We start from the raw sequence: 70,035 nt of genomic DNA on the forward strand, positions 1-70,035 counted from the left end.
ATGTGAAAATGCTTTATTTTGTCAAAGTACAAATAGGTAAGTAAAATAGTGCATGATTTTTTAGGCCATGTTGACTACTTCACATTTTATCCTGAAAGGAAATTAAGATGTTTTATGTTTAGTTGAGTGTTGCTGATACTTCTCCAGTGAATTTGGTTCCTTTCTCTGACACACCAGTCAAAAAAACTAACCAGTTAACCACCAATTAATTGTGCATTAATTAGGAATCATAGTAATCTTTGTCCAGCTTGCCCCTCTACTGAACGCAAAAAAGTACTTTGTCAGATTAGCAAAAAACTCTTCTACTTCTGAAAAAATAGTGATCTGGAGTGAACAAAAGAAATAAAAAGTTACTGAAAATTGCTGTGCACCCATTCAGATATCAAAAGCAAAGTGAAAAGCCTGAGTGATTAAACGTGAGGCCTTGCTGAATTTCAAACCCTAACAGCAGTGATCCAGCCCATTTGTCCCCAGCCTGGATTGTATTCTTGGTTTGGTTTTGGTTTTCTTACCCCACAGGATAACTGATCTATACAAGATTTAATATGACCATTTAAAGAAACTGAGTGAATCCATACAGTGTTTTGTTGGTTTAATCCATCTCAGACATTTTTGACTAAAATGTACTTTGTCAACATGGCCAGAAATGACCCTTCCTCCTGCCTAAACCCATTTTTGAGTTCACTGCTGTAAGAGTCGCTGTGGAGAACAGAGGGAAGGAATCTGACTCAAGATGTCTGTGCTGCAGCTTGTGTAGTTGTCCTGCACTCACTCTGGCAGCCTCTGTTCAGAGAGGGGGGAGGCAGGGGGTTCTCTGCAGGACCTGCTTGGTCATTCTCTAAGCCTTGGTGCAGCCCAATTGCTTTAGTCTTTAGCACTGAACTTAGATTGCACTTTGTTAATACGCAAATTTTATAGCTCATGAAAGTTTTACTGACTTATTTACACCTTGTGCAACAGTAGGTCTTCCAAATAACAACATAGGAATGGTATTTCATGTAACAAGTCCTGAATAGTTGCAGACAACATGCAATGGGTAATATTTAATCTCCATTATAAAGGACTGTATAAATACCTCAAGCTCCATTTTATGTAAAAATTCAGTGCTCAATCTATTTTTTGATACCATGAATGCAATATATCAGCATCTTTTGCAGATTTCTGGATTGCTGATGATGGTTATACAAGTACTTGGAATATGCTCTAAAAGCAGCAATGCCAAAATGGAATTTTTTCTCACTTCTCAAAGATTACTTGCAACAATACGTGATAGATTCCAGCAATGCTTTCTGTCTTCTGGGGAACTGTTAGTGCATCTGAGATTGTGTTCATCAATGTATATAGTTCATAAAAGGCAGTTTGTTTAGTGTGATCGTGTAAGTATTATCAGATATCTTAGAATATAGACTTAGGAAAATATTTTTCTTAGAAGCATTTTTTTCTAAAATAATGGGGATAACTCATATATGCATATTTTGGTTTAAAGAATTACCAATACCATTTTCTTGCCAAACATGGCATCATTTGCTGGTAAAGGAGAACTTTTTAGATACTGTAATAATAAAAAGTTGGAATGATTTTAATAAATGTACTGAAGCACTGTAATAAGTTTTAAAAGATCTATTTATTTAAAGGTTTTGTTTGCACAAAGTGGAAGAAGTATTGTCTAATACTTCTTGAGTATAATCTTTGATCAGTAATTACCAATTTAATTTAGAAAACCATCACCTCTCCTGAGTGCCATTAATAGCTGATTGTGAGCTGAGCCTCAGTACTGCCTTGGAATAGGCAAGTGACTCTAGCTGGCAGTCATGTCCAAGATGTATAGCCAAGTTCTCCTAACCAAAATTTAATTTGGGATTAGTTTCTGCATTTGAGCCTAGGGCAGTAAGCAGATGCTGGAGATCTTTCATTATTAGAATCTTCCTGAGCCATCTGGACACTAATGCAAGTTTCTTTCCTGTTCTTCCTAGAAATAAGAGCAGTGTTCGACTGCATTGGCCTGTTGTCTTGATTCTGGCTTTGTGTGTTTAAAAAAAAAAAAAAAAAAAAATCACCACCAACTGTGCCTTTTCTGGGAGTGGTTTGGGGATAAGTCGTAAGAACAGAAAAATGATTCTGGCGATACATTTGAGGTATCTTTGCTAATCAAAATGATCTTCCTGTTCTTTGTATGTTTTTTTTTTGGTGTACGTAGTGTTTACATAGAGTTTACAGTGTAATACATAAGTATTTAAAATATTTAGCTATTGCTGTGGATTTAATGTTATTTTAAAACAAGATCTTCATGTGGTGCTGTGGAAGGTGACAGATTTTTCCGATTAGGTAAAAGTATTTACTTAATATTGTTTGCATAATATGATGTTTGTAAACTTAAACTGGTTAGCTTATATCTCACTTGAGTGCATGATAGAACTTGTTAGGGCAAATATGCAAATATTCACAAATAGATTGTCCTAAGAAATTGTAATGTGCTTTGTTATTCTAAGTAGTTTAAGAGATAATGAAACTACTGCTTCTCTAATAATTACTTGTGCTGTCTCTTGCATCTGTCAGTGTTTAAAATAGTTAGCTTGTTTTCTAGGTGACTGTATTCTGTTCAAATAAAGTCAAATTAACTTCCAAGACTGCTTCTTATACGACCTCCTTTAGGTATGCTTCCCTCTTCATCCAAATATTTTACTTGTCAGTTACAAAAGCTCCTGAATTAAGAGACAACAAAAAACTCCTGATGTTAAATTTGACAGCTGCTTCTGGTTTCATATGTATTTCCAAGGTAATTATTTATTCTTTCTCTTCATAACCTTAAAATTAGAAAGAAATACAATACTTCTCCACTGTGTTGTGAAAATGAATAAATTATTGAAAGGTGTTCATTGGTTTCAGAGGCCTCAGGACTGTGATACATGGATAACACAGCTCAGTATACAAGATATGTAAGTCCAAGAAGCTGGTGCACTCAAATACTTCATACATGAGAGAAATTGTGTCATTTTAGACTGGTGGAGACCCTTAGACTTATTTAAATGTCTTTCATTTTCTTTAAAGACTGTTTTCTGCAATGTTCTTCTGCAGTAAAAATGATCCTAATTTTCAAGTTTTAATTGCAGTTATTTCTACTACAATATGAAAACCCACTCCGGATCTAAGAGTACTGTTCACTGGCTTTAATCTGGAGAAAATTTAGCTTCACAAAGTTTTTAGAACATTTCTCATTTTACAAATAGAACTGAGCAGCTGGCTATTTTTATCCGGGTTTAATTTGGCATTTGGCTTTCCAGTTAAACTACTCTTCAGTGCACAGTAAAAGCTGCCATCAGCCAATTTATTGCAGATTCTCAGAGTGTACTTTAGCAGGGACCTTCAGATGTCACCTCCTGCTGACAAGGGTCCTTTGAAAGACAGCATTACTCATGTAATTGTTTCACTTAATGGTAAATAGTAAACTTAACATGCTGCTGATACTATTAATATTCTGCTCCAAGTTCAAAGCAGCAGGAAAAAACATCTACTTATTTATAATAACTAGAGTTTTCTAAAACAGTAATAATACAACAGAATTAACATGTGCCAGATGATGCTACATAAAATATTTAGCAAAATGTTAGGCGTGTAACCCAGACAGTTTAATCCTTTTCTATCCCACAGCATCTGTTTTGCCTAGTTAGGACCCAGCTGCACACAAATGCACAGTTATGTAATAAAAGCAGTTTCCTATGGCCAGCACATTCTACTGGCAGCTATGTTCAACATTGGTAGCGACACAGTATGGCTCTAAAATGCATCTGCTGCACTGCACAGAAATACAGATTTTACCTGATAATCTCATGTTAGGAACACCAGGTGCAGTGCAGTAGTGAACCAGCTTCCATCAAAACTACAGAGTTGCAATTTCAGTACAAATATTGCCCAGTAATTCTTGAAGTACTCAGAAAATAGCTAAACTAGAGCGTCACCAAAAAAAGAAAAAAAAAAAAGGGTGTTAGTGCTGGGCTAAAACATATTTTTCATTTACTATAAAATCTTGAGTTGACAACTGCACATTCATTAAGCATTTCAAAATAAGAGCATGCTGCATCCTTTACACAAATATTTTGATTGTAGAAGATATGCTATGTACAAATGGATTCTTAATATATAAAATGACCATATTTACTGCAGAGCTTTCAAATCAATACAGCCTGTCACTAGAAGTGTGCTGGAAGAAAACTCCTGTGTAAGCAGCCTTTTTTGTGTGCTTGTACAGCCTGCATTATGTCTGGCACAGACATGCACAACCCAAATATGGCTGCAGGAAAAGATAATACAGAAAAACATGAGTCTAAAAATTAAGAAAGGGATTGAAATGCTCCAGTATTCTGTTTTGGTCATTGAAAAGATTCACTGTTTACACAGAGAGATGCAGTTTTTATGTAAAATAAACAACTGGTATAAAAGAATTGTGAAAATCATCAACATGATTCATGAAATTGCTGTTTGGGTAGTGCTCATTTTAGAAAGGTATAAAGTTGCTAAAATTATTTGAGTTAAATAAGGACTATTTTCCCGAGGAATGCTGTATCTAGCACTCTTCATGTACTCTTCTGATTAACACGGTAAAGTCATTTAGCCTTTCTTTCCATGTCTTTTCTCTCTATGAAATACTTAACACTGTCTTAGATGTAAAAAATGTGTTATTGCCAGCTGCTTCTATTTTTTTGGTAATGTGTACACTACACGTTTCCATTAGGATGATTTAGGAAAAATCACCGATTAAATTTCACAGTTGTCGTTTGTAACAGATTTTATTTATCTGATACAGAAAAAAGTGGTGTTTTGTAGAGAGTATTTATTATATATGTTGTATATCTGTAATATACCTAAAGATGTGGAAATATCCTATGTCTTTTCATCTTGCATTAGTTTATCTATTTCAGATTAAAAGTTCCAAATTATTCTAAATTAGAAACTTTTAAAAATCGTACTGATTTCGAAACTTACAAAAAAACCCCTACTGTTTCAAATGCAATGGAAATTAAAAGATTTTTTTTCGCCAGAAGTCACTTACACTCGCACCCTCCCACAAGCACAGTGCAGATGCAGCAGGCGTTGCCCGGGCGGCCGTGCCGGGGTTATGGAGCGCTGGTGCTGCAGCGGCCCCGGCCACGCACCTGCTCGGCCCGGCCAGGAGCCGCCCCCGGCCGGCGGGACGGGCACGGGGACCGAGCCTGAGGGCGCAGCGCTGCCGCCTCCTGCCCGCGGTACTGCCGAGAGCTCCTCCGGCCGCACCGGCTCCTGAGGCCGGGGGCCGAGAGCGGCTCCTGAGGCCGGGGCCGGCCGGCGGCGGGGCCGGGCCCGCGCGGTCCGCGGCTCCCGCCCCCCGCGCCTCCTCCTCACGGCCCGGCGGGGCGGGGCCAGCGCCGCCCGGCCCCAGCGGCTCCCGGCTCCCGCCGCGGGGCTCGCAGCGGGCGGGGGCCGTGCCCTAGCTATGGCCGGGCGCGGCTGTCCGTCCGTGCTCCTCCTCACCTGGCTCTGCGCGCCCCTGCTCGGCCAGCCCGGAGCCTCACACGCGGGTAAGGCGGCACGGGGCGGCCCCAGGGGGTGAGGGTCGGCGGGGCCGCTGGGAAGAAGAGCGGAGGGTGAGAAGCGCTCCGGTGAGGAGCCAGGAGGGTGGCGGAGGGGAGGGCTCGGCCGGCCGGGGGTTCCGAGCCCAGCTGAAGCTGTGCGGAGCCGCGGGGACGGAGCGGGAGGTGCCGTGGCCCGGGGGTCTGCGGGCGCCGCTGCCCTGCCCGGCCGGGAGCGCTCCGTGAGGGCAGTGAGGCGGATTTTGCGGTGGTGAGGATAAACTGTCGGAGATGGGGTCTCTGCCCGCCAGCTTCGTTTTCCGCGCCGTCAACTTTTTCCCGGACGAGGTTCAGGTAAGGCTGGGAGCGGCGGCGGTGCTGAGGGAGGATCTCAGGGCTGCGCTGGCTTCAGGAGAACGAGCGGGACCCGCGGGCTCCCCAGGGCTGCCCCCTCGCAGGAGAGGGGGAGGATGTCTTCGCTAAACTATCGGTTTTCAGGTGCATTATCAGTCTGGAATGCCTCACATTTCATGACATTACATACACTTCCTAAATGTGCATGTATCTAATGCTTTAAAGATCTCAGCTGCCGTAGCTTTCAGGTTTTTATCTGCTCCCTTTTTGAGAGGAGATGCAGTTGTAGGTTTGTGGTGCATGCTCTGCATCTGGTACAGAGGTAAACTTAATAACTGTAATTTCGTATATGGATGTGACTGCACATGAAAACAACCCTCTTAAGAATTTATAACACAACTCTCTTTAGTTTAGTTGTGCATCATTTCTTTGACTTCAAAAGAGGCAGTCTCATAATTCAATCAGGATTTAACTTTCTGAGTTGAAGGATGTAAAATAGGATGTGAAGCTGGAGTGTTTATAGAATTATAGAAAGATTAAAAGAGCAAAATCACCTCTCTTCCATAGATTTATTTAGAGACAGTTGTTTCAAAATGTTGCACTTTCATAATTTGTAAGTACATCCCCAAGAGTCTTGCAGAATGCCTTGAAACCACAACTACAACAATTAAAGGCAGCCAGAAAATTAATGAAAGATAAATTTTAACTTCTTTTATATTAACTGAAAATTGAAAAAGCGGTTGTAAATATAGTTTATGGAAAGTTGATTGTATCAACATCTAGGTTTTAATTCAGCCTACAAATACACAGTCTGTTATTGCCGAATGTAATTTAAAAGACTATTCTTTGTCCCAACATTTGGAAAAGTAGTGTTTTTCCTGTTCTTCATGACAGAAGATGCAAAATCATTCTGCTACATTTTATGATTTATATGACTGCATGGAATTACCTGCAGTCAGGGTGAGCCAGGTTTTGCCTTTTGGCACAAGCCAGCAGTTTTGACTTCCCTCAGAACTGATTTTATACCATGAGGCTAAAGTTTCTTTCCATAGCTTGTTTTTTTCTAAAATAAAATGAAATTTGGTATAAGAGTGCTCGTAAATTAATTTGGTGTTCCCTTCAGTTAACAGTGAACCAATATTTTTTCTTGGCTAACTCCGAATTGTCAGGAGAAAATACTTGCTGATTTAAAATACAGTCAAAGTATGTTTTGTTCTTGCTCTGAATTTTCAACAAACAGGTGAGACTCGAATGCCCAAATGGAGCTGAGGTTAACAGGAACCTCCAGCCTCGCCCTGGTGAGCTGTGCTGCAGACCTGTGATGGTGTTCCCCTGGCACTTCGTGCCCCCAAGCCTTTTCCACTCAGTTTAACAGATCAAATCCTTCTCCCTACCCGACAGGAAGCTGCAAACCTTCCTGCCTGGATGGGTTTCTTGTGATTTTTCTCTTAAAATATTTTGTGCTTTCCTTAGAGGTTCTTAAGGGGATAAATGTGAGCATTGATTCGTGGAGAAATGCCTGTGTTGATCTGTAGAAGGAAATACTTGCATAGTTTCCCACTTTTCAGAATGGTAAAACCCAGGGTTTGTGTGATATTATAGGTTTTGAAATCTCCTCATCTGGTTTTGTGCAATGTAGCTGATTTCTGTGAGCTGTGTTCCAGTGTATCCAAGGCTGGAATGGAGCTGAGCAGGCAAAACACTCCTGAGGCAGAAGGTAAGGCTGGTGCCCAACGTCTGCAGCACCCAGGGCTGCACTGGCAGCTTGTGAGAAGCCCTGGCCTGTTTCTTATTTCCATAAGGTCTTTTTTACATACATTTCAGGTTTGTGTTTAATTCCATGACACGTAGCCTCTAAATTTATAAATGGTTCTACTTATCAGGTTCTACATACTTGCTCTTCCTTGTGCTGTCTGCACTTCTGTACACCCTTTTTGCTTTCAGCATTCCTCGATGCTGACTTCACAGTCCATCCACAGTGTCAGCAATCAGTGAAAAGGATGGAATGATTAAAAGTGGTACGAAGAGAGATGCCAAAATCTTGGATCCAGTACAGGAACATCCTCCTGCCTTCAGTGGGACAGGGTTTTCCCCAGCTGGGCAGGGCTGTGGAGGCACAGGCTGCAGTTACAGCTGCAAGGGACTGTCACTGCTGCTGCCAGCCGTGTCACCAGGGAGGTCAGGAAGCTGTTGGACACGTGCTGTGGGCTTACCCTGGAATCCATAGCACGGGTCCTCAGAAAGGAATGGCTGCTGGTCCAGTTAGCTCTTAATCCAAAGACTGACTGTCAGTTCACATCTGTTTCTTGGTTAGTTTACACACTACATGGCAGTCTGTTATGGTTATTAACCAAGCTTGTACCTGTATTCAGAAATATGTGCCATAATTATATGTTGCTGAGCTGTTAGGGGGTAATTTCATTCTCCTTTACTCTTGCGGTGAGGGAAGTCTTGGGACTCTTAATGTGAGAATCAGCAAGCTCCAACTTTATTGATAAGCACCAAACATTTATACACAACAAGTAATAATATGCTCATGCATATTCTGCAAGCTAAACAATCTCTTGGTTATACTACAATATCAGCTCTTCCTCATTCTTGAGAAATTACATTTCTGCTTCTCCCGTCTCATCCTCATTGCTGTTATCGTACTACTGCTATGCTCAAGGACACAATGGTGTTGTAGGTGCAGAAACTCAGATTAGCTGGGTTTGGTACTTTCTTAGTCTTTGGTCAGCTACCAAGAGAATGACCTCTACCCTTTAGCCATTCCTCCACACTTTACAACCATCAAATTGTACCTTTAACATTTTAAATTTGCATTGAATGTAAGAAATGCCTTCCCTACTTTCTGTGAGCAGCTCTTGTACCTCTGTGCATATTGGTAAGTGCTAAGCAGTATTGCAGTTCAAAATTCCTCGCAGTTTCATGTCCAATATATGTAGTTTTATTTTGCTCCTGGTTGGCTGGAGGTTGATGTGCTAGGTAAGAGAGAAGGCACAAATATTCCCAGTAACTTTTAAGCAGCCTTTTTCATGCTTGTAGGTGTGGTGATAAGATTTGCCTTTATTTTCTAAATAGGGGAGGAAAAGATAGTTCTGGGAAGTTCAGAATGTAATCATTGGCTTTTCTGACTTCTGTGCAGTAAATAGAATAAAGTTAGTATTGCTGCTTTGATTCACAGACATCCTAGTTAAGATGATTGTGATCTTTCTAAATGCTTGCTGTTAATTAAACGCTTGACTGTGATTGGATTCTGGGCAATTGCTAATGCATAGAAGGAAAAGTAGGCCAAAAAATTAAAGACCATGCAGGAAGTATGACTCATGATCCTTTTCAAAGGGTCAGAGGAATCAGTATTAAAAAACCCTTCACTTTAATACATTACCTGTCTTTTCTACCTAATGAAATAATGATGGGAGATCATCTCAATAAATATACTAGAGTACTGAAGGCAGGGATACTGTATATATTCCTTCACCTTCCAGATTTCTAAGGAAATTATTAGTTGTAGTATCTAGCAGTTAGATTTGTGGATAAGTTTGTGTTACAGTACCCCAGAGTTAAAGACTATAATGTTAACTGCAAAGTATGGATATTTTACAATGTTTATTGTCCTTAATAGTGGGGGTTTTTTTGCTGTAATGGTATATGATTATAAACATGCATTAGTAATATATATTACTTCTGAAAATGCATGTTAACATTACACTTCTAGAAAGTGACCCTTTCCCCATGGGCTGACTTTTGCACCCAGTAGTGATGGAAAGAAAACCTGAAATCATTAACACTCAATTCTGTCAATTGCAAATTGATTTGCAAAATGCTTTGAGTTACACTGTTTAAATTAGAAAACAACTGTGCTGTTTGATGTATAAGGACCAGTGTTACACTTGCACTGCCAATCTGGCTCTTAGACTCTCTATCTAAGGAAGTGCAGAGGAATGCAGAGTTCAAAGAAAGCTTGTTATTTGGAGAAGCATGGACTGTGGTGTTCCCCTATTTAAAAACAAAGATTTAGGAAAATACCTCTGGGATCAAGCCTGTAACACTAAGTATTTCACTGGTAATTCTTATAAAAGGAATAATGTTGCTAAATCCTATTAAGATGCTAGGAAATTTAATCCCATAATGGTACAGGAAATTACAAAAGTGTTATTCTTTTGTAAAACCCATCTTTTGTTTCTTCTCTACAACATTTAAGAAGTCAGCCATTAGTAGCCCATGTGAAATTATGACTTGAGAATGTTATCAAGATAGACATGTACGTCTTTCATTGTGCTATTCTTGCATCTGAGGCCCATGTCATGTTTCACTCTATTTTCTAAATAGTTCTTCCAAAGTACTTTAATGAAAAAGTTTGTTAAATATCTATGGAGGAATGGTAGAACCGAATTTTTAAATACAATGTTTTTGTTTTCAAGGTCAAGTGTTTCATTAGAATTTTTACTTAGCCTTTGTCAAAAGCGTTCTCCAGCTACATCAGAGTTTAAAAAAATTGAATCATTAGTCTGCTTTGTGCATAAGCATTTGTGTCCTTTGTGCAGAACTAAAATTTAGGCCATCCAACCTCATATGTGATTTAGGTGTGGTTTTTTTGGGTTTTTTTGTTGCTAAATATGGACTTACACTGAGGGGCAGTGAGAAGAATTTAAGGTGCAAATAATAAAGAAAACGTTGTCATTGGGAGTTCCCACTGAACAGTGCAGAGAGCTGCCTTTGATTTAGCCTGCAGAGGTTCCCTGGCCTCAGTAGAGCTGAAGCCACCCAAATACAGGCCAGCTAAGAACTGCCCTTCAAAGGCTACAGGTCTTTTAAGTATTTTTTGTACTCTGAGCTGGTGGCAGGGGTGAGTGTTGCCGTAATCTCTTGCCATCTGATGTAGTATGAGATTGCACTCTGAGTTGTTTGCTAATCTTGCTAGCCATAGGTTTTAACCTCTTTCTGTTTTTCTCCAGCCAGCATAGCTACTCTGCTGCCTTAAGCCGCTAAAACTGTTTTACCTGTTTTTCTGTCTTTGCATTTTTCCCACTTGTCACCAGGTCTTCACAAATTTTTTATTGATGTTCATACAAGGAGTAAATAAGAATCACAGCCCCTTGTTGTAATCATAAAATCATAGGTACATGGAAAAGAGACATAAAACATATGCAGTCTGTGTAACAAATTATTTGAATCACCATGTTAAATAAAATGTACAAGGTAGGGGTGATTACTTATTTTGTTTTTGCAAAGTCTTAATATACTCTTACCATTCCCAGCCTCCTCATGGCGCTCTCCTTTGTTCAAGAAGTCTTTTCTAGACCAGTTTGCCCCAACGTATTAATAAAGAGAATAAACTAAAAATATTGAAAAGTGTGGAGACATCTGTGATCAGAAAAAGAAAGAAAGAATTGAACTATATTGTTAGTAAATGATGGTACTTGTAATAGATCAGTGAGTATACTATAGGTCTGAGTATAAAATGTTTGAAAAATAATCTAAGTATATAAAAGCAGTAAAGGAACATGTCCCCTTTTAGCATAGCAGAGGAGATGCTGTGTTTTAAGAGAAGCTTCATCTGGAAACAACACCTACCCTGAAGATGCTGTATTGTTGCACAGGAGGTTGTCTTACAGGAACACAGAAATGGTGAAAGTGCAACTTTGCCTCTGCATTGCTTCAAGGTCAATTAATTGAGAGATAATATCCAGCTGCATAGTCAGTCTTAAATTCAGTTGAGAGTTGTAACTGGAGGAGGGAAATGTAATTAATGCTAATATAAAAATCAAGTATTTATGAAATATTAGGCAGAAATATACACAAAAGCATTCATAATTCAGGAAATAGAGATATAGAAATAGAGAAATTAAGTTGTGTCTTCAGGAAGCATTCTTTTGGATGTCTGTAAAATGTAGGGCTTGGCAAATATGTCTGTAGTTACTAATAAGAAAAAATTCTTGGCAAATGAGGATATACTGAACCAGCTAAATGTATTTTTGGCACTTGTACATTTACAAGATGACTTGTGCATGTGCAACATTCTGTTGCTGGATCCTTTTTGGTAGCAATTCTTATGTCCTGTGAGTTTTTCTGTATCCACCTGAGCTATCTCAGTGGTATAGTGTAAGTTGCCCATCAGTTCTTTGCACATCCCACAAGTCAGAAAGATTTGTATTTTGAAACAGAAGGGTGATCTCTCTTAAAACCCAAATGTTGATTTGGCCCGCAGCAAGAACCATTCAGCAGCACATTTGTGTAGGGTAAGACTGGTAGGAAAAAGGGATCCTGCTGCTCCCACTGTGCTGATCCTATTTCTTAAGCTACGTTCTGCTTTTGCTGCACACTTCAGAGAAGTCTGGTTAGTTATTATTATTAGAAATAATAACATTTCTGCTGGACTGCCACACACCTGCACTGCCAAAGGCAGGGACCTGCCTTGCTGAGCTCTGCAGTGCTTTGGCTGTTGTTTTCACCAAAGGACCTGCACATGGAGCCTTTTGCAGCACAGCAGTCACACTTCAGTGAATGCAAGGGAACTTAAAACTTGGGCTGTACATCTTAGTTTGTCTAGGCTGCAGTAGCTGCAGTCACGTGGGACTGGGTTTGGTCAGTTCAAATTAATGGCTCAAGTGGTGTCTGCCAGGCCTCTGCCACAAATGCAAAGTCATGGAAGTGTTGGTCAAACTCTGAGGTAGCTTTAGCAAGTTTTGTGGGAATGAGAACTGCTGCCCTATGCAGGTGTGGCACTACCTGACCTACAGTGCAGTAATCCCAGGCAATTCTGAAATCCTAGTCCTCTTCAGTATCTATGAATTGCTGATTTACTGAATATTGCTGGTAATGAACTTCAAGTAGACATTATTTATGCTGCCTTTAATGGATACTTTGTTTCCTTTGGCTTATTTTATGAGAAAGATTAGATACCACTAATGTTTTTTCTGCTTGTATCATTCCTAGTTGATCTACTTCTGTTATGTTGACTAAATTCACCTCCTCTCCAAACAAAGTAATGTTAATCTTTTAAATCTCTCCTTGTATGGTTGACTGTCTCTGGTTTTAATCTGTTTATGTCATTCTCTGGTGATTTTCTGCTTCTGATACATCTTTTTTTAGATGGATGCTGTTAGTGAGCACATGATTTCTAGAGAGGTTGTGCCATAGATTTATGTAATAGCATAATATTCTAAGTCTGCATTTAAAAGAGATGGTGGTGAGCTCCTTTCTTTTGTTTATGCTGTACCTTAAACTGATGATAATAGTTGCTAGGTCTTTTTTTGGCAGTAGTTCCCTTTTAAATTTCGTTGGTAAGTAGTAAAAATCTTTATCTGGAACATGTCAGTGTTTTTTGGTGGTCATTCTAACTTATGTCTGGGGTGATATGTGTAGTTTTTGCTTCTCGAGGCAGCGGCCATTTTCAGGTCTTTCACAACACCTTTGGAAGCTGTTCTTACTCAGGTCATTTAGGTAAACTCTGATCTTCCCTTTTTTCCTCCCCTCTTCCTCCATCTTCCCCAAAATGACCCCTTGAGAGCTGTGAAAAAGAGCTAGGAAGGTGCATCCCAGTCAGTGTAGCATTCAAATGGGTAGTGTCAACTGGTAAATAGTTTGGCATATGCATCTAAGATACAAAACAGTGTGAGGGAAAGTGCTCTACAAGTGCAGCAAAATTTATACATGGTAAATGTGCCCAAACTTTAGAAGAAATAGATTAAGCAGAGAGACTGAAGTTTCAAACTGGATTGCAAGTTATGCACTATACTGCAGGTGTGTAATGTGGATGTACCTTGACAGAACTTCAGTCCCTCATAGATCAGCTTTCTGTTTTAGAGGAGTTCCAGGGTTGCATGGCATTGGGTAAATGATAGAGGAGCTTTTTGCCTGCTGAGATTATTTTAGTGTTCTTGAGTCATTGATTTTAGAAGCGTGATAATGGTATGAGGATGCTAACAAGCCAGGTAACTTTATAAAATTCTACTTCCATGACCTTAGGCATGCTTCTAGAGAGAAGGGGATGAGATGAGAAATTGAACTCTGCATAAAAAAAGCTGTAACTGTTTGGACACAAGAATGCAGATGTACACTGCTCATTTGAATCAATGTTAATTTTTTTTTTTTAAATATAGCTGTATCTGAACCTTCTTTTATTGCTAAAAGTGAAGATCGTTTGTTTAAGCATTTATTTGAAGACTACCAAAGATGGGTTCGTCCAGTGGAACGCTTGAATGACACAATAAAAATCAAGTTTGGCCTTGCAATCTCTCAGCTAGTAGATGTGGTATGTATAGTAAATAAGTTGTATTTTTTTCCCACTAACTTTAAAAGGAGCATAATTTGATGTGAAATAAGTGTGCCTGTTAAACACAATAGATTAAGCATCTTAAATTATTAGCTGTGTAATAAAAATGCCCTGTAGATGAATATATAATGTTCTCATAAGCATACTTAGTGATTAGAATGCTCTCAGCAGTGTGTTTTGTATTTTAAGTTACAGACCTCTGTGAATTAAAGCAGCTATTTCCTATGGATAGATTAATTTTTGTGATATATGCTTTATTTTGCAGGATGAAAAAAATCAATTGATGACAACAAATGTATGGTTGAAACAGGTATGTGTAAATATTGATGAAAATTTCTGAAGCTTCATAACTGCAAATCAAAATTTAGGAGACACTTTTCTAGTTAATTGTATATTCAAAAAACTTAGCTCTTTCATGAAATTTTATTTCACATAGTACCTTTATAGAATGTCCCTGGAAATGCTTTAAAGGATTAATTGTGACAAACCTGTTAAGAAAACCATAACAAGGTAAATAAAAATTCACCAAATTGAAAGTAATATGATATGGCATTGCATGACTATTTGATATACCGAGGTGTATATATCCAACCATGAATTGCTGCTTCAGTATGAAAGTTTTTATTCAAAAGCTTTATTAAGAAAAGTATGGTTGGTGTAGTCTTCTGTATAATATTTTTGAGGTCTTTTTCCTGTGGGATATTTGAAATTATTGGATATACATTACTGTAGAATTCCAGTTACAAAGTTAAATATGCTTGCTTGAAGGAAATCCTTTTTTCTCTTAAGAATATTTGGGTTTGGGCAGGAAAAAGCCTCAAGCTTTGTAATTGTCAGAGTCCAGTGCTAAACCTAACTGCCACTATTTACTTGGGTAATGCTGCTCCCAAATCATTCTTGATTTAACTGAGAAGAATCTTTGCAGGTGCTGGATATACTTACTAGCTTATGGAATAATTTTTGTTTGGGCTAATTCCTTTCTGTTTGTTTATTTGATTTTTTTCCTTTTGCTTCCCATTTCCTTCTTTTCAGTAACTGTAAGTTTAGGCCAAGGGTTTTTTTTTTTTAGGAAAACTTTGAGATTAGTCAGCAAATTTGAGATGGCCATGTGGGTTAATGATTCTTTGTGTCCTCTCTAATAATTTCTGCAGATCTTCTTGAAGTTGAACCAGTTTTAAGAGTTGGAACGTGATGGGTTTTTTTTGTATAATGAAAATGTTTAAATTGCTTCTGATTAGCTTCCAGTCATTGGTATTCATCCAGAACAAGCTTTTTTCAAATTTAATTTATACAATTAAATTACATTATAATAGCTCTTACTTATAAATGCATGCTCTGAAAAAGGAACATCATATCTTAAGTACAGAAACATTGTCAAGCAGCTCTTGTAACAGAAAGCAAATACTGAATGAGGTAACTACATGCCTGTTCAGCAACTTCATTGTTTTATGCAAATTTTAGTTCAGTTTGATTGTTGTTAATTGCCCTGTTATCTATTTTCATCTGGTATCACCCTGCTGAAATCCACTTCCCAATAATAATGATTTTTGCATCTCACATATCCCCAGGAATGGATAGATGTAAAATTGAGGTGGAATCCTGAAGACTATGCAGGAATAACATCCATCCGTGTCCCATCAGATTCTATTTGGATTCCAGATATTGTGCTGTATGACAAGTAAGGTTTGAATCTTTTCATACAACATGCATTTCCTTTATAACTGCTCTGACCAAACCGCTTCTAGGAGGCTCATTGGCTGGACATAATGTGTACATTTAGTGGGCTAAAGATCCTGTGGAAGAACTTGCCTCTGAATGCAAATAGACTTTGTTGTCATGTTAAGTGCTCAGATGTTTTGCTTTACTTCTGAATGGAATTTCTAGTCCCTTTGGAAAGGTTATTTCCATTGTGTTGTGTGAATTTTTTCTTTATTGAAGAAAAATATCTTGCAAAGTGCTGGGTATAAATAGTATAGTGATGGGAGGGGAAGTAACTTAATTTATGCTGTTTTAGGTCATATTCAGCATGGAATTAAAGTTAGGCACATTTAACTGTAGGGGGAGTTGGATTGGTTTTGACTTTTTTCTTTTGAAAATTAACAGATCTCAGAAACACAAACTTCTGAATTAACCTTTGTGCACAGCCCAGGTGCGCATACAGTGCTTTTACATTCCCTGACTTGTCAAGTCAGGATAAAAGGCTGTGATTGTAAATTCAAGTTGGAGCACAAGTATTATTTTACCTGTTTACTGACTCTTTTTCTTCAATAATTAAGATTTGGCTGAATTTAGAAATACTTATTCTGTCTTACTAATGGAAACACCAGAGCCAGGTCATGCTGTGAGAGATCAGGATTTTACAGTCTTTTCAAAAATCATTGGGACCATAGAAAGTTGCACAGATTTTTTCAGGACTTGAAAATAATCTTCAGTCTTCCAAAGCTGTTTACCTATGTTAGCTTCAGATTCGAGGAGAAAAAGTTGACTATGAAGACAATACAAAATTTTGGCTATCAAGGGACAGGCAGCTGAAATGACAATAGCAGAGCATAATTTCTTCTTTGAACACATCCCCACACCCCATTGTAATTGCCTGTAATTTTATTTCTTCTTTCAGTGCAGATGGACGTTTTGAGGGAACATCTACAAAAACTGTGGTAAAATATGATGGCACCATTGCTTGGACTCCACCAGCAAACTACAAAAGTTCTTGTACTATTGATGTAACATTCTTCCCCTTTGATCTTCAAAATTGCTCAATGAAATTTGGTTCCTGGACTTACGATGGCTCACAGGTTGATCTAATTCTTGAAGATTATGATGTTGACAAAAGAGATTTTTTTGATAATGGAGAATGGGAAATAGTGACTGCAACAGGGAGCAAAGGAAACAGGACTGATGGATGCTGCTGGTATCCTTTTGTTACATATTCATTTATAATTAGACGTTTGCCGCTTTTTTACACTTTATTTCTCATTATTCCTTGTATTGGGCTTTCATTTCTAACTGTCCTTGTCTTCTATCTTCCTTCAAATGAAGGTGAAAAAATTTCACTCTGCACTTCAGTACTGGTATCTTTGACTGTTTTTCTTCTTGTTATTGAAGAAATTATTCCATCATCTTCTAAAGTGATCCCGCTCATCGGAGAGTACCTGGTGTTCACGATGATATTTGTGACCTTGTCCATTGTGATCACTGTCTTTGCCATCAACATCCACCACCGCTCCTCGTCCACACACAACGCCATGGCGCCCTGGGTTCGCAAGATATTTCTGCACAAGCTGCCCAAGCTGCTTTGCATGAGAAGCCATGTGGATAGGTACTTTGCTCAGAAGGAGGAAACAGCCAATGTGAATGGATCAGAATCATCCAGGAACACCTTGGAAGCAGCTCTGGATTCCATCCGCTATATTACGAGACACGTGATGAAGGAGAACGAGGTCCGCGAGGTGGGTGTGTCAGTCCTGCTGCGCTGATTTTGTACAAGTGCAAATTAGAAAACTGTGTAACGCCACTGGGCTGCTTCTGGCTGGATAGTGAGATCTGTGAGGAGCAGGGTTCCTCAGGGGAGCAGCCTCGGGCCGGGCAGCTCAGCCTTCCACAGGCTGGGTGTCCGAGCCCTAAGTGCCCTATGGCCTGGCACCTTAGCAAGCTCAGTGATTTTCAGCTCTCAGTGATTTCCAGCTCTCAGTGATTTTCAGCTCTTTTATAATTTCAGCTCTTTGCTTGCTAAGGTGCTGGCCACAGTGGTTTCCACAGACCAGATGGAGAGAGAGGAGAAGGCAGCCTCGGAGATTCCACCATGGTTTATTTGCAGGGTTCGCGGAGGGTTCCGACAGCAGCTCTTCTGCCAGAATGGGCCAGGGTGGCTGCTTATATAGGGTTAGGAGGGATTGAAAACTGACCAATTGTAAGGGTTAGGGAAAACTAGCCTATAGGGTCACAGAGAGATAAGCTAGGCCAGAGGAACTAAGTGAAGACTCCAGGCTTAGCTATTCTGACTCAGCATTTCCTTATCTCTAAGCCTACATCCTCCATGGGGCCTGAGCCATCTCAGTGTCCACTACAGAAAACCAAGGGCTTTACTGGCCAGTTCCACATTAAAGATGTGCTACAGATTTCCAGCTTTTCTACTGTGCTGAAAGTTGTGTAGTTGTTTCCACTGGAAAAAAGTGCAAATATGGTGCAATACTGAGACTATTTGGCTGAATCAGTGCAGTATTTGGGGTCTTCAAAAGTCTTTTCCTGTTTTCTATTAGTTCTTGTCATTAGTTTCCCATTGTGAGACACTTGTCTGTGACAAGCGCCTGTACTGTAACTGTTCCCTACAGCACTGCTGGGATGACAGGAGAAGGAGCTCTTTTCCACTTTAATTTTGTACCCAAAGGCTATCTTGAAACATGCATTTGCCTTATATTTTCCAAATAAATACTGCCAAGACTTATCCTGCAGCTCTTAATTTCAAATAAAAACAATTTGAGTGCTCTAACTTATATTAATTTAAATACAGGCTATTGCCATATGTTGGCCATTTTGTGCTCAGATGAAACATGGACTCAATGACTTCCTAAGTTTTCTCTTCTAGCCTTCCTATTGTTTGTCCCTAAGTTTTATCAACAGATGTCAGAGGCTTTTTTTCAGTGTCAGAGTGCATTTGCACTCTGAATTATCCTTCATGAATGTTTACAACATTTGTGTAAGAGCATTAGAAATCTATTTTCTTTACATGCTCTTTAAGCTAGCACCATTGGTACATCAGAGATTTAAATGCTATTTCCAGTCTAATGTAGAAGTTTGTAGAAATATAGAAGTTTGTGGTGTACTGTCTGTCCCTGATGGCAAAGGCTGAGGTTCTTTCAGTCTAAATGGGAATTGCTGTCTTCAGAAGGCTCTGGTTGCTGAGAGTGTGTTCTCCCATACGAGACTAGGACTAATGTGCCTCCTCTGATGTGCCTTCTCAGGACTTGATTCTGACATTGTCACAAGGGATGTGGCCTAGATTTTTAATAAATGGATCTGCTGTGCTGTTGAAGCAGCATCTGCATTGTATGAACAACAGAAATAGAATAGTTTCCTATTAAATATATAATTTCCTGTAAATTAAGGGTTCACTGTGAGAGACAAGTAGTAAGTATTTTGTTCTCCAAGTGTAATGTTGTTACTATAAACCTTAGAAATTAATATACAGCTGCCTGGGGATTCAGTTGTTTTATTATTACTAGGCTCCAGAGAATGTAAGCTTTAATTGTAAGAGTTCTTAATAAACACTAGAAAGCTAGTGCTATCCTAGCCTTACATCTTAGGAAGCATTAGGCTTGGGAAACACAGATAGCTCCAGTTCAAATCCAAGACAATTGTTTGGCAGGGTTTTAATTTGCTTGCACAATTATATCTGCAATACTTGTAAAAGTGTGTATAGAAATGAATAATTTTATCAAAAAGAAAAGTAGTCTTGAAACTACAGTGAGTATTCTCCCCAGTGTATATCATTGCAGCTTTCAGCAATTGTTTGTAACACAACAGCTGCTCTGTACTAACAATTTTTAATTTTTTTTTATTTACTACTTGGGAGGTTTGGTTTTTTCTGGTTATTTTTTTGGTTTGGGTTGGTGTTTTTGGCTGTTTGGAGTTTTTTTACAATTTTTGCTTCCAACTCCTGCTTGGGAATGCCACGTTATGATGTCATGTGCCATGTATCCTGCAGTATGTTAGAAAATGGCAGGACAGTCTCATCTCTATAGATGAGGATGTTTGGTGCTTCTCAGGGTCAATTTCTGCATCAAAATCTTCATAGCTTATCAGTCTTCACAGAGGGAAGCGTGCTTTGGTTCTAACTCCCAGTATAATTACAAAATATTGTTCCAGAGGGTTATCCCAGGGACATGTTGGAAAAAGGGTATCTTGAAATAACTCAGAATTGCAGGATTTGGTACTGTGTTTTTACCTGTTCTTGCACACACTGACCAGCTCATGTGCTCTCTGTGTTTTAGGTTGTTGAAGACTGGAAATACATTGCCCAGGTGCTTGATCGAATGTTCTTATGGGCTTTTCTTCTGGTTTCAATAATTGGATCACTTGTGTTATTTATTCCTGTTATTCATAAATGGGCAAGTATAATAGTCCCTACCCATATAGGCAGTACAAATGCATAAAATAGTTTTGGAGCTATGTCCTACTGATCTGGCTCTAAGTTTTGCAGTAACTCTGTTTCCATGCATGTTCTTTCTAGGCATGTTTCTGGTAGAGTGGAATAAAAAAAAACCAACCAGAACTAGAAAATTAGGTTTATCTTAAAGCATGGCATTCCCAGGACACACAGAAGTCAGTCTGCTTATTGCCAGTCTACTGAGTTACTGCCATACCAGGTCAGAATTAAAAATACCTTTTCTAGCCATGGCATGTATGATTTATCAAAAAAGCAGACACTGACACCTACTGTGATATAGAAGAATTTCAATTTTTTAATGATGATCACTGTAGTCCAGTTATTAAATTACTATATAAATCATTACACTGAATATTAAATATTTGCAGTTGCACAGTAGAGCTGCTTATTTCAATTTAGTATACAAAGGTGAATTTTTATCAGTTCTCTTCAGTGTGTTGTAGAAGTCTAAAATTTTGCCAGAATAACTTAAAGTAATAAAAATATAAGTTAAACTTCCTGTATGTATAATATACAACTAAGAACAGCAATTTGGCCATGTTTTGCCTTTATAAATTTTCAGTGGAATTTGCTGCTAAATTTTAAAGCTTGTTAATTCTGTGATACCAACATGAGCATTTAATAAGCCTTAAAATGCCTAAAGCATGTGTGTATATTGATGTCTCCATCAGCTTTGGAAAGGAAGCCAAAGGCTTCCTTCAACTGAGTTCCCAAGGTGCATAAGTATTGTAAGGGGCTGGAACATTCAGATTTCTTTACTCTTGGTGAAGAATTTAATACAGTGTGTGAGTTTGCAGACATGCTCGTTATTTCCTGTATCTGGATGTTTCTCAGAATTAAGATTTTAAGCACAGGCAGAAGGAATTTGTGGAGCATCTTTCTGAAGGAAATGGGTAATAAATTACTATGCTGTGGAACCAAATGGAGATGATTAATGATTTTCACATTTGTTTAATTGAATTTGAGAGCTACCTTGGATTAGTTCTTTCACTTTAAAAAACATATGTAACTCTAAGCAGCACGGACTTCGAGTTTTCTAAATTTCCGTTTTCCTAAGATCATTGAAAATGAACTCGCAATTTTTCAATTATTCCATTAAAATGCATTCTTTACACTGATTCCAATGCCACCTTTCTTCCTTTCTTAATAGTTTTATATCTGGAAAATCTCTAAAATAGTTGGGTGTTTTCTTACACTAAAGTTTTTTCAGTGTTGTTCATAATATAATTGCATCCTGTAGGCCTAATACGGGAGTAGAGCAGGCCAGAGCAAATTTTAGGAAGCTTTTGTTTGCTTGAATTACTACATTAATAAGAACATGTTCAGGTGAGAAGTTTTAATGTAAGCTGTGGTATCTTCAATAATTTTAAGTATTTATAGTGATTAAAAATTTGAACAACAGATACATATTTCTCCCCTGCTCCCTCCCAGATCTCCTTTAGAAAAGCCCTGCACTAATTATAATAGTGATTACTTATGTCATAATTTATATATAATTGAATATTTATTTCAAAATGTTTTAATCTGCAGGACATTCTTGGTTTTGTGTAGCTTTTAAAGGCTCACAGGTAGGGAAATTATATCAGGCAGACCTTTTTTTTCTTTTTTTTTTTTTTTTTAATAATAGCAATTAGGGATTTACTCTTCTTCAGTTACACAATTACATCTGACATTTGATGTCTATTTTTCCTCTATTCCCATCATAACTTTCAAGGTGAATTTGCAAAGATAATCTGTTTTAATTCATTAATATAAGAGCTTTAACTTCCCAGTATTACTGAGGTTAAACAATGCATCAATGACTTTCTCTGTGTGCAAGTTGTAGAAATACTTCAGATAGCTTGTTTCCTCTTCAAATACAATTTTTCTTTTTAAAGTCTTCCAGAGGTTTGATTTACTGAAATTTACCTGTAGAGAAAGCAACGTGAGTACAACTGTAGATTAGCTATATATCTATTTTTTTAACTCTCCATTTCATCTCTTCCCCCTTGTTTAATGGTGTCTCAGGCTGCCCAGTTACATCATGATGGGCAGCACATTGTCCAGTGGAGTCACTCTCTTTATTATAGCAGCTCACAGTTTTTGCAAATGCATGAATTTCTTTTAGTGACTTCTAGTCTGATCATGATAGAGTCAGATAACACAGCTGGCACTGGAATCCTTGGGGGTCTTCTGCTTATCAGGTGTGTCTGAAACAAAAGAATGTTAATATACTCAGAAGCATGGACTTTTTCACTTCTGTAACTTACTGCTGAATGTATTTAACCTGTAGGTAATACTACCTTATATAGATCTCTGTCACTCACTCAAAATAAATGACAAAAAAGGCACAGTTTTCAACAGCTTGATTCTCTTTATTTTCATAAATGTTACATCACCTGATACACTGTATTTCCACAAAGTTTTCAGTTTGGTACAGAGAGAACAGTTCGTATTTTTACAAAAGATGATCTCATGACAGAGTTTTGTTGCATTCTTATTCATGCTCTTAGATAATCTGCAGTTACTGATTAAAAAAAAAAAATATTAATATGCCTAAGCAACAATTTTAGCACACTTTACAGGACTATTTTTGTCTTGGCATAAAACACTTCACTACAGCAGGATGCCTCTCTATCCAAACTATCCTGTCTGAGTATTTTGATCCTTTGCATCACTTGCAGACTGTCTTATTGCATGTTTTACTTGTACACAATTTTAAACATCATTAGGTTTGAGCAGGTTTTTTTTCCTGACAGCCTTCACATACATTGCAGTCTGGGGATACACACAGTTTAGTTTATGGCTGCTTTATTACCCTCATCTATTATTTACCTATTTGTTCTCCTTTTGTTCTAAACCCTTCCTCAGTCCTTTCTTGCCACTGTGTAGGTCAGTTTGTGCAGCAGGTGGCAATGTCTGCACTCCAGCTGTTTGGTACTTGTGCTTCCCACCCTTCTGTCCTTGTGAGGATACTCATGGAACTTCCTGTGAACTCCTTCCAGAAGATCCTGGCATGCTCTGAGGAAGCTTGGGACCAGACTACAAAACAAACCTAATAGCCCAAAGCATTCAACTCATTGGGACTTTCCAAATACTCGTGTCATTTTCCATTTCCTTATTAACCCCTTCTGAAATCACTCCTATGAAGTTTAACATACTGCCTCCATCTTCTCCAGTTATTGCAGGAAGTAGCTGTAAAGCATAGCTTGTGTTACTTTGAGATTAGCTGTCATAAAAGTTCCAAATAATTCTTTTTTCTGCATTTTGAACAAAGCTGCCTTGGTCAAGTGAAGTTGAAGCCAAGAGAGATCCTTGTTCTACTACATGGAAGAGACATGAGGTGCTAGGAGAGGGATGCAGAGTTGATTGGCAGCTTTATTTGATTTCACAATGTTTTATTTAAATTTTACATTTCATCTCCAGCCATCAGAGGTTGTAAAAACAATCCTGCAGTTCCTAGAATACATACCAGGATGAAAACCCATAGAAAAATACGATCAATTACCATGGCAACATATTTCCAATCATCCTGAATCTGAAAAGAAAAAATAAGAATTGCAAGTTGGCATGTTTATTAGGTGAATAAGTTGCATTAGCACTAAAACCATTTCATATAAGAAGCACAGTTTTTTCTGTATGTAGATATCCTTATGAATACACAGCTTACACATCTGTTCTCACTGACAAATGAATTCATCTTGAAGAAGCTTTATTTGAATATGCCCTTTGGAGCAAAGCCAAAGAGCTGATTCAAATCCAAAAGGTTGTTCACCAAGATACTGGACTTGAGGAGACACAACTTCTCTACTCCAAAAATGAAAAGTGTAAAGCTTTACATTTTTAGATGAACAGGTTTGTCCAGAAAACGTTACTGAAGCATACTGCTCCTACTGCCTTTAGGTAGTATGTAAAAAGCAAAGATTAATTGGTATATAATTATTTAGTACTTTGTTAGGTAGTACTGAAATTTCATGCATGCATTTTCATGCATGATGTAAAATGCATCTCTGTACCTTTCATGTAAAGAGGGAATCAAGTTTCAAAAAACACTTGATTTTTCTAATTTTCTCTTCTTACAGTGAATTTTACAGCAAGAGTGACAGTGAAGTATTATGAATGTTATCTATTAATAGTAACTCGGTATGAAGTATTATATATGTTATATATTAATAGTAACTCAGTGATCATTTTTAGTTACTATTGAGATTACAATTAAATTCTTTTGTTTTTCTTCAAGAATGTTAAGAAATTAATTTGTTGGTTTTGAAATTTGTTCTTTTTAGCTTAGAACTTGTTTGTTAAGGGAAACCTAAAACCCCAAAGCAACCCTGTATCTTCTGTACCAACTAAATCTAAACCTAAATCGAGTTCTGATTTAAGTACAAACAAAGTGAACTTAGAATGAAGTGCTATAGTTTGGGGATGTAAAAGCTGTGATGGTGTGGCTACTGCTCACAGTATGTTTGAGGAATATGGTAGAAAAAAACCTTTTCCTTTTTTTTCTCCTTAATTGTATTAAGATGCAGCTTTATGAAAGATGCCAGTCCCTGTCTTGCAGCAGTTGCCTCATTTAGCTACAGCACTTTGCTCTGCAGCAACGGAATGAGCTCCATCATCACTGTGAGGGACATTCACTCTAACATTTCTGTTGTTGATGGTAAGCTGTGGGAGGGAGAATGTAACTTTCTAGAGGCCATAGGGTCACCAAATTCCACTATTAAGATTATAACTTGGAAATCCTAACTTCAACTCTCGTGGGATGGGTGCTTTGGTATGTTCCCTTTAATGTGCCTCACTCAGTATATATATTGTCAATTAAGAGATCCCTGTGCAGCAGAGCTGCTTCTCAATTATGTAAGTTCAAAATTGCACATATTTGTGATACAGCTTGTGTAATTTACTTGTAAAAAATGGTTTCTTTTATATTTTTTGTCAGTTTGTTTGAGATCTTTTTCTTACCAAACACTAATGGCAAAAGGTATCTGCAGCTTGAGTAACAGTAAAATATGTTCTTACCTCTTTTGCTTCATTCTGCATTTTCATATTTTCTGCAATGTATTTCACACTTTCAATAGCCTCTCTCATTTCTGGTGACAGAACTGAAAATGAAAGCATAGGATCTACAGACTCAGAGCTTGAACTTCTAGTGAGATTGCCACTGAAATCCGGGAACTTGGTGCGCTGATACTGACAGCAGCTGCATGCCATATCTTGACAAGCAAAGCCATCTTTGCAGCATTTGGTTTCAGAGCCGTTGATGCAATTTAAGTTTGAAACCTCAGAAGTAAATAATGGTTTTGGCTTCTGATTATTCTCTTCATCACTGGCAGGCCTTGTCATGAACATGATCCGGGGAAGTAAGTTCAAGAAAATGGTTCTCACCCACACGGGCATCGTGTGTGTCTTGGGTGTTCTGTAGTGCACATTTAGTACAAATACTGTAATGACAATCGATAGAGTTACAAATATCATGGTGAAAAGGAGGTATTCCCCAATAAGGGGAATTACCAGGGAAGTAGAAGGGATGGTTTCTGTGATAACAAGAAGGAACACTGTTAAAGAGAGAAGTACTGATATGCAGAGTGTCACCTTCTCACCACAGTCTGAGGGCAAGTAGAAAACTAATACAGTCAGAAATGAAATCAGCAGACAGGGAATAATCATATTGATAGTGTAAAATAAAGGTAAACGCCTGATGTAAAGAGAATATGTGATGTCTGGATAGATCTCTTCGCAGCAGTTGTATTTGATGTCGTGTTTATACCCAGGAGCTTTAATTATTGCCCATTCTCCACTCTCCCAGTAATCTTTCAGGTTCATTGTCGAGCCAATTAGAACTAAGTCAATTTTGGCTTTGTCATAAGACCAGGAACCAAACTTCATGGTGCAGTTCTGATAATCAAATGGGAAGTAGGTTACATCTATTTTACATGAACTTTTAAATATAGCTGGAGGTATCCAGGTCACCTCACCCGTGTATTTTAAAAGGGCCTTTGTCTTGTCATCAACCTGGAAATCCCCAACTGCACTGTAAAGCAAGTAAAAATAGCAAAAATTAGAATTATCTGCTCTAGGTAGTTTCATGCATTCAGATCATATACATGAACTCTTTAGTCTGTTTTGGGGAAGTCAGCCATTACTTGTTTACGTGGAACTGAATTGCTCATGCAAGACTGCTCAGTGACCATCATAAATTTGCATGGTTAAACTGAAACAAACAGCTCTATAAACTCACCAGGGAGGAACTGAAAGCAAATATTCTCCCTTATTAATAGCATGGCCTGGTGCAATCAATATTCAAAAGGGCAAATTACAGATTGCAAACGACAGTCTGACTAGATGAGTCTTGTAGGGCCCTTCCAACAGAATTATTTCATTCTATTCTATTCTAGATTGATCAAGCACATCAGAACTCAAGGGGTGATAAGAATATTACTGGTATTTCCACCTCTTCCATGGACAGTGCAGGTAGTAACTATGGAAGGAGGGATTAGGGTTTGCATAAGGAGTGTATTTGGTAAGAGGTTATTTTCAGTCCCGCTTTGCTAACTTATATGATCCAGTTGAGTATATGAAAAAGTAAAATTAAAGGGTAATTTTTAAGTTTCAAGGCCCCAATTAGGAAAGGAGTGGCATCACTGTTGATCCATAGACCTGAGTTTTGGATCTGTGTAGCTGAATCTATTTCTGTGAGAATTGCATTCTTACAGATCCATGTAGTTATGGTTTGGCTCTTTACAGTCTCAGAAATTGACATCTACAGTAAACTTTATCTGTGGCTTTTATTTGTCAAAGGTGTCAAATTGTGAACTTGACTGCTAAAAAGCTAGAATTTGCATTCCTTTCAGTCAAAGGTGTGACTCGCAGGGGCTTGTGAAGGCAAAAAGCCAAGTTCACTTTGGCCTGCTCACTCGCAGCTCCAGGTTAGAGCTGGCTCCTGCCCAGGGATGCTGACATAGCTGGCATGAAGGCGAGAACAGCAATGGGGGGATGCAGGACACTGGTGTGTTGAAAAGCAGCTTTTCAGTGCATTCTTTGAACTTGCTGCTGATTTTTTCAGAGCTGGTCACATCACCCCTCTCTCCCTGAATTAAGAAGTTAAATACGCAAGAGCCTTACTTGTTATATAAAACAATATCTGGCTTCCAGATCTGGCCAGATGGAACTCGGATGAATTCAGCACCTCCATAGTCTGCTGGATTCCACCGAAGCTTGTAATCATTCCAGATCTAATTATGGTAGAAATGAGTCCATGTTAGGTTTGTGAGGAAACTGAAATTCAGTGGACTAGATCCGAACCAAGTGCTGTCATATCACTTCCTGGGTTGGTTTATTTTGCATACTGCGGTGTTTAGATATTTCTTTAACAAACACTTATGTGTGGTGTTTGTTCATATGCAGATTGTAGGGGGGCCTAGATATCTAGATGTTATATACATATATGACTTAAATATATGTGGCTGTCCCAGGAGTGCCTACTCAGTAGCTGGAACGAGCTGAAAGAAGGAAGACACTCTCTTTTCAGAGAGTGTAGGATTGTAATAATAACTTTGATCACAAAAAACCAGGTATCTATGGGACAGTGAAAACAAGTTCCTGGAGGCTGGTGGCACAAGTTGTGAGCATCAATTGAGGGACCTTGGGTCAGAGAGAGCTCCAGCGTGTTATGGCTCAGGTAACAGCCTTTGTCACTAGTGCTTGTTAAACCCCATTAAACCGAACTTGAGTTAAAAGTTGAAGGTGGGAACTAAGTTGGTTACTAAGCTGACTGCAACAGTGAGTAACTGCATTTTAAAAGCCTTTTTAACATGAAGTACACATTTTCGTTTGTTGTCACTTTACGGGAGCTAACCAGCACCAAGTGGCGCTGTGCGAGACCTCCGAGCCGAGGTGCTTCCTTTCGTTGATGTCTGCCAAGGCAGCGGTTTGGAATCTCCAGAGCAAAAATCTTGTATTTATCGACTGCAGCAAGTGTAGCAGCCTTGATCTCCTCCCGTCCCGTCCCTTCCCTTCGCTCCCGTCCCGTCCTGTCCCCGCCTGCCAGGCGGTGCGGCGGCCGCTGGGGGGCAGCAGCGCCCCGGGGAAGGGCTCGGGCGGCGCCCGCGGCGCGGAGCGGGGCAGCCGGGTCTGCTCTCCCGGCATCCTGTGCAGGGCTGCTGTGCAGGCATCCTGCCTAAGGATGCTCTCCCGGCATCCTGTGCAGGGCTGCTGTGCAGGCATCCTGCCTAAGGATGCTCTCCCGGCATCCTGTGCAGGGCTGCTGTGCAGGCATCCTGCCTAAGGATGCTCTCCCGGCATCCTGTGCAGGGCTGCTGTGCAGGCATCCTGCCTAAGGATGCTCTCCCGGCATCCTGTGCAGGGCTGCTGTGCAGGCATCCTGCCTAAGGATGCTCTCCCGGCATCCTGTGCAGGGCTGCTGTGCAGGCATCCTGCCTAAGGATGCTCTCCCGGCATCCTGTGCAGGGCTGCTGTGCAGGCATCCTGCCTAAGGATGCTCTCCCGGCATCTGTGCAGGGCTGCTGTCCCCAGGGACCCGAGTCCGGCGCCGACCCCGCAAGCCCGGTGCTGCCGGAGCCCGCTGACGCCTCGCTGGGCGGGCGGTTCTTGTGGCCCCGGCTCGGCCCGGCGGAGCGGGGAACACTCCCGCGCCGGAGAGGCAGTGAGCCGGTGCCCTGTGGGCTGTCACTGAGCGCTACTTACGTGCTTCAGCCACAGGTTGGTTTCCATTATCTGGTTGACTTCGTCCTGGAAAAGAGAGGTGTGTCGGGAGAAGCGCCGGCCCTGCCGCGTTGCCCGGCGGGGCGATACTCACCACCTTCACCAGCTGCGACATGGACACCTCGAACTGGATGATGACGGGGTCCGAGACGTTCTTGACGGGGCGTACGAACTGGTTGTAGCCCTCGAAGAGGGCCGCGTAGAGCCGGTGCTCGGCCTCGGAGGCGGCGCAGCCTGCGGAGGGCACGGGGTGAGCTCGGGGCCAGCCCCGTGCGGGGCAGGGCTGTCCCGGTACCGCCCCGGCTGCTCCGCACCCCTGGGCACAGCCCCGGCCCCGCCTGAGCGGGGAGCGCTGTGCCATGGCGGCAGTGCTGTGCATGGAGAGCAGTGAAAGGTGATGCTACAGCACGGGTTTTCTCACCCACGTCTGCTAATGAGTTAAAGAAACTCATTTTTGGGATTTTGGTTTTGGGAAATTCCTGAGGAACTGGGGATGCAAAAGCCCTTTGCCCTCGCAGTCCCAGTCCCCCAGATCTGGCAAAGCCACAGAGGAAAGGGAAAGTGTAGCCCAACAGAGCAGGCCTCTGGTGAGGGGTAAGGAGCCTCGCAGTAGGAAATGAGAAGTTTGCTTTCTAGTCTGAGTCATGATTGCGTGATTACAGTGAGGATAACGGCCTGCTTCTTAAAATATATTAAAAAATGGATTAAAATTTGATTAACTGTTACATTCAAAGATTTTTCAGCACACTCAAAGAAATATGCTAATTACTCTTTTATTATTCTGAGTAGTTTTAATTTATAATAGATTCCTATTGTCCTTTTGCCACTCATAAATGCAGTTCATCCTACCCTGTGGCCAACAAAAAAGCTGCAAACTGAAATTCTTAAACAACAAGGTACTTGACCTGTTTCAGGATGAGGTGTGAGAACCTGAAACTTTTACTCTGCGAATTTACTATCATTCTAGGCAATAACCATCCTGACACTATTAGAAGTCAATGGCCTTTTATTTTTAGAGGGCTGCCTCTTAAACTCTCTTCTGGACAACACATGCTCATGAATTCCAACTGAAACACCAGAAAAACTGTTTTGTCATTAATGTCACTCTGCAAATTTGGCAAAGGCACAAATTGAAGTCTGTCGAACATATTCTACAGTTCCTTTGAAACAGAAATATGGATATATATAAATATATACGAAAAATGAATATTTGCCAGGACATGTTTATTTTCTGCCAATTGTTTTTTAGTAGAGAAAGAGGGGAGGCAGAATTATCTGCAGGTGACAGACTACACAAAGCAGGTGTTACTTTTGAATGTGTGATACCTCACCTCTCCCTAAGACAAGGGTTCCCCTCATGAAACTATTCAGCTAAAGGGTCTTTTGTTTGCTTTTGGTTTTGTTTGATTGATTTTAACCCCTTGTGCCTTCCCTTGTTCACTTGGGGTACAATTTTGTTTTCAGATTAGTGAAATCATTCAAGCCAACTTGCTAACTAAAAAATGAACATTTTTTAACTGCCAGTCTTGCCCATATTACTTCTTGGTATCTTCTATCTCTTAGACTGAGATTTCCTGGAATAAATACCCCCCAGTCTTTTAGGTAAATAATTTTAAATCTAGATCTTAACAACTATTATAGTCAATCCCAAACTGACAGCCTTTTTGCATGGTACTAGCACTCTAATTGAATCTAGCATCCACTGTTTCTAGAGAAGTGCATTCATGTGGGGTTTTTTTGTTTAACTATTTTGTGCTTTCCATATCTGCAGAGACGTGCTGTTTGCAGCACACACTTAAAGCTCTTAATTGTTGTCACTTTCTTGTCTTCTCTGCAATACGTGAAACCACACCTTTATGTATGAGGTGCTTTTCCTTCATGTTAAGATGGCTTTATGTGTCCTGTTTGGCATTTTTATCAGCACTACTTAACTACTTTGCAAGGATAAACTTAAACACCCTCCCCCCACATCCCAGTGAACAACAAGCTGTGTAACAGAAAGAGCTGTAGCACAATTCTGTACATTTGCCCCTTAGCTTGGAGAGCGCTTCTGCACTTCTTAAAAATAATTTGCACCAAAACCATCCCCTGCTCCCCTTTTCAACCCTCCCTTCACCATCAAAGAATAACAGATTAAGGATCACTCACCTTGACAGAGAAAGCAAACAGCAGCAGTTAGAAGGAGAGTGTTCAGGCTCTCCATGGTGCTGTGAATTACTGCCTGTGGACAGAGGCTGTTGAGGATGAGCTTCACTGCCAGGACTCGAGGAGCAGAGGCAGCAGGGAGGGCTCGGCTCCCCCGATGCGCGAAACGCCCGCGAGCAGCAGGCGGCAGGACCCTGAGCTCGGCTCTGCGCACTGAGCTCCCATTAGCTTTGCTGTGCTGCCCCCTTTCAAGCTACCCAGGCTGTCAGAGCTTTGGGAACGGCAAATCAAGTGCAGGAAAAACAGATGTTATTGTAGGCAAAGAGCAGTCTTCTGGCACAGATTCCTTAAAATGGTGCATAAATGAGCTTGGTAATCTGACAACACTGAAGAGTTTTCCAGCCAGCTGCTATACAGGATCTTTATCTATCAGAAGATCGTGCCAGTCTGCTAGGGGAAGTTTAATTAATACAAATCTTGTAATTGAATTGTTCTGAAATGAATATCGACATTAGGGATGCCTGATTTAGCAGTGAACTGAGATCATGGCACCTGATTTCCAATTAGGCTGTTGATGTTTTTTTCCTGCTTGTGTCTCATCTTGCAAGAGCGTGTACTGGGTGCTTGACCATGTAAAAAGGAAGTGCTATTCCCAAGGAGTAATTAAAGGCATGTACAATTGGTGGGATCTGAGCCCAGAGTGGTAAACAGCAGCTGGGATCTGGCAAGAATCTGGGGGCTTTGAATGGAAATCAAACTTGACCAAACCCTTGAGAGTAATTTTGGACCATTCCTATTTTGTAGATTAGAAAGGTGAAATTTGAGAAGAGGAATACGAGCACAGGATTCCAACTTGATCCCGCAAGACCTTATTGTTCATGGGAAAGGAGAGTAGAAAGAAGGAGGAGCTGTTTGGAGTTCAACCATAAAATCATGATTTGCAAAGTGAGGCATGTCCCAGGTGCCCATCAGCTTCCTGGTTAACTTACAGGTCACCTTTTGCACTGCCCTCCCCATCTGAAATGTCCCGGTGATGCAAGGCTCCTGCAGTGGCTTTGCACTCATCTGTGTCAAAGGAAGAAGGGGGGAGAAAACACCATGGGATTCTACCCCCATTTTTAGAACTGATGGGAAGGAAGTGTTGTGGGACAGGAGCTGCAGCCATCGGTGCTTTGCTGTCTGCCCTCAGGGAAGGATCAGCAATGACCCTGTTTGGTGCTGTGTGTGTTAAGAGGTAGCAGTGGGAGAAAGAGCCCCAGACTGGATTCAGTTCTTGGCACTGAGCTCATTTATCCTGTTAGCCCTATCTCTCAGAGCATCATTCACTTTGTCCCCAGACACATGCTCTTATGATAATTTCTGTAATTCTATTAGTGTGGAGGAAATAGGCTTTACTGTCCATTTGATTATATTTATTTTTTTTTTCCAGAGAACTCAGCTGCTTGGTCTTTTAGCTTAACCCTTTGTGGATACTTTTGGCTTTGCATTTGCAGGGCATTGAGGCTAAATGTTTTCCCTTTCTCTCTCCTTCCTATAAGCAGCATTATTACTGAGAATTTTGTTTGTTCTTTTTAATCCCAACTAGAAATGAGTTAAAGCTTCAAAGACCAGACCATAATTGGTGTTCTCCAAGTCGATGTTTAACCTGAATAATTTGGAAACACTGATCTGCAGAGGAAGTGAAGAGCCATAGCATCAAGAGATACAGATATTTTAGCTTAATTTGCCTAGTTACTAAAATTTTCAGTGGTGTTTTTATGGCACGGATATTTTGTTTCTAACATCCCATGCTGTATCTCCTGGTGAAATCAGCTCAGAACTGTGGTAGAATTTTTTTTAGGGCTGGGGATGGTGATGTGATGAGAACATGCCACCATGACTGCATTGCAGAACTACACAGAAGAAGAATTTGTATGGGTAGGGGGAAGCTGATCTACCCAGGAAGATCTGCAGTAAGAACCTATGCAGCCTTTGTTCTTTAACAAACATGCTGCTATTAGAAGGGTTTTGCTTTGTTAAGGTTTGTTAAGATCAAATCTTAATCAGTTCTGGTGAGGAAGAAAAGAACATTTTCCCACCTTTGGTCTGGGGTATTGATGCTCCCAGTTGTTCCCAGTTTGCTGTGGCTGCAGGTGTGCAGAAAGTCTCCAGTAAAGTCATCTGAGTGCAGGTGGTGAGTGGTGGGGTTGGAATTTCTACATGTTCCAATGGAAGGCAAGATTGGTTCAGGATTAAAGAGTTTTGCAATGGTAGGGAATGGAGAGAAACCAGAGATTTTTCCTCACTGGTAGGGAAGCAGTGGTTGCACAATACCATTGAAAAACAATTTTAGTGTAAAATACATGTTGAATCTCCACTTTGTTGTTTGTTTGTTGTGGTTTTTTTTTAATGGAAAGCATTATGGTAAAACCCCTAAAAAGCAGAAATGTTGAAGTTTATTTTGTTCAATGAAGTGGGACATTATCATATTCATATTTGCCTGCAAGAAGACATTTTTGATATTTCCTTTTCTCCAGTCTTTTAGTTTCAAAATCTTGCCCAAAAATAAAAGCAGAAAACCCTGTAATTCTTTGACAAGTTAAACTGGGAGCAGTTCTATCTATTATGTAGGTGGTGCTGCCGAGAGTTAGGCAAAAATAGGATTTGCCAATTGGAAAATACAGCTTTAGGAGGTCAGATTTTTCAGAATTTTAGGAGTTTGGGTGAAATTGTTCATTCTGAAGTTTGCTATGGATTAAATTAGATCTGGAAATGCTAAACATACAGAGGTGGCTCCCAAGAACACAACTAGGAAAGAGTATATTGTTTCACTCATGATTAAAAAGGAGTAAGATGGCCCCAGTGTGTGAAAAGCACCAGAGCCCACCGTTTCCTGGATGAGGAGCTCTGGTTCTGCAGGGATCTCCCTGGGGCCAGTGATGTGCCTCTTGAGAGCTTTTTCTGGGTTTGTCAAGTCTGAGGACTTCATCTGCCTGGACTCTGTGATAGCTGCTAACTGAGCTGCCAAATCCTTTCTAAAACTTTTGTCCATGCTGAGGATAATTTAGCTGAAGGCTGCAGTTACAGAGCCAAGCATTATCAGTCTTTACTGCTGGTAGAGATAAGGCTAGTTCTGAGATGGGAGCACCTGGGGCTTCATCTCAGATGCATTCAGGCAGTGAGGGGGAGGATGGGAGGGAGCTGGGTAGGAGAGAAATGGGGGTAAGAGTGGGACAGAGCCCAGAGTGTTGTTGATGCTGGGTGAAAACAACAGAGAGGGGTCTGTGCTCTGCACAGCCCGTGTCAGTCAGGGGGGCTGCAGCTGCTTTGCTGCATCCATGGCTGGGTGAGTCCCTCTCCCTCCTGCCCTGAGGCAGTGTGCAGCAGCTCTTGCAGCGTTTCAGTCTGCACTGCCTCTTTCAGATTCAGTTTGATATTTAAAGGGCCTTTACCTTTACACTGCCTGCACAGTGCTGGCAGCTTCTCTGGCTTCCCAGGTGCCTTCTCTGTAAGCAGAAAAAGCTGTTCAGCAGCTGGGGTGTGTGTACACCTGTGGTTGGGATGTAAATGAACACACAGCAGCATGTCCTTGCCTGGGGAAGGCAGCCCTCTGCTCCCGGGGCTGTCCGTGCCCATCTCACCTCAGAGTTGTTGTTACAGCTGCCTGCAGAGGAGCAGCTCTGCTCTCCAGGTCTGAAAAGGAGAAGGAAACATTTGGGGTGGGGAAAGCCCCTTTGACCCATTTAAACTTTGCACCACCCACTGGTCACCGTGGGAGTGTCCAGGATAGTTAGTGTTTGGGGAGATGGCCAGGGGGCTGCACCCCCTGTGCCAGGAGGATGTGGTGATCCCAGGGTCTACCTGCATCACCAGGGCAGGCAGTCCTACAGTTATCCCTCACCTGTCTGTGTGAGTGACACAGGGCTTAGAGGAAGGGGGGTGGAAGGGAGGGAGACAGTGTGAACCCTTCCTCCTTCCCACGTGGGGCTGAACACAGCCCCACCCACCCCACTTGTGATGCTTTTCCCCATGTGTCCTGGATTGCCAAACAAATTGTATTTTATTTGCCATCTCTATGGCAGTTGTCTTCTGTTCAGTGGGCAGTTTTCCTTATCTCTTCCACACCCACTCTGCTGATAAGAGGCTATTGATTGTCACTGCATGGCTGATAAGAACTACAGCATCCCATTGGGAGATGCTGTGCCCAGAGGGAGGAGCCAAGCATTCCTACACAGATATAACCTTGAGAATCTGGAACATCAGCAGGGCTTTCTCCACTGGATTTCCCAGAGGAACAGCAGCTGCCTCTGCCACTGGATCTTCAGAGGAAGACTGCACCTTTCTACAGGATCCCTGCTCCAGCAGAACCACTCCTGACACTCCAGGACTGCAGCCACAATTCCAGTTGGACTGCTGCCAACACCCTGACCCACAGGGTGTCAGGCTGTGTTCTAACTCTGTTAGTGTTGTTTTAGTTTACTGCATTGATCATTTTATCTTTTTACTTTCTTCCCTAATAAAGAACTGTTATTCCTGATCCCATATATTTTGCCTGCGAGCCCCTTAATTTAAAATTTATAGCAATTTGAAGGGAGGAGGTTTGTATTTTCCATTTCAGGGGAGGCTCCTGCCTTCCTTAGCAGACACCTGTCTTTCCAAACCAACACACCTTCTCAGGCTGCCAGGCACCTGGCCCTGCTGAAGTGGCCCCGGGGGACCCTCCCAGCCCTCAGGGATGGGGGGTGCCACTGGTGCAGGGGGGTTCAGTGAATGCAGTCCTGCAGCTGCTCAGAGAAATTGCAAAGGTGTGAATGCAGCTGCTTGGCACAGCTGAATCTATGTACTTATCTGAGGCTGCCTGGGAATGGCAATCTAGGTGGAAATGCAGCTTGGTCTTGATGAAGGCAAGTGGGGCTGGGACTGTCTTCAGCTGTGGCTTGTTGAAGAACACAGGTTTAGGTGTCAGCTAATTCCCCTGGGACAGGTGAGCCTCAACTCCCCTTCACAAGTGACAGTGGGTTTCCAGTTTGTTCACCAGGCGTTAGTTGTGATACAATTGTTGTGTGTCCTCACAGCACCCCAAGGAATAGCTGAGATTGGTTTAACTTGAAAAGTGCCAGGAGCCCACTTCTCTTTTTGCAGGTTACCTGGAACAAGCTGTGGTGGCATTGTTCTGTGATGGGGCTCTAGGGCCTCCATCTGTCCTTTGCCAAAGACTTTAAGGCTCTACGTGCTTCCCTTGCTGATTTGTTGAGGGTTACACTTCAATCCACATTAAAATCTCTCCAGAAAAACACACAGGTCTGTGTGTTCTCACGTGCCCTCTCATTCTTGCTGCCTTTCAGCATTTTCTTCTCCCATTGCTTCCTTGTGCTCGTAGTCTTAGACTCATGTTTGTGCCCCAGATACACGAGCTGTTAAACTTGCAGGGAATTTGAGGACTAAATCTATATAAAGGAAAATTTCATGTTTTATTTCTATTCATCATCAAACAGAGTATTATATACATGTTTGTTTATCATACAGTAATTTGGCCTTTGTTGATCCATCAGGTACCAGAGATGGCAAGCTGAGAAACCTTTCAGTAGCTATCTCAGAAGTGTTTCTGTTTCTCAGTTCAGATGTAAGTATCAAACCCACTTGCAAAGCTCTTTATAAATCAGACACAAATAACTTTGATGCATTTGAATAAAGTAAATTTCACAGCAGTACCTTCTTTGTAATAGGGAAATTGCAGTATTCTAAGGAAAGAAAATATCCTTCCTAAGGCAATGTATTTAAAATACATAATAATAATAATAATAATAATAATAATAATAATAATAATAATAATAATAATAATAATAATAATATGATGATGATGATGATGATGATGATGATGATGATGATGATGATGATGCCAGGATGACATCTTGTACAGAAAAAATCTTTCACTGTAATGTTCAGACTTCAAATAACTGAAAAAAGAGCAAGATATCACCAGAAGTACTGGACTCATTGGAAAAAAACCCCTTTTTTATTTGTTTTGCTTTTTCCTATCCCAGTAAGTCAAGTTCTAGGTTCCTTTCCCCTACTCTAAGGGATGTAAGTGCAACTCACTTGGCCCCTTTGTGGAGTTAACAAAGGGGAACTGAGAGCAGAACGAGACCAAATGTCTGTGTAAATATTGACATTTAAAATAATAGCTAAGGGTTTATGGCAGCAGTGTGGTTTTGAAAAAGTGGTTGCAGAAATAATCCAACAGTCCCCAGGACACAAACAAGGACAAATATCCAGAGAAACAGCCTGTCCACTACCATGGCAACATACTTCCAATCTTCAATGACCTGGAAGAAAAAAGCCAATTAAAGATATTAGTAATTTGTCATATTCTTTTGGTCTTCCTCTTGCTAATGCTTAGTTTTTGTTTATCAAAATAAAAGGAAACTGATCTCAAGGTTCAGGGAATAAACTGGCTTTAGGCTTGCTAAGGGATTTTTCTGCTACAACACATCTGAGCAGTGGAGAAAAGTATAGTAAATATTTCTTAGCTTTCTTGAATGCATCAGATACTGAGTGTGGCTGCCTGGTGTGGTGCCAGCCCTGAAGGACCCACACTATAATCCAATTAAGGAATTTTTTTTTCTTCAATTTTAGTTTGTAAATGCTATTAATCCGAGTGAGCAAAAATAGATGGTGTTTACTGCTCTTAAACAAGTTAGTTTCAGAGTTCTTTTCTTATCAGCAGTCATCTTATTCATGTGGTTTAATGCATATTAATACTGCTGCTTTTATTGAAATGCCTTTTTGCCCTGCCTGTGTTGTCTGTGAAAGTCGTGGCCTTAGATTCTGTCTCAGCCTGAAGCTATCAATTGGGCTATTATTGTAAAGGGGAAGTGTATCAATCTTCATTTGCATCTCAAGAGTAATTTTTCCTCTCTCATTGATTCTGGTTACACAGGAGATGTCTTCACATCAGTGACTTTATCATCCTTGTCAGTTGAATCATGTCTGATATTAGACCATTACATATTTTTCCTTCGGTGCACACTTTTAATTCCCACTGCTGCTAATGGGAATGGAATGCTTCTGCAGTCAGAGCACATAAATGTATATGAACAGTTGTTATCAGACTGCTGTGATGAGGCAAGGAAGCAGAGAATAAAGTTATGAATCTAGAAAAATTGTATGTAATATCAGAGGACCCTATATGAAAAGCAGTACGTGGATTTTCAATATAGAAAATACTCTTGAAAATTGTTCTGACTACCAAGTGAAAGCTTTGTAGATCCTTTAGTGTGCAATACATCTTTGCAAGAATTTCTGAGCTATTAGGAAACCTTTTCCTGCACTATGAAGTCGCCTCCTGTTCAGTCAGTTTCAATGTTTACAAGCTCATGTCTAATGTTAATAGCTGAACTCCTTTATTTATATTGACAGTAATTTCAGTTAATAGAAAACATGAACTACTCAGCAGCATGCTCCTCTAGGGACTGCTGCAAGATCAGAAACCAGACTTTATTTAATCTGTTTGGCTGAGGGAGGGGAAGCACAACAGGAACAGAGAACCTGGAGTCTCACTGGGCTCTGGATTAGAGAGGGGACAATGGTGAGTGTGAGGATGATTTTCCCAACTGTGGGCGCTTGTTTAAATAAAACCTGTGACCCACCTGGTTTTTCCAAGCATTATTCACGGTGTTTCTCTCAACTCTATTGTGCTGGCTACAGGCCTGTGAGTAGGGCAGGGGAATAGAGCAGCAGCACAGCTTAAATAAAGTATTTCTCCTAACCAGTGAGGAGCCTGGTGTGAATATAAATAATGAAAGAAGTGTCAGCTCTGTTGAGGTTTTTAGTCCTACCCATGGTGTTTGCCATATACAGGCAGGTGTCTTAGTCTATAGAGGGTGTTTGCAAAGGGCTTTACCAATTTTGCTAAATGCTCCTGCTGTGCATTCATTAGGTAAATGAATGCATGAGCTGTAGGAACATTGTGTCTGGTTAACTTGTGCTGGCCATGGATTGAATCACAGTCTTACTGATTTACAATGGTGAAAAATGGTCTATTTCTAACCTGGAACTGAATATTGTTTTCTTCCCCTGCCAATCACCACTTGAATGTGACAACAAAGCTTTTTTAAGAGTGCTTCAGCTGGGCAATCAGCAAACTCTTTTTGTAGAAATAGCCATGTCATCTACCAGGAGAATATTTGCAGTTATCAAATTGCTTTTCATTATGAGCTATATCTAGAATCTCTCTAAAATCTTGACAATAGCTAGAGAGTTCAAACATGCTTTCTGAGGAATAGCATGTCACAGAGGAGGGCAGAAGATGACGTTTGGAAGGGCAGGGATTTCTCATTTTTACTTACACTCTGGTCGTTGTCGTCGCTTTTCATGTGCTCTGCTATAAAACTGACTCCATCAATCGCTTCTTGCACTTCAGGGGAAAATTTCGCACCTGTTCTTAACCTAAAATCTCGATGACTGCTGACACTGTCAGGTGTCTCAGAGACTTTCATATCATATCTTTTGGCAGAAGCTGTATTCAAAAAATAGGTAGAGTTCTTGTAGAAGTCAGATGGCTCCATACAAGGATTCTCTGCTTTTGTCTTTTTGCAGTTGCATGGCTTTTGCCGTGGAGAATGATTTTCTGGGCGCTTCATGAACAGGTAGGCTGGGAGCCTTTCAAGGAAAACCAGCTTTACCCAAGGAGGCATAGTGTGAGTACTTGGGGATCTGTGGTGGACGTTGAGCACACAGACACTGGTAACTATTGAGAAGGTCACCAGCACCATTGTAAACATGAGATACTTGCCAATCAGTGGAACATCTAGAGATGTTGGAGGGACAATTTTGGAGATCAGCAGCAGGAACACAGTCAAGGCAAGCAACACAGATATGCATAAAGTCATTTTTTCACCACAGTCTGAGGGCAAGTAGAATACTAGGATGGCTAAGGATGTAATTAGCACGCAGGGAATGATAAGATTGATGGTATAAAAAAGTGGTTTCCTTTTAATAATGAAGTCATATGTCACATCAACATAATTGGGGTCCAGAGGGTTTACAGTCCTTCTTCCTGGGAGTGCTACGATGTCCCACTCTCCGCTCGGTGTGAAGTCATCCATGCTCGCCGTGGACGTCTTAAGCACCATATCGATTTCTGTGTGGTCGTAGGTCCAGGAGCGGAACTTGAGGGTGCAGTTTTGTTGGTCAAATGGGAAATGCTTCACCTCAATCTTGCAGGCACTCTTGTAAATGGCTGGTGGCAACCAGCGAATGCTCCCGTTGTTCATTACGATGGCGTTTGTGTACAGCGAGACCTCGTACGTGCCGTCCGCACTGATGAGAGGAGGAAACAGAAAGGGGAGGAAGGGGTAAAAACTAGGAGGGAAAACATAGTTCAAAACAGAAAAGGCCTGACATTCTTCAGAGAAGAATTCTTTTCAGAGAATCAAAGTTTAGTAATACTATTATGTTGCGGTGGGGGAAGTCTTGGGACTCTTAATGTAAGAATCAGCAAGCTCCAACTTTATTGATAAGCACCAAACATTTATACACAACATGTAATAAGCTCATGCATGTTCTGTAAGCTAAACAATCTCTTGGTTATACTACAATATCAGCTCTTCCTCATTCTTAAGAAATTACATTTCTGCTTCTCACGTCTCATCCTCATTGCTGTTATTGTATTACTGCTATGCTCAAGGACACAATGGTGTTGCAGGTGCAGAAACTCAGATTAGCTGGGTTTGGTACTTTCCCAGTCCTTCCTTGGTCAGCTAACAAAAGTATGTCAGAGTGACCTCTACCCTGTAACCATTCCTCCACACTATTATTCTGAAATCTATGCTGTAGGGAGCTAAAACTTGATAGGGAGATTAATGTATGCATTGCTCCCAATCAGAGAGTTGATTTTTGGTCCAATACTTATAGAAAAAAAGGTTATAAAATTATTATTCAGTTCCAAATAGACACCTCTGTTTCATCCAAAGAAATCAATGTGTTTTGTAAATGTTTGCTCAAATAATTAAAACTTCCTACATCTCTGAAGGCTAAGCAAAAATGAGATCATCCCATGTGAAAACAGAGGTACCTTCTATTTGGAGTGTAGCCACTGCTAAGAACACAGAGCAACACTCCTAAATGACTTGGACAAGGAAATAAGGATGAGCTGCATTAGTTAGAAATGCAGTGAGAGTGTGGGCAGAGAAAATGTAATTATGTGGCTCATAATTTATTGCATCACTCCAGGTAATGTTTGCTTATTACAAAACCAGAACAGACAAGCCACCGTGTTCTTAGTGTCCACAAATAATCTTGGCTTTGTATCTCTTCCAGCTTCTGAATTTCTACCAGGGGAGTCTTCTATGTTCTGATGGGCCCTTTAACTTAGGGAGAAGATCATTATCAGCCAGTAGTATCTTCTCCTGCCCAACAGTGTGGGCCAACAAGGTAGGGCTGTTTAAGCCATTAAGTATCCTGAGGTGGTGTTTGTTGACAAGGCATCATGGAAAATAGTTATTTCAGTGCTAAGGGGGATTTTTTTTTTTTCCCTAAGGCAGGGAATTGCTACAAATATCTAGGCTTGGCACATGTGTCTGAATCAGTTAGGTTTGACTCCGGACAGGGCTCACCTGGGTGAGGCAGTGAGAGCCTGGCACTGAGCTGAGACCTTTGCAGCTAATGCATGCAGACAGTGAAAGAATCAGCTGTGGAAGTGAGTGGCTACAGCCACGAATGGGGGTGGTTAGCTCATTGCCAATGAGACAGCTTTTTTTGAGAAATGAATTGTATCTTAGTTCTGACATAGCTGTGCTCCCTGAGTTAGCTTTGCCATCGTGCCCTGCCATGTGCTGGGCAGAATCCTGGGCTGGGAGTGTGTGAGTTCTGGTGCTGGCTGTCCTGTCAGTGCTGGAAGAGGCTGGGCTGCTCTCTCAGAGCCCTCTGCAGAGACAGAGCTGTGGGCATGGGGACGTGCTCTGTGTTTTCCTGAGCACCTCAAACTGACTGATGCCTGTGAAACTCTGCTCCAGCAGCAGGAAGTTACATGGAGCTGTCCTTTAGCTAAGATTTAAATGAAACTTTGTACTAATGTAGAAATCCAACACAGTGAGGCTTGTTCCTGTGCATTTAAGAAACCTTTGGAAACTATTCCTTTCTATTTTTACAAACTATTAAACGGTATCACTCGGCCAGCAGCAAAAAGAAGCAGAGGGCAGAGGCACAATTTACCAGAACAAGCTTTGAGCAGGCAGAGTACATCCTAATCCACTGGCTGAATTATTTTGTGACTCATACATTAGATTTAAGTGTTCATCAAATCTGGTTTCCAATAGTAGGATTGCAAGGACTTAACTCAGTTATATATAAACTTCCTGGTTTTGCCATCTGTATATGTTCATAAATCATTGTGTGTTCATGAATTCATTTGTTTTCAAAGTATTATAAAAGTATAAATTTTGATTACTTTTTTAAAAAAGTTTATAATCCACTTCAAGGTTTTTCTAGAGACTTAAACCAAAGCAAAACAAAATTGTCAGTTAACTGTTTGTTTGAAAGAAGAACTGAAGTATGATATCTTTCCCAATACTATAAAGCAACAGGGTCAAATGTTGATAGATTTATTATGTATTCATGGAATGGGTTTTTTCAATGCTTTATGAAAATGGAATATAATTTGGTTTTCTACATGAATATGAACTCCTGGAGTTATGGTATGTGTGAACTTGGTAACAGATTTGTGTCCTGGGGTCTGTGGTAGAAGAAGGAGTGGGGGAAGAAGTAAACAAAACTGTGTCTCAGCCCCTAAGATGTCTGATAGGATTCCAGATGTCTTCTTGCAACTGCACTTACACCTACAATTTATTCTTGCCATACAGTCTATTTTCATATAAATCTGTCCCAGTTGTGAGCCTTGGCATGGATCCTGTGCTATAACTGCTCACGCTGCAGACATCTTCCAGCTCTGCTGGAATTTCTTTAAATGCTGATGGTGAAAATTATCCTTGAGCCCAGTAGCCCAGTCAGATACACTTGCTACTATCTTAAATTCAGTTTTAAAATTTTACCAGACCTGCTTCACCATTTCTGATGTTTGTTCCTCGGTTAATATTTTGTTCATTGTCTGTGTAAACTGCACCAGTTTTACTTACTTGTTGTAAAGCACGATGTCTGGCAACCAGATGTGTTTTGCAGGTATTCTCAGCTTGTTGATTCCTTCATAGTCAGAGGGCTTCCAAGCCAGCCTGTAATCAATCCACTCCTAAGAGAAGAATTGGACAGCAGTGATGGCAGTGTCAGAGCAGCCCTGGCACAAGGCTCATGTGATGGAGTGAGTGCAGTTGTGTTTGTGGTTTGCAAGAGCCGTTTCTCTGGGGGTTTGTTACCTGGTTCAGCCAGACGTTGGTGGTCATGATCTGCTCCCGTTCGTTCTGCAGGGAAAAAACAGAGACAAAAACTGGCCTCTAAAATGTTTCACTTCATTGCAGTAATAAAATTTATCCAGTGGGTTTTAAAGCATGATTTTGTCTCGTGCATTTCCAGACAGACATTTCTCCGAGGTACGATGGCCAGTCTCGTACACATACCGATGATGAGTAGTAACCCCATAAATGTAGAATTCCAAATGCTTTTTAACAAGAACAGTTATGGCAGGAGTGAGTGCAGTTATTTGGAAACAACAACCACCACCTTGCTACGCTGGTTTCCTCCCCCACCCCACTTCTCCACCCTTGCCTTGAAACGGGAGGGACAGTTCACCATCGGGGAGCCTGCATGAGGTTGTGTGAGGTTGGTGTAAGGTTTGCCATGTGATCTCAGCTGGCAGGCTCTGCTTCATCAACTGCTGTCCCTAAACAGAGAAACCTCTCTGTAGAAGATCTGTCAGGAGGATTTCTGTAGGAAAATGAGTTAATACTCTGATCGTGAAGATGCTTGAGATTGTTGGAGCCCACAAGATGCCTAATTTTGTTCTGCTTGAAGAGTGAGGCTATAGAGGGATGGGGACTGAGCTGTGCTGGTTTTGATCCTTGCCCATTCATCCACCTTGCTTAGGCTGTTGATCACCAGGGACTCTGGAACCAGACACCTCCCTTTTTATGCCCAGAATCTGCAGTCTGAGGGGACACTGTGCTCACAGTGGTAGTGCAGGGTGTAAGGAGGCATGTCTGTGTCCAGATGGAGTTCTCCAGGAGAGAGAGAACTTAACTAGCATCATCTGGTATCCATGGCATTGAATCCTGAGTGTATATACATCTATAACTATCTGTATATATTATATCCAGTCTGCATGGGTGTATGAAACCTCAGCTATTTGTACAGTTTCCCTTACGTTCCAACAGAGTCTTTCTCATTTCCTCTTGAATTTCAGAACATACATTCTTTATGTCTCTAAAAGTTTGCAGCAGTCCAGTCACTAGCCCTTACACAAATTCTGACAGGAGGCAGTCATCTGTATCTTCTCTGTCATGCAGGGAGAGCAGCAGAGTTGAAAGCCCCAGTTCAGGAAATTATTCCCACTTACATACTGGCTCTCATTCCCACTGCAGTTAATGTTAACCTTTCTTAGTAAAGATGTGTTTGTACCTTGGAATAACTGTCAAACACACACCAACCTTGTGAGTGAAAGTGTCTTTTAGACCCACTGAAGTAATTGTTATTGAATATGAGGAGCTGCTTTGCTGAGGATTGTTTTAATCATGTTAAGCTATTCCAGCCAGAACTAATGTGTTTTTCTTTACAACATTCCAGTGTTCTTTATGAATATGCCTGATATGTTATTTGGATGTGGCTTTGTAGCTTGTTTTCAGGCCATTGAAGCACTTCAGTAGAAGATGGATTAGCATTCCCCTGATGCTGGATGGTGTGTTCATTGCTGGTGTGCACTGTCCAGGATAGGTCCTGACCTGGGGTAACTTACAGCAGCTGTACTGAAATCTGTGGAAAGGTTTTGAATTTTAGCTAGTTGCAATTCTATTGGATGAAGACCTGGCCCCAGTCCTTCAAAGCTTAGGCACAGACTGATTTCCCCATTGTAGCTCCATTGTGAGGTCTAAAACCAGTAAATTGCTTGTATGGGCTCTGCCTATTAACAGTGTTACACGAATGAGAAAAGAGCAGAGATGTAGCAATGCCAGTATAACCATTAATTAGAGTGCTGTGCAGGCAGTATTGAATGTAAAAAAAAAATGTAATTTGAACTTACCACACTGATGAGCTGTGCCAGGGAAACCTGCAGTTCTATGGATACCAGCTGGGAGGAGTTGACAGCCGGGCGAATTAACTTGTTGTACCTGTCAGGACTCAGGAGGTGGTTCATTAGTTTTTCTTCAGCATCTGCTGCCATGCTTCCTGTAAGGCACCACAAAACAGGGTTATGGAAGGCAGACTGAAGTGACATGATGTAGGGCTCACAGAATATCTGTGCCTCAGATCATCCTTGGGAAATGATGACAGCTTTTGATTTTCTAAAGACTCGTGTGAACAGGAGGGAACGGTGCTTGCACTGATATCTGTTCTGCTGGAGTTGACTGTCTCTCACAGAGCACAGATCAAAGCAGATCCCCTTCAGGGTTTTTTGCAATAAAATGTGAAGCTCAAATTGGTAGATACTTTTGGGATTACGCTCAGAAATAGAAACTGGGAGCAAACCACCCTCTTGATAGCAGGGGAAGAATTATTCTATGATCCAAAGGGAGGGGTCCAGCTGTGCCTTCTCTCTTTAGTGGTGTAGGAGACACAGTTGCAGGTGCACATACAAATTTAAAGACTCTGCTTTATGTAGAGAAAACCAGGGGATAAGCTTTAGGAGTCATAAAGGATTTTTTAATGACTGGAGACTCTCCAGTAGCTAGTGATGTTTCTGTTTCAAAATTTGAAAACCCTAGGCACTATGTTAGACTTACATTATGTGGAAGTAAAACCTGATTTGTGAACCAGCACAGATACTGTAAATCTTTGCCAAAGCTGGAATCCAGGGACCACAAAATACAGTATCTACAGGTTATTATCCAAAAGCCTGAACATTCCCAGTGGAGCAGAGCAGCTTCTGGCACAACCCCAGGACTGTTTATTCTGTTCTCATGTGTGCTTTTTAAAGTCACCCCAGTGGACTTTTAAGCCACTGTAGATCCCCTGACCACACTGATGAGCAAGGTCCTGGTAACATCCTGCTGCCAGAACTGAGCCAGACACTGTGCTCTGTGTTGGGCAGGGCTGTGTTGTGGTGCTGATGGAGTTCCTGTGTTAGTGCAAAAAGGTTCCAATACAATGGATAGAATTCCTCTTCCACAGCAAAGGTCATGTAATTCAGCTCACCTAATTCACCTCTAGACATTGCAGAAATGAGGGCAGTGTCCTTACAGCATACTTGCTTCATCATTTCCCAGAGAATTTCACACAGTAAAAAACACTGGCTGTGCAAGTATTTCAAATTTGTGGTACATTAATTTGTTTTGGGTTTTTTATGTTGTAGCATATCCATGAAATCTGGGGAAAGGCAGACACCAAAAGGTCAGGATCAAATAAGCAGCCAAAGCTCGTGTGCATGTCTGGAAGGTGCCACATTTCCTTCTGTACTGGGCTGCAGGTTGATAGGCTGAACAAGTCTCTCTTGAAATTTTAAACTTGAAATTCTTCTGAATCCAACCTGGGTTAAAAAAATACCTTCTTGTTTCTGATCCAGTGAGAAACTGGAGCGAGGTAAAAGGAAAGATTATCAAACAGAGATTTCACATCGAAGAACAACTTTTACTCAAGCTGTGTGGAAAGGTTGAAATAAACACCAGGCTTGATTTAATTCTTGTAAGACCAGCATGGGCTATGGGCTGGTAGCCCAAATTCTCCATCTATACTGAACTATAACATTGTTCTTCAGAATAGGCTTTTCAAATTCTCTCCAAGGCATTTGGGAAAGCAATTTTGGATGAACGTATCTGTGTTTGTTGGGTCAGTTTGTTTTTTGATTCACACTTGCTTTGTACCTCCCTGCAAGTCATTATAAAAGCCCTATCCCACGTGGTATTTTAATATGACATTTATTCTTAATGTAATGTAATCAGAAGCTTATCAAGCTGGAGCTATGCTGAGTCTTGCTAAGCTTCAGATTCTGGGGTGGTTTTCTTGTGTGTAGCAATCAAGGAAATGCTGAATTTGATCCTGTGAAGAAAAGAGGGCCATGTTCTAGGAATGAATCTTGTGGTTATGAGGACAGGTTAGAAGTCCTGTGGTAGTTCAAGAGAGAATCCTTGTTAAAGTTTTTTTATTGTGTTTTATGTCAGTTTGTTTATAGTAGATTTTTTTTACTAGGCATTCCTACTGTTGCATATGCTAGTGATGTAAACATATGGCTTTAATTCAAATATAAATAAATCATCAGTTGGTTTGTTTCATTCAGTGGTGAATACTGTTGGCAAAGATGTGAGTTCTTGTTTGAATTGTTAACTGTGCTTTCACTGCATTGCTGCCTTTGTCTGTGGACATCCCAGCACAGAGAGTATTTGCTGAACAGGGAGTAAGGAGTAGGAGCTGTAGACTATTTGCAAAAAGCAAATTCTGGATTTGTAATTAGTTTTTACTCTGAAACCTGCTTTTAGCAATCACAGTCGCCTGGTCTGCAAATCCAAACATGGTGTTGGGTCTGCATATCTGATGAGAACAGCTCAGATTTCCAGGTACTATTAATAAACTTTGTGTGGATTAATGACAAACCATTACTTTAGTTATAAAAAATATTTATTCAACAATGAATCCCTCTGAGAAATTATTACCTGTTCTTAGTGAAGGCATTCTTTCTCTAGGGATAATCCTTGACAAAATCCCAGCCTTTGTAATTTAGTAATCAGAAATAAAGGGGCTGCTCTGTCAGCTGTATCACACACCACTAGATGTCAGACCTGCACTGCCTTAAAACTTGCTAAAACCAATCTCTCTGTAAATACTGGCGAAAAATGAGTGTTTCTTGTCTAATTTTTACAGTCTACTTTCCATTAACAATCTACATATAAACCAGATGGCAATTAACGAGAACAGAATGACCAGGCATCCAGTTTCATCTTTATGTGCACTGTGTGTCAGTAGCCAGGCCTTTGAAATGTCTCTTTTTCCTCTGAGCCTTGGAAGAAATGGAAGTGCAGTTTCCTCCACAAACTGGTTTTTTTTCCAAATAGCAGTAATCACCAGAGATGTTGCAGATGGTTGACTGATGCTTTTAGAAAAATTGTTTTAACAACAGTGATCAAGCAGTCCTAATTTGGGAGTGGAGTATCTTTGTGTACTGAAAGCAGTGATAAATAAAGCAGTAATAAATAAAGTCCATTGGGGTGAATCCTGAGCTGGGGAAATGATTTTAGCTTCACTGAACACGCTGCACATCTGCTCTGTGACGAGGAGAGCAATCACCACATACCTTGCAGCACACATTCCACAGTAAGTTCGTTTTTTCTGTGGGACTATGAGCATAAAAAAAAAAAAAAATTGCACCAAGATGCTTCCAATTCCACAGCAAGAGAAACCAAACCACAGACTTCATTCACTCTGCTGTGGAGACTTTCCTTTTTACATAGTCTAATTTAAATACATAAATGAAATAACTAAATCCTGTGTTATGCTGTTTGATTGCAGTGTAATAACAAATTTCTTGGAGTGATTTCCACAGAAAAGAATAAGGAGCAATGCTGAGAGATACAGGCAAGTTCATTGTTATTACTGTCTACATTTCAAAATGTAACACAAGACATATTTCTAGTGCTTCCCTGAACTCAGTTCTCATAATAAATGTTGAAATAATATTTGTTTAGAAGTAGCACTGCAGCATGTGTTACCATTTCAATCCTTTACTCTCTCACACATAAGTGACATACCCAGTTCCCATCTGTAATTAGCAAAGAACAAGAAGCAGCAATGAAGCAGTCCCATTATCTTCTCTGAAATTACTTCATGATGTTGTTACTTCTCAGCACACTCTCAAGCAAAAAGATTTTCATAACCTCTTAGAAGAACACATGCTGATTTGAAACATTTTTCCTTCCAATGGAAGTAGCAGTGAATTTATTGTATTTTAAAGGTTTTTAATTTTTACACTGCAATTAATGCAAATAAAAAAAGAAACACTCAGGGGTTTAGAAGTGTGTAATTTAAAAACCTAGAGTGGGCCACAAAGCAGATGTTTCTGAAGTTGCCTTTTGGAGATGGAAGGAAGAAAACAAGTGTGGTATGAGTAGACAAAAATGGGAAGTGTGTGAGCTGAGGATCTCGGTTTAGTTTCAGCCAGTTTCCCTCAGAGCCCTTCAGAGGAGCCTCTCCATGGGAAGGAGCTCCCGTGCTAAATGCACTATTTCATGCTGCTGTCAGGCTGTTGTGTTGGCTAAAACATATCCAAGAAATCCTGACAGACTGAGGGAAACCTTCTTGTATAAAAGGCAAAAAAACGTGGGTTTTGTAGCATAAATTTACACATGACAACTGAATTTAAACTGTTTCCATTCTAATTCAAAAAATTGGGAAGCATGAACTTTGCAAAATACAGGAACTTGAGAAAATAGTGGCAGAAGGATGAGATCTGTCATATCTATGGTTCATTTTTTCACCTTCGGCACAATATGCTGCTTTTCCTATCACAGATGATCCTGGGAGCATCTGAAGGGATATTATTTAGTCATTATAATTTTATATCCAACCTGCCTGTCCATATTCATCGTAGTGCATGTGCTGATACCAAACAAGCCCAAAACAGCGCTAAAATAATCAATTTTCTGCATCCTCCCAAAGCCAGCAACCTCCCGAAGTGATGGCTACGAATTGTCTGTGAGCTGGTGTGGCTGCCCTGCCTCTCACCCCCAAAAGCTCTCACTGTTCTGAAAGTGTAGGAGAAGGAAAAGGTCACTCACCCTTCAGACAAAAGGAGCCCACCACAAAGAGAACGAGGCTGTACATTTTCCTCACACGAGTCAAAAGTGGATTTCTGCTCTTCTTCAGCTTAGGCAGCTGGCTGTAGGCTCTGCTGGCAGAGATGCTCGGGCAGGAGATGTAGAAGCAAACCTGAATCTTGGAGGTATGGAATGCCTGGAAAGAGACAGACAGTAGGACCTGGCAGAAGCATTCTGCAAAGTGCAATTTTCGTGAGCGTAGTGGTCCCTCCCCCTTTGCAGCTGTTTAAAGAGCTTTGTGAAGAGGAAAAGCAAATAAGAAGAGTGAGCATAATGTGATAATGTTGAAAAAGAGGAAATGAAAGAGCAAGCTAAGGGGCGTGATGTGCAAAACACAACTGCTTAATTCTTGCTACTAGATAACATTTCAAAGGCTTTCTGATTAATGAGTGCAGGGGTGAGAAGAGCTGTGTGGGAAGAGCTGGTTAAACTTTGTGCCATAAAACCTCTCAGTGGCGATAAATTATAGCCCCAGAATTACAGCCCCAGCAGAGGGTTATTTTCTGAGTCAAGAGAGGAAGTTTAGAACCTACTGCCAACCCTTTTTGACTCCAAGGCCCCCACAGGTGTGATCTCTTTAAACTAGAGCTCCAAAAACTTTTTGGGAGCACTGAGAGAGGAACAGAAAAATTTGTTGTCATTAGCATGGGATAGGATTTTTAAAAGCAAGCTAAAGCAGTCTGTGGTGAAGTAGCAGTAGGGATAAAAGTTCACATTAGAGAAGTTCTGTGGAATTCATCTTTTAGAGCTAAAGGGTTTAGCAGACTGTAGAGTGTCATGTGTTTTGGGACTTGCTATGGGAAGATTTGTGTAGACAGAGGAGGCAAGAGGATCTTATGTGCCCTTTGCAAGCACTGTAGGACAGGCTGAAACCCCATGGGATAGAAAAAAACCAAACCAGCTTTGATCCCCTGTAACTTCTAAACTTTTCTATACATACATATAATCAATTTTGTTTAGAGGTGCAGTTATTGTATTTATGCTATGCAAATATCTCAGATGATAAAAAGTTCTGTGGGCTATATAGTAGAATTGATGGTTGGTGACTTCTGTGTTCTCAAAAAAAATTTCTCAGCACACTGTTGCCTTTTGTTGGACATACCAACACTAACGTGCTGGGTTTGCTGCAGGCTTTAATTAGTAAGTTGAGCCTCCTATCAGGGGTAACCTGATACCAGGTGCAAGTTCCAGCCTTTATTTTCAGTCTCTTTTTCTGCTTTCCTCTCTCCCTTTTCTCTCTTATTCACTATCCATTAGCTAGGATTGGTATAAATTGGGACTGTTCAGCCTGGAGAGGAGAAAGCTCTGGGAGACCTTAATGTGGCCTTTGAGTACTTAAAGGGGCTTACAAGAAAGATGAGGACAGATGTTTCCATTGGACAAGGGAGGATGTTTTCCAACTAAAAGTGGATTCAGTCTAGATATAAGGAATTCATTTTTTACAATGAGGATGTTGAAACACTGGAGCTGGTTGCCCACAGAACTGGTAGAGGGTAGAGGCCCCATCCAAGGAAACAGAGTCAGACTGGAGGAGGCTCTGAGCAATTTGGTTGAGTTGAAGATGTCCCTGCTCATTGCAGGGTGTAGTTGGACTAGATGACCTTTAAATATCCCTTCCAACTGAAATTATTCTATGATTCTAAATAGTGTGGGACCCAAGATGGATTGTGAATGGTTTCAGTAACACAAACAGAACAGTCATGGTGAGGAAATCTACTTGACTTAAAGAAAACAGTGAGTACTTGTAAATGGACTAACTGCATGAAAACATAACACTATTTCTCTGTTTTTCTCATGTTTAATCAACAGCATGTAAAAAGAGACTATAGAAAATTCTTCTCTTGCAACGGTCAAAAAACCCAGGAGGTGTGTCCCGAGTAGAGTCCTTATCCCAAGCTTCTCACGACTGTGTGCTTGTCATGTACGTTGTCAGAGGCTTGTGCATGAGGGACCTGGCCACATCCTGAGCCTGCTGGGCAGGATTGTCTCCCCTAATGTACAGGGAGCTGCTTTCACAGAGCTGAACCTTCCCTTAATAAAGGTGTGTTTGAGCAAAGCACCGGTGTGGTGGGGAAGAAAGGCTGCATCTGTTTCTTTGTTGTTACATTCTGATACCTGACCTATTTCTCCCCAAGGGCAAATCTTCCATCTGCCAGTGCAGTCTCTGTGCTGGGTAGTGGTTGGAGAAGGAACAGATGTGTGGCCCCTGAAGTCACTGTGCTTGTGCTTGAGAGCTGACTAGCAGTTCAGGGCACAGCAGAGCAGACTGGGATTGCTTCTCCAAAGCAGGGGAGCCTCATGGAGCCAAAGGGTCCCAGACCATGCCCTGATTGCTCGGGTTATCCTGCTGAAGCTGAGGTGGAAGGCAGGAATCACCGTAGCTGGTTTGCACACACCTTCCTTTGCTCATTCTGATGGAGCACTCAAGGTCCTCCTCCACCACTCTGCTGTTGTTTTCTGCAGGATTCCATTGTTCATTATCTGAGGTCCCAAAATGAAACCATGCCTTTTTAGCAGGCATTAGCATATGTGCCGTGGTGGATTTGCGCGTTGATGCGCTGTGAGCGTGGGAATGGCTCAGGAGCCGTCCCTGAGCTGGCCTGGGCTTGCTGCTGGGGATGCTTTGCATGCCACAGGAATTGGAGCTCTCAGATGCAGCAGGAATGCAAGATGTTCGAGTGACCCGGGAAATCCTTCTGGGGATTCATGGTGGTGATTTCCAGCTGCTGTTTGCATTAGGAAAGAGCCAGCCAGACATGCTGGGGCTTTCAAAGTGGAAGCAACCCAGGGCAGAGCCGCCTTCCTTAATGACACAAGGAACAGAAACAGAGAGTTTGCTGCAGCAATAAATGCTTCTGGGTGGGAGGGCACCGTTATTTTCAAGTAGTTGTGATGCTGAAATGAAGCTTCAGAAAACATAGAACTGACTTAACGTTGCACTAACAGAACAGCCGTCGCTTTCTGGTTGAAAATTACTACGGAAAATGTCAACTAATGGCAATTTTCCCTCCCTAGCCCCTTTTAGGTGTGAAGGTGATGATACCTGCCAAAGTCCTGGGTCATGTCATCAACAGCAAGGCTTACATCCCTCTCTGTTCAGCTGAAAAATGGAACTTTGTACAGGTAACTTCTGCAAATACCCAGGGGGCTCTGCAGGTCAAATCCTGTTTTCCCTACTCACCACTACCTAGGTGAGCTCATTAGAGCAGCTGCACTGGAGCTCACGTTTTGCAATTCTGGAATTTTTTCATGACAAGTGTGCTTAACAGTCCTATTAGAAAAGTGGGATGCCTCAGCCATTCTGCTGCTAATGTTTTTGGGTTAAATTGTACTGCTGCAACTTCGTTTCACAGTGCTGCAGTGTAGCCCAGTTTAAAATCTGCAAGGCAAAACAAAACTGTGGCACTGTAGTTCCAGTAACTGTCAGCTGGATGAGCTTAGCCAGGCCCTCACAACTGTTAGTAGAAATTAGTGGGAAGGGCAAGGGTATGTGGAACATTTAGTCTTCTGTAATCTAAAGCTTTGGAATTTAGGAAGCTTTTTTTGGATTAGTAGATGCTTTATACTGGAGAGCTAGTTTTCATCCAGAGGCTTACTGGACTGTGTCTATGTGGGGAATCGTGTCACAAAGTCTGTTTCTGTAGATGCATTTGCCTTCCCAGATGGTTTCTAACCATTTTGTACAGATATTTGTAATAAGCTGCCTTCAGGCAAGGCAAAACACCATCAAGATTTTGCAAAGGGCAGTGCCAAACAGCTGTGGATGATACCAAATGATCAGGTAAGTAACACTCCTTTAGGGTTTCAAATGAGGATGCTGTATGTTATCCCACCAGAATCTGCTCCAAACCCCAAAATGTTGCAGAGAATTGCCACTCACAGCGCTGGGACGATGGCACTGACAGGAATGACTCGGTAGCAATGGAGGCATTTCCAAATTATTATGGGTAAATGAAAAGCCACCTTTCTGCTCTGGAATATACCTAACAGCAGACAAGCCACTCCTGAAAAACGGTGCCTTCCTTTTCTGGTTAATTTTGGAAGTCGTTACCGTGTACTCTGTGAGCTACAGGTGTGTTGTTTTGGTAGAGGACTTGGGCAAAAAGCTTCTGTCACTCACTGATTAGATTTTAACCTTCAAAGTGCACAAGTGTCACAAGTCCAGAGAGCTCTCCAGAGCAGTGCAGAAGCATCAGCTGGAGGTGGTTATGCTACTTTGGAGCCGATATTCTTATTTTTATTAGTCTTCTTTTGCTTCCTCTCACTTGCTTTAAGATTTACTGTAGGCAAACCTGCTGAGTGCCCAATATCTGACTGGCCAACAGTCAGGCACTCTCTGAGAACATTGGAAATGAAGCTAGAGCCTCTCTTGCAATGCCTGTATTTTGTATGAAGTTAATTAAAAGGGGATAAATATTTGCACATCCTTGGCAATATCAGTGTGTTCAGTATACAGCACAAGCATTTTTGTGTGCTCTTACTGTCTGAAGTAAAAACTCTAAATGTAGATTTCAGGAAACAATTTCTTAAGTTTATCTATCTTGCTCCCTGATTTTAAATAAGAAAATTGTTTACCTGCCAAGTCAGTGTAGTTGCTGTGCAGTTTCCAGCTTTGGTGTAACCACAGAGTGTATTGCATCTCTTGGGAAGGTGCATTTATAAGTTTTTAGTATTCACAGTGTTTTCTAGATTCAGTAGAATTGCCCCTTTTTATCCTCATCACTTTCTTTATTATCAAGGCCTAAAAATCAGTCACCAAGGATTTATTTCCAGCTTTTTCAGTATTTACACCTTTCTACTGAAATATGTGGAAAGCCCTATAGCAAAAACCTACAGCAAAAAACACCTATTTACCATGGGTGTGAAAAATTGCAATGCATATAACATTGCTGTGAAATAGAACATCATTATTCCAAAAGTAAAGAGTGCTAAGGCAAATGCACAGTCAACTATGCAGATTGAAATTTTAGTACCATTTACTACTGTGTCTTCTGTAGTAATTGGTAAGCTGTTGAGAAAAACTCTGCCTACCAAAAGTAGATGCTGTGAATAAATCAAACGTGATATTTTCAAGCTGTCATGAATTTATTGTTGCAGGGCCAGACCTGCACATCTGCTTGGACTGTAGAGTGATGTGAGTTTTATCCATGGGGTTGGCAAATTTTGTACTGGCCAGACTTGCATTAGAAGGGTAACTAAAATGATTTTCCTTCTCAAGATGCCTCCCTGTGCTGCAGGATGTTAACAGCAATAGATGAGTACATACCTGGTCATCTGGAAAAGCCAGCAGTGCTGTGGTGCAGAACACATCCACTGCACAATTGTGAAGAGTTTTACTTGAATTCCCACCCCTGCTCTTCAGTGAGGCAGACCTGCTCACTGCTCCTCCTTCCTTGCTTTCCTGCTGGGCCCATGCCAGGGTGGTCATGGCTCTCCTGTACCCTGGGCTTTCAGGATGAGAAATGGGCATTTGTGGATTAAGCTCCTGTTACTGAGACCACTTGTGTGCCAGAAAAAGAAATAAACTCTCAGCAGTTTGTGGCACAGTGCAAAGGTTTCTCTCTTGGAGGGAATCATAACTTGTGAATCTGCACATCCCTTCAAATGGAAGAGGAGGAGAAGAGTGAAGGACAGCTGTTCTGCTTGAGCTTGGCCTTTTTATTTAGAACTGCTGCATTTCAAAATGAGAAAATAGAAAAAGTGCACTGAAAAAAGAGGGCTTTAGGATACTGAGAGCCAAAAGGAATGGGCTTTGCTCTCAGCTCTACCACGAGTCTCTGGGGCTGAGCTTAGAGAAGTGCCATCCTTGCTCAGTGCTTCATTGTCCCCAGGTGTAAAGCAAAGATAAGGATTTCCAAAGAATTAACTCATGTTTGTAAAGGGCTTGGATGGCAAGGAATGAAAAAGAATGGTGGAAACACAGGGAAGCTGTGTAGTAATTTGGCTTTCACACTTCTACTACTAAAGAGGCTTTTGCTTTCCTTAACAAGCAAATGAAATGGACACTGGGCTTGTCTGCCATGAAGTTAATTGGGTGTCTCTAAACTGATTAATTAAACATGTTAAATGTAAAGAAATGTGGCCACACAGATTAGCAGGGCGTGTGGTTCTGTGGGAGGCCCATTGTACACAAAATGTGGGAGGCCATAATACATAAAATTTTCAATATGAGAGACTTTCCTCAAGGTCACTTGAAAGTGTTTGGGTGCAAGTCAGATTTTTTCCTGCTGCACTGCAGAGAGGGAAGCAGAAGGCACTGGGAGAATTGGTACCCAGAGGTCTGGTGCCAGAGCAGACAGCTGGGAGATGGAGCTCTGTGCTGGATGCAGAGGGCAGTGGTGCAGAGCTGCAGAGGGAGTGCAAGCAGCATCTTTTCAGTTCTGTGCAAAGCCAGGTCCAGGACAGGAGCAGGGAATGCAGCCAGTCACAGAGATGGCAAGCACAGAGCTGGCCAGGAGGCAGGCAGCCCTGGCAAGGCAGGAAGGCTTTGACACAATGCCCTGGTCACCAAAGGATCCCCAGCCTGTCCCATGGACCTGCCTGGACACTGGGGCTCTGCCCTGGGGCTGGGAGGGCGCTGGGTGCTGTCCCTGGGAGCAGCTGGAGCCAGGGCAGCCACTGTCCCTGCTCCTGTCCCTGCTCCTGTCCCTGCTCCTGCCCCTGCTCCTGTCCCTGTCCCTGCTCCTGTCCCTGCTCCTGTCCCTGTCCCTGCTCCTGTCCCTGCTCCTGACCCTGCTCCTGTCCCTGTCCCTGTCCCTGCTCCTGTCCCTGCTCCTGTCCCTGTCCCTGCTCCTTGCCTGTCCCAGCCGTGCTGCAGAAGTAGGAGAACAGCAGATGGCAAGCAAGAGCTTGGCTGCTGGTGCATACAGGGCAGAATGGAAGCACAATAAAGGGATTTTATGCAGGATAATGAAGCAGTTCCCATTTTCCCAGATTTGAAAATTCAGTATTTCTATCTCAAGTAACAAAAAAAAATTATAAAGTCATGTGTCTGACAACATGTTGGATTTTTTTTTTTTTTGTGGTTGTATCACTTGATCTAGTCAGAGATCCCATTACTGCCTGCAAACTTTGCAACTTGTGTATAGAACTTGTGAACCTGTCCTGTAACCACTAGCATTTCCTCTGCCCTTCCTTCAACTTTGGTATGCTAAGAAAAATTAAAAGTATAGGAAGCCAAACACTCTAATTGCATATTCATTATTTTTTCAAAGCTGAAAATGGAGCTCCTTCCTTTGCTAGATAATACCCCAGTCTCTGAGTATTACACATCAATATACATTTCATGGAGAGACATGAGTATCTAAGCACAGGCACTTCTAATTGATGGGGGCTTTTTTTGTAATTTAGAGCCAGAATCCAAACTAAATTTTTAAGTGTGTAAAGCTTTTGAAGCTCCATCAGTGTCCCAAATTAAAGGTTTTTCCTTTTGCCTTGCCCATCACACCACAGCAGAATTTGTTATTTCCAAGTCAAAGGAAGCAGTTCCTTCTGTCTCTTCACATTTGGCTTTTGTGAGTTTCTTTAATGCCTCTGGTTCTATCATCTGCACTGTGTGGAAAGCAGTAATTTGTGCTGACATCATCTAACTGCCCTGAAGAAAAAAATATGCTGCATATCACCAAGGAAAAGGAAAAATTTATCCATAATTTAGGGCAGTAATGGGGTTTAATTCACAAAGTCTCATAGCATCTCACATACTGACAGATTCTACTGTCATCAGCAACATCCTGGGATGCTGTTGTATGGATTTAATCAGTTATGACTGAAAGGAAATCATGACAAGGGCCTCCCTTTTGTAACCACTTCTGGGCTGTATTATCCTTTGTGGCAGTTTTCCTTATGAGAACTCAGGAGATGTTTGTTTTTCCAAGCAAGGAAACCCACACAAACTGTGGATACTCGAGGGGGCTGGTGGCAGGCAGGGGCTGATGCTGAATAAAAGGCTGGCTCCTCTTCCCCAGGCACAAACCCTGGGACAGCCCAGACTGATGGATGGACATTTCTTGGTTATTTGTAGTTCTTAACCTGCCAGGGTCCTGCCCCAGCACACCACTGGGTCATTTATTTGTTTCCTAAGCAGTCATAGAAAACAATTAACAAAGCATCTGGCTCACTACATGTTCTGGTTTTCTTTTTTTTTCATCATATAATTAACTTCTGTGTGTCTGTGTGATTCCTCTCCAGCAGTCCATAAAACCTCTGTCAAATTGGCTTTGGGACATGCCTGTCCTAGTGTGTGCTCAAAAACAATAGTGGCCCAGCAGCAGTCACCCTGAATGTGCCATGAGCTAAATATAAACCTGGGATACATCTGCTTCTCAGGAAAGGTGGTGTATTTTTAGAATTCAGCTGGAACCTTGCAATTTCTGACGTGTTATTGAGAGGCTGCAGAGGCGACTGTGTCTTCCATAGCCAAAAACCTATTTTGAGCTCTACCCAGTGCAGTCTGTATTCCATCTGCTCCTCATTTATGGCAGTTTGAGGCATGCCAGCATGCAAGGGGACAGAAGCCATCCTGTTTTGACTAGGCTGGAACCGTGTCTGGGATATTCTTGTTACAGTCCCATTTGAGGCAGTGGGAGTAATTGATTTAGTGGGACTGGCACAAAACCAGGCTGATAAGGTCAGACTAACACTGAACTAATTTTGTGAGGGTTCCTCTTGCTGAAAATGTTTTAAAAAAATATTTTGTGCTGTCATCATTGAGATCAAAATGCAGTTCTGATTTTGAGTAAGTTGTAAATGTTGCAGGCACTGAACTGGAGATGATACCCTGAGAAATGCTTCTGTCCCTGATTGCCACTTTCCCAGAGTTTTAAAAATACTGACATTCCTCTTTTAAAATCCTTTTTGTTTAAATGGCCACTTTCCACTGGGAGCAGGAGCTTGGTTTGAAACACCTGCACTCATTTGAAATCCTGAGCTGGGCTGGGTATTTCTGCCTGCCCCTACCTTGTGTCTGACAGATGTGTCCTGACTTCTTATGCTTTATGTGACTCTTCTCTGCTTAAATACCCTTTTGTTAAGGTTTCAGTTAGTTCTAAGAGCAAGGAATTTTTGTTACAGGTGTCAGTGAGGAGTTTTCACCTGAAGACAGCTGCTGAAGGTGAGCACCTGAGAGAAAGCTGAATCCTTTGTCGTTGGAGCTGAGAGTTTGTCCAAAGGAGGACGCTCCTCCTGCTGACCTGGGTTTCTTTATCCCTGCACTTTGAGAGGATTATGTCCCTGAGGCTGCTGGCATTGAAACACAGAGGTGAAGAAGGCAGAATGTGACATGAAAGCAGTTGGAAGTCAGGATGTTGGCAAACACCTTCTCCAGGGTTCAGCTACATTGGCTGAGGAAAGGGGACAAACTGCTCAGGGAGCTTGTGATGCTTGATTTCTTTATAAAGGCTGAATGTGCTGGGACAAAGAAACTGGAATTGTGTTTGGTAAAGATTTATCATCATCCCTTAGTGCATGGGAATGGCTAAGAAAGAGGTCACAGGCCTCTTTAGCAACATCAAGGGAAGATAGCTTTGATGAAGTGCATCACCCCAAGATCCAAAACTTCTCTTTCGGATGGATCCCTTGGGTTTTGCCTAATTCTCACAAGAAAAAGCTCTTTTTTAACATGCAAAAATTTATGATCCACTTACAATCAAACTGTCTTGTGTTTCTTTGAGCCTAGTGGCTCTCTCAGGGTTGGGCTACCAACGCTGGGATGAGGGAGGCTGCAGAAAGGGAGTGATTGGCACAGGAGGGCAGAAATGTGTGGATTATGAAGATCCTAATATCTGTGCTGGGGGTGAAATTGGATTTTCAAGCGAACAGGATTTCCCCAGTGCTCTCCAAGCAGATCTCTAGGGGTTTGTTAGCTGGAGCTGAGGGGAGAGAGAGGAAGGAGCTGTTCTTTAGTGCACAAGGTTTTCATGAGGTGGCTTTGGGAAACTCGTGTGATGTGGAGCTGCTTGCTGCTACAGAGGAATCAGAGAAATTGCTCCAGACTCTCTGTCACCAGCTGGGTCCCTTGGTAAAACAGTTTCAGAGAAGGGTGATCATGAGGGAGCACAGAATATTTGCATGCCATGTATTGGCTTTTTATTCCCCTCTCCCTAAATCCCTCTCTGCCTGACTGAAGCCAGTGCTGTGCGGTGGGTAGGAGGAAATATCACATCCCCCAGCCTTCCCAAGTTCTGCCTATCTTCAAAGGACTCTCCTGCCTGATCTCTCACTTCCCACCCCCCATCCCATGCCTCAGTGGGTTCCCTTGCCAGGGACACCCCCAAAGCTGCAGCAGTGGAATTATCTGGGCACACACACCATTGGAGTGGAGAGCTGCTTGCTCCAAACCCAGAGCCACGCTGCTCATATCCCAGTTATACTCTCCAAAGCACAGCTGAACTGGAAATGTCAGCCCAGCCCGTTTGTCCTGGCTCTTGGATGGGGTTTGAGCAGAGGAATGTGAGCCTGTGGGAAACTGCAGATCCCACAGGTCTTTTTCTGCCTTAGCCTTGCCAAGTAATTATTGAGGTTTGTGTTGGCTTCAGTGCTTTTTAAAAAAATTATCTTCAGGGTGTTTCATATTACCTTATTGTGTACACTTGGAAAATACTTCAATTAAAGCAGATTAGTATTTTATTAATATGATTTGTACAGGCTGTTTTCAGGCAGCTGCAATGAAAAGAGATGGAATCTCATAGAAGAGAGATTCAAGAACTCCCAGCTGGGAAGGCTGTGCCTGGTACTTCACTTTACATTGCAGTCCTCACAAAAAATAGCTTTGAACCAGCTAGGAACCACACTCCAAAACTAGAGCTACTCTGGAGTGGATCTGTGTGAATGTGTGGTGAGTGCTGGAAGGGATGATGTGCTTTAAAATCCACTTGAAGGGCTGCTGTGCCAAAGCAGAAGCTGAGAGGATTGGGGGCTTGTGCTTAGAGCCCTGCCATGCCACGAGTCAGAAGGGTGTCTGGGGAGGCAGCTGCCACCAAACTGCAGGCAGCCAGCTTGTCAGGACAGGAGGACACCTGTGGAGGTGGGAGCTGGAAGCACTGACTGAGCACCAGAATCCCTGGATGTCTGTGTGCACCCTTGGGAAAATCCTCTGTCTGCTGTCTGTCCACTCTTCAAAGTATCTGAAAACTTACACACTGCTTTGCCTAAGGTCCTGCAAAGAATTAAGGCTCTCTGCCCCTCCAGTAGGTGGTGGGGGTTTTATATAGAGTAAGATAATATTTTATTTGGAGTTAGCACCCAGCTACACGCAATGTTACGTTGTGCCATAATTTAAGCAGCCTCTACTGCCTAAAAACACCAAGAAACCCCAGGAACTCTGGTACCCAGCCTTGTTCTCTTGAGTTTCTTGGGTAATTCAAGAATTGTTTGCAGTCATGACTAGGTCTGAGCCAGGAATTTCAGAACTGGCTGGAAATGGAGTCTGGTTTGCGAGGCTCTTTCTAGTGCAGCTCCCCTGATTAATCAAGGTGAGTATTTTGGGATTTCTCTCTGCTGGTGGCTGCCTGGCTGCAGAGGTACTGGAGTGGTTGGAAGCCTTGCCCTTCTGGTGAAGTTCCAAAGTACCTGGGGTCAGCTGGGCAGGACTGTGACAGGAGTAAGAGCTCTTGTTTTACCAGGAAACAAGGCTTGGAATATAAAGCATGAAGTCACTACCAGAGGAGTTAAGGAGATGGGCTTTTCCTTGTTTTATTGGATTTTTACTTGGAGGGTGTTTTTTGATATCAGGATGGCAGTAACATTGACTCTTATTTTCCCAACCCCTCTGATTTTGCTCCTTCAAATCTCTCACAATTTGTTAATCCTGATGTTTTTGTGAATTAACTGTTCACAAGACCTCTTTTACTGCTGAGTTTCTAGAGACATTTTGTCCTTCTCTGACTTGACTCTTTGCATCCTCTGGCTCCTTTCTGTGGTGGCTCTGACAGCACACTCGAGCTGCTTTGTGCACACTGGGCAGACAAGGGGGGTGGTGGAGCCAAGGAGGGTCAGCTGTCACGTTCTGCTGGCACAGAATTCCAGGGAAATGTTCTGTGGGAGCTTTTCCCTTTGATCACTCACCTGCAGATTCACCAGTGCTCTCGTAAAGGAGGGAGGAGGCTGGGTTCAGAAGGCAGCAGCTGCAGCAGCTGGTAGCTTTCCAGGTGAGGCAGGCTGAATTTTACTTTGCTTTGCTATCTGTGATTTCCTCCCCCTCTGAGATCAGTTGTGCCATTTCTGCAGAGCCAGGTCCTGACCTGTGTGCAATCAGCAGCACCTTAATCAGGTGGGATGAAAAATGAGGGCTCTAAGTCTGGCAATAAGATATTAGAATTGCTGGTTACAGTATTTATTGCTCAGTGTTTAAATGCTCAGCATTTATATTAGTTTAAATAATTTAAAAAAGAGAAGTCATGTGTTTAATTTTTACTTCTCTCACCACTTAGAGAACCATTTGGCTCCATCACTAGGTTCTGGCAGGGGGAATTTTCTGGTGACTGCAGCATGGCAATAGTTGATTCCTTTTGTCAGGCAAACAACAAATATCCCAGCTCCAGAGCTGCTGAGCCCAGGCCAGCTGTGTGTTCTTCTAGAGAGATTGCTGTTCCTGTACAGCTCCCAGGGGAGCTGGAATTGAGCTGACTCCTTGGCTTATGTGCTTCTGGGGTAGACATATCATGAGCTTCTCCTGTCTGGCTCATGAGTGTGCACATTATCTTTTGGGAAATTTTTTTTTAATCTTGCAGCAATTAAAAAATCAAAGTAATCTACCGTATTAAAGGATGATTAACTGGCTGGGTTTTATTTTGAATAATTTATTTAATAAGTCATCTAATTAGCAGGAAGATGGTAGCAACCAAAATGTGAGACAGTTCTTAATGATTTTTTTTTTCCTGTATCCAGGAATTTTGTCCCAGAAGCATAAAAATTCTTTACAACTGAATGCAGCAGAGAATAGAGTTGGTTCACATCATTACTTGGTGTTTCATTAAGAGCATTTGGAGTAAGCCTGAGCCTTGCTGAAATCACTGGAGCAGGAACCAGCAGTCAGGGAGGAGAGCCATGGAAAGAAATCTGGGTTTTGCCCAAGGTTTGTGTGTGATGTTTCCTCTCGTGACTTTTCTCTCTGCATGGAGGGTCCAGCAGGTGGGTTGGCTCTGTGGCTCTGTGCCTGGTTTGTCCAGGTTCCATCCATTCCTCATTCCCCACAATTTCTGTGTGCTTGAACAAGCCCCTCAGCTTCCCTCTGCTTCCTCACTGGAATGTTGGGAGGGTAAGTGACAAAGCTGGAGGCTGCTAAATCCTGTGTTAGCAGGGATCACATACATGCACTATCTAATGTCTTAATGTGAATTTTACCCATTCAGCTTGGCTCATGTGCCAGCTGAGCTTCACTTCACCCAGGATATTCAGTTGCTTTGGAATTGTTTCTAAAAATTGCTCTAGTGTTGTCTGCCTTAGGCTAGATTTATGCCAACTGCACTGTCTTGAGACCAAAAAGAGCTATCTGCAGCAGCTTGAACAACAAACCAACTAAGATGTTTTGTACTTGAGGTGAATAGAGTTCCAAATCCCAGTCCCACTGGTTTTATTGACAGAAGGTTTTGCCATCCTTTCCTGAATCAATTCTGTCAGGGTGGGATTGTTTTCTAACAGAAAAATTCACAAATACAGGCAAAGGAATGAAAAAAGAAGCCTGAACTCTGGGCAGTGTACTTTTCAGTTATATTTTTGTATGTCTGCTTCGGTAAGGGCCAATTATTTTGCTCTATATGGTTGAGCTAAACTCAGACAGAAGAAGAGAGATAATTAATCCTGGTAAGGTGAAGATACCCAGTAAGTTACAGTGTACAGAGCATGACAAGTGCATCTATGCATGGCAGTTCCTGAGCCTGAATCTTCATGCAGTCAGCCTCTCAGTGGGTCAATTAGCACCTTCCTCTATTTGGGCCACACTAATCAACTGGCCTCTGCAGAAATTGGAAGTGACATTCCCTGCACGTCCCCTTCAGACATTTCTGAGTTCATTAGCAGCATAATAAGGCACCATGACCTCTGAGTAATACCTAGATGCAAACATTTTGGCAAATAGCTATTGATTTCAGACTTAGGGAAAGAGGAGGTTTTGGATTCCACTCCTTTCTTCTGTGTTTGTGTAGGTGGGCACAGCAGGGAAAGCTCCTGCTGAGACCTCCTCAGGCTGAGCAGGAGCATTCAGTCCCAGGCTCTCTTCTTTAGAGGTAGAGCTGCCTAGGAAGTCTGGACAAGACCATAATTTTGTTTATCCAGGTCACAGGAAATGTGTTTTGAGGCCTCCCTTGTTGGGTTTGTCATCACACAGTGTCTTTATTTCAGGCTCTGAGAGAGGTGTGTAGTAAATTTGGCTCTTTATCAGCCAGTGAGCTCATCCTTGGGGAGCACAGAGGAATACATGACCCTGCTGAGTGCTGTCAGAGGGAGGTGGCTGGGGAAGTCACCTTGGTTTTATTTAGGAAGTTCTTGGCTGGGTAAGCATGGATTACAGCTCCAAATGATCCAGCCATGCTTCTAGGGAAGGGCTGGTTTGGTTTTTCTTCAGCACTTCCCACGTTCTAACAGGACAGAGTCAGGGAAGCCTTTCTGGGCTTGCACACACTCCGAGCACCCCTCCTTGTTAGACTCCTCTCCATTTCTCCTGGCACAGCCTTTCAAAGCCATCACCATGCTGCCCTTGGAGCAGAATTATCTCTGCTATGGTCTCCCTGAGGTCAGTGAAAAGATGAGACTGGATTTCTGGAAATGGATTTTCTGTTCAATCTTCCAGTGCCTTTGTCCGTGAGCTCACTCCAAACCAGCCTGGTTAAGTTGGGAATATTCTGGGACACTGGATTTGTGCAGCAGATGCCATGGAAGGCACTTAATGCTGGATAGATTTTCTCTAACCAGTGTGTACATTAAGTACTGGGCTAAATCCTTTTGGATTAGAGAAGTGAGAGAAAAAGAGATGGGAATTTTTCTTCCACGCCCCTGATTTTTGTGTATTTACAATATTGCTCTGAACTGGAATCGCTGTATTTGGCACACTTGATCTTTTCAATCTATTCCAATTATTAAGATTTGAAGTTGCATCCCCAAAAAAGTGCTGATTCCTTCAGGATGGGGCTGAGGAGTCAGCCCAGCACTTTGTCACAGCTCTGTTATATCCTTCCCAAGTCCTGGATGAGCAGGCATTCCCAAAACCTGAGCATCCTTCTGGGATGCTCATTCTGCAATGCTTTCTGCCTTTCCCCTTAGGAAAAATCTTGTTCTTTTGCAAGAGCTAAGGACACATCAAAGGTCCAAGTGTGCACTGGGCTTGAGGCCAGTTCTACCTTTGCAAAAAAGAGTTTATTCTGAAATGTAGGATCGGTCCCTGGCTTACAGGGAGTAAGGAGTGTCAGTACAGAGTGTCAGGCAAAGTCTCTTCTATTACCTTTTCCCATATCAGTAAAATACCAGGAGAGCTACAACAATTGCTATACATTTCTGATTATTCTTTTTAAACAGAAAGAAATACTGCTGGTGAGTAATAAGACACAGGCTTGAGAGTTTATTTAGCTTATTTCTTTAGCTCTCCTCTCTATTTCTCCTGCTTTTCTAGGCAGTTCTGACATGGTTCTGATGGGGATTCAGCTCAGATCTGATGTGGGCACTACAGCATCCTGCACAGATGGAGCATCAGGAGTGAGCCTGTCCTTCCAAGTTCAGCTGAGGCTGTGAAAGCAACGTGTTTGCCTGCAGAGAGGATGCAAAGTGGGGTTTGTATCGTGCTCCACTGCTTGCTCTCAGCTGAGACCCAGCTCAGACTCTCATTCCACAGCTGCAGGGTGAGCATAGAAACAACAGCTCCTACAGGAAGGAGCAGAGGAACATAAAATGTTAGGGCAAAAGCTCTTGTGTCCAGAGACATGGGCTGAAATCTCCAAGGAATATCATCCATCTCTGGCCTTTGCTCCACACACTCAAATGGACCCAGACGTGCACGTGCACTCACTGGGAGCCTTGATGCATGAATAAAAGGGAAAAAAATCAATATGTTGCCCACATTAGGAAGATAATGATGGGTTATACCTCTAGTCCTGGGATCAGCTCTCTGGTGTGTAGTGAGCAGAGCTGTTTCTGCTTTAGAGCAGTAAAAGCTATTAATATTTCAATATATATGTCTTTTCTGTTCCATTTTTGCTGAAGGTGTGCTGCTATAGATCATGCTATCCCAGAGACCAGTAAGAAAATGGACACACTGAGTGTCATGTTGATGTATTTTCTAATTTTTTGGGGGGTGGTGGTGGTGTGTTTGCTTGTGTATTTTTTGTTTTGTTTTGTTTCGTTGTTGTTGTTTTTAAATGCAGTTTCTTTCAGTCTTTCCTATCCCAGCATTGCTGGTAGAACTGCAGTGCTGTCCTTGTAAAAGTTCTGGGATAGAAGAACTGACACCAAGAAAAGGAATTGATACCAGATAATGTTATCTCTCTGTCTGTTGCCTGTTTGCCAGAACTCCCTACTGTCTGGATTGGAAAATTAATTTCTGTGTGGCAAATGCAGAATCAAAGCAAAGGGGTTTTGAAAGTGCATCCTCACGGATTTGGGCTCCTGCCTTGCTCCAATAATAGGTTTATTTAGGAAGTCACTGCTGATTTCAGGATGTTTGGGACTTGCAGGATATTGAATGAAAAGACCATGAGTAATGGGACTAGAGAAATTTCCTCACTCTACAAATGCATTTAGGTATTCCAACACTGTCCTACTTGAAGACAATGGAAAGTGTTGGAAAAATGAGTGGTGGCTGGCCCTGCAGGGGTTGGCACCAGGCTGTGGGTAAGTCAATGAGCCCATTTATAACCAGCACTATAAAATAGTTACCAAAAGTCCTTCATTAATGACTTGCACTTTTTTGCTTGTAGTGCTGTCATGATGGGGAGGACTGTCTGTACACCATGGACCTTACCCCCTTCATAAATACAGCAGCAGCTGGGAGGGATGCTCAGCAAACTCTGCTGCTGTACCCAGGCAAGGAAACTAATTTACTTGATCCTGAATTGAATTAGTTGCTCTTTACACAATAGCTGAATATTCTCCTTGAATCATCAAGCATGGCATCCAAATTCCTGATCTCTGCTGGTGGTTTGGTAATACACAGAATGCTTAGAGAAGAATAAAAGAAACAGATAAATGATCAAAACTCAGAGACTTCTGCTAAAAAAAACCCATTGTGTTTTCTGTTTATGTACATTTTCTTTTTAAGAATTCCAGACATAACTCTGTCTTTTTACTGCCTGTGGGTTCCAAATACTTTCACAAACCCATTCATGATGGCTCTCATATTACTTTATTTAGGGATGATGAGTATTCTATTAAGAAGTATATTTAGTTAGCCCAGTTTTACCCTTGTGTGTATGACAGTGTTTTAAGAATATTGAATTTGAATGCTTCTTCAGCATTCTTTCTGTAACGCCTTGCAGTCACATTTAGATTTAATTGCCTGAAATAACTTTCTATCTTTACCAAACCAATCAAGCAAGTTTCTTATTCAAGTCACTTAATTGTGTGACTGCCAGGCAATTTATCTTGGAGACAGACACTTGGAATGCGTGTATGTTTTGAATACAAATACAGATTTTCATGCTCTTATTATTCTGCTAATGATGGTATAGCATTGCTAATTTTTTCCCCCCCAGTTTAAAAGTCTAAATAAAATGAAAGGCTTTAGTTCAGGTCTTTAAAACTACAACTGTGCCTGTGGATAATGAGGAGAGTAACCTCCTGTGTCCATTCTCAAACTTCCCAGGTGTGCACAGGGACCACACAAGCCACTCAAACTCTCAGTTTCTGTTTTTGTTAGTTAATGCAGTTCTTGCATTTAGAGATGAGTGAGTGCATATTTCCTCTGCAAATTAGGAAACAACACTGAAAACATACTTATTTTAGATATTTATGGGCAGAAATTAAGTTGCTTTTTACATCCATAGCTTTAGGTTATAATTCGATATGTTCAAGTAATCTAAATATTGTAAATCCTGCTGATTGTGTCAGTAGGAGGGGTTTTGGTAACAGCTGATAATGGAGTTGCTCTGTAAGTATTTGTACTGGTAAAATTTATCCAAAAAATCAAACCAGTGCTGGGAGAGCAATCACAAATGAAGCTCACAGGGCAAACTTGAAATTTTTAATTCTTTATGAATTGTAAAGAAAAGAAAAGGCTTGTTTAAATCATGAGGAAAGTGAAGTCTCCTCTCCATAAAGATGCAATAAAATGTGAGTAATAAAGCATTAATAATTCCTATTTCCTCACGGACTATGACCTTGAAATGCTTTCACCAAGTACAGGGCTTGGATGAAAAAGGCATGAATGTCTTTAAAGAGAGCTCAAGGCTCTTGCAGAAGGAAATAACTGATATAAACTCAAGAGAACTGGATGGAAGGATGCCCCTGGTGGTTTGTGGCTGCTGTGGGATGCTCAGACACGGATCCTGGAGCAGCCATCCATCCAGCCATTTGTTTCACAGGAAGGAATGCACTCCAGACCTGGTACCCTGTACCCCAGACACTCCAGGGTTTGTTTGGCACAAAGTATTTACCTTTGCCACGAGTTCAGCCTCTGGATGCTGAGCAGCCCCTGTTGGTAAAAACCTGCTTTGTTCTTCCCTGGGGCTGTGCTTGGGGGGCTGTGCCACCCTGGGGCCGTGGGGCAGGGCTGGGCCATCCCTACATGGCAGGGGGCTGTGCCCTGGGTGAGTTTAATGAAGCTGAAATTTGCATATATAATTGCTCTGGCCTTTCTCTGTGCATTGTAAGTGAGGCTGTGACCTGAACAAACCCAGGAAGGATTTCTTGAGACCATCGAGTTCTTTTTCAGTTGATGTGAGAACAAATCCATTTTCTAGGCTATGAAGTTGATTCCCTGAGTCACTGTCTCTGCTTTGTCCTTTTTGATTACTGCATTTGAAAGTCAGTGGCTATATTAAATAAACTCCTATTAAAGGGGTTAGGAATGTCTCCTTTCTAGCACATCCCTAGGGAAAATAATTTGAGAAAAATAGAGAGAAGATGACTTGGCAGCACTAATTCACCATTGGCTGCCAATTATATTTGTGGATGGTCAATATCATACCTGAAATAATGCAGGATGACTTAATTATCTGCTTCATGATGCTGGCCTGCTTCCCCTTGTTTATCCACAGGACCTCCCTGCATGGGCAGGACTGTGAGCAGCTAAGAGAAATCTTAGCTGGAGAAAGGCAGGATTCAGTAGTCAGTGTAAATAAGAACAGGATTAAATTATCACTGTGACATGGTTCATTTTCAGGGCTGAGCTCCCTGTCAGCTCACAGCTCACTTTGACTTGGCAGTGCACTGAGCTGCAAGGGACAAACCAGCTGGGACCCTGTGAAAAATGCACATTTTATGCTTGGCTTTTTGCAAATATTAAAATGAATATTCTATGTGTTGTGTCAGAAAGTGATGCTGTATTAATTCTCTTCAGTAGTGTGTTAAATATAGTTTTGGGTCATAACAAAATGTTAAAATAGAAACTATGCTATGTAAGATACTTTTTTAAAGAGAGGATTTGCAGCGAGCTAGCAGCCACAGGACACCTCAATCCTTCAGAGAAAAGGAATTTATTGCCCTCTTATCAGAAGAAAGGAACTTCTTCCTGCCTCGAAGGCGCTGTTAGGATTAGGAGGAGGAAGGTGAGGATGACCAGACCAAATCCTTTGTTTGAATGGAATTGATGCATCATGTATGAAGAGTATGAATATGCAACAGGTTATTGTTTTTAAGGGTTAATCCTTTGTTAACAGGTGTCCTTTTTCAGGCTTGTGCTGCCCAGAAAAAGGTACCTGGACATCTGTAACTCTTTGTTTCTGTTGTCTCATATTGTCCTAATTCAAGTTGTCCAAATTATTATTACTCTAACTGCATTGCCATTTCTATAACCATTTTATTACTATTAAACCTTTAAAATTTTAA

At 41.5% G+C, this 70,035-nt stretch overlaps 3 protein-coding genes across 3 annotated transcripts; 1 reads left to right on the forward strand and 2 right to left on the reverse strand.

Annotated features, from left to right (window-relative positions):
• Positions 1-5,448: 5,448 nt before the first annotated feature.
• CHRNA5 (cholinergic receptor nicotinic alpha 5 subunit) lies at positions 5,449-22,899 on the forward strand. Its single transcript, XM_084213897.1, has 6 exons — positions 5,449-5,552; positions 14,003-14,154; positions 14,441-14,485; positions 15,744-15,853; positions 16,793-17,624; positions 20,166-22,899. Exons 1-6 carry the CDS (start codon positions 5,468-5,470, stop codon positions 20,325-20,327), a joined length of 1,386 nt encoding a protein of 461 aa, XP_084070023.1. The 5' UTR covers positions 5,449-5,467; the 3' UTR covers positions 20,328-22,899.
• An 830-nt stretch (positions 22,900-23,729) lies between these two features.
• Positions 23,730-31,340, reverse strand: CHRNA3 (cholinergic receptor nicotinic alpha 3 subunit; the record flags this gene model as incomplete). The annotated part of the gene is made up of 6 exons (XM_084213834.1): positions 31,190-31,340; positions 29,136-29,275; positions 29,024-29,068; positions 27,443-27,552; positions 25,340-26,351; positions 23,730-23,858 (listed from the first exon to the last, which is right to left on the reverse strand). The coding sequence occupies exons 1-6, from the start codon at positions 31,242-31,244 to the stop codon at positions 23,730-23,732; spliced, it is 1,491 nt and encodes a 496-aa protein (XP_084069960.1). The 5' UTR covers positions 31,245-31,340.
• Positions 31,341-37,350: 6,010 nt separating this feature from the next.
• On the reverse strand, positions 37,351-55,498 carry CHRNB4 (cholinergic receptor nicotinic beta 4 subunit; the record flags this gene model as incomplete). Its single annotated transcript, XM_084213439.1, has 7 exons — positions 37,351-37,491; positions 39,514-40,486; positions 43,300-43,409; positions 43,534-43,578; positions 45,351-45,496; positions 50,032-50,206; positions 55,337-55,498. 7 exons carry the CDS (start codon positions 55,496-55,498, stop codon positions 37,351-37,353), a joined length of 1,752 nt encoding a protein of 583 aa, XP_084069565.1.
• Positions 55,499-70,035: the final 14,537 nt, after the last annotated feature.

Source organism: Fringilla coelebs, assembly GCF_963513975.1.
Source record: "Fringilla coelebs genome assembly, chromosome: 12".
NCBI classification, from domain to species: Eukaryota; Metazoa; Chordata; class Aves; order Passeriformes; family Fringillidae; genus Fringilla; species Fringilla coelebs.

Excerpts from the sequence above, each read along its gene's own strand:
- CHRNA5 (XM_084213897.1), top strand. The coding sequence starts at position 5,468 with ATGGCCGGGCGCGGCTGTCCGTCCGTGCTCCTCCTCACCTGGCTCTGC. Across the intron at positions 5,553-14,002 it reads GCCCGGAGCCTCACACGCGG|CTGTATCTGAACCTTCTTTT; the intron begins GTAAGGCGGCAC and ends TTTTAAATATAG. Across the intron at positions 17,625-20,165 it reads AGGAGAACGAGGTCCGCGAG|GTTGTTGAAGACTGGAAATA; the intron begins GTGGGTGTGTCA and ends TCTGTGTTTTAG.